At 41.0% G+C, this 71680-nt stretch overlaps 4 protein-coding genes across 4 annotated transcripts in view; all 4 read left to right on the top strand.

Annotated features, from left to right (window-relative positions):
- Window positions 1-9921: 9921 nt before the first annotated feature.
- On the top strand, window positions 9922-25236 carry LOC146674657 (basement membrane-specific heparan sulfate proteoglycan core protein-like). The gene is made up of 23 exons (XM_085401108.1): window positions 9922-10032; window positions 10273-10510; window positions 10709-10985; window positions 14237-14494; window positions 14975-15258; window positions 15359-15638; window positions 15768-16036; window positions 16154-16414; window positions 16613-16885; window positions 17080-17346; window positions 18629-18901; window positions 19019-19279; window positions 19481-19750; window positions 19945-20209; window positions 20690-20977; window positions 21084-21349; window positions 21552-21851; window positions 22092-22349; window positions 22576-22824; window positions 23043-23159; window positions 23264-23314; window positions 24424-24489; window positions 24621-25236. The coding sequence occupies exons 1-23, from the start codon at window positions 9922-9924 to the stop codon at window positions 24695-24697; spliced, it is 5259 nt and encodes a 1752-aa protein (XP_085257234.1). The 3' UTR covers window positions 24698-25236.
- A 7408-nt stretch (window positions 25237-32644) lies between these two features.
- On the top strand, window positions 32645-56203 carry LOC146674655 (Fc receptor-like protein 5). The gene is made up of 17 exons (XM_085397249.1): window positions 32645-32681; window positions 33101-33136; window positions 33310-33576; window positions 34052-34318; window positions 34441-34719; window positions 51008-51271; window positions 51394-51672; window positions 52943-53242; window positions 53475-53732; window positions 53987-54252; window positions 54419-54518; window positions 54676-54691; window positions 54771-54933; window positions 55236-55299; window positions 55386-55445; window positions 55798-55860; window positions 56079-56203. Exons 1-17 carry the CDS (start codon window positions 32645-32647, stop codon window positions 56201-56203), a joined length of 2844 nt encoding a protein of 947 aa, XP_085253375.1.
- LOC146674656 (uncharacterized) lies at window positions 36557-39288 on the top strand. The gene is made up of 6 exons (XM_085385181.1): window positions 36557-36817; window positions 37069-37317; window positions 37535-37651; window positions 37774-37824; window positions 37922-37987; window positions 39194-39288. Exons 1-6 carry the CDS (start codon window positions 36709-36711, stop codon window positions 39286-39288), a joined length of 687 nt encoding a protein of 228 aa, XP_085241307.1. The 5' UTR covers window positions 36557-36708.
- A 14772-nt stretch (window positions 56204-70975) lies between the features above and the next one.
- Window positions 70976-71680, top strand: part of LOC146674654 (general transcription factor II-I repeat domain-containing protein 2A-like) — a 942-nt gene continuing 237 nt past the window's right edge. The window contains exon 1 of the mRNA XM_085401107.1: window positions 70976-71680. This exon is cut by the window's right edge and continues 237 nt beyond it. Coding sequence (XP_085257233.1) covers window positions 70976-71680 — 705 coding nt within the window.

Here is a 71680-nt window from a genome sequence, read left to right as displayed (position 1 = left end):
AGATGACTTAAAAAAATATATTTTTTTGGCTTTTCTCAGTGTTTTATTTGTTCCTGAGTAAATCGGTTTGGCTGAGATTAAAGTTATAGTTTTTACACAGCTGAATAAACATCACACAAAACTGATTAAAAAGAGTGAGATGGTAGAATTTACTCCAGTGTCCTGTTATATTTTAGATAGCAAGGAGCAGACGGCTGAGTTTATTATTAAACTTTACTGAGACAATCTGCAAATTTCATTAAAGTTTAATAAACTATCATCTAGTCTTTATTTTTAGTTAGCACATATCTTAAACACTTAATGCTGTAAGCTAATGATAGTTATATAAGAGCAGATGCTGCTGGTGCAATAAGCTGCACGTTTTACGATCCAATGGATGCATGATCTGATTAGTCAACTATCAAAATAAGCATTTGTGGCAGCCTTAGTCTGAAGTCATAAAACAAGAATTATGTATATTTTTTGATGGGTGTATTTTAAAACTGGAAACATGACGATAGAGAACAACCTCTTTGTTCTTCTGAGCGGTCTGTCGTCCTTACACGTGTGTAACAAACTGTTTATTCTGCTGTTTGTCTTTTTATCAGAGGAAACTGAAACATCTCATGATTTCTGGCTGTGCCTGTGGGTTGAGCCACAAATCTTCTGTTCAGCAGGTTTGATGTTTTCAGCAAACTTCACACAGCAGAGGAAACAGGGAATTCAAAGAGCACCGTGGGAATTTCATAAGCAGCTGTTTTCCTGATTGTTGATTTGTGATTTGCTCATTTAGTGCTTCTGTGTTCAGTTTGTTTGCTACCTGATGTGTTACTACAATATTTTAAGTTATTTATTGCAAGTATTCATTATCAAAAATACATTAAGTCATCGTTTAAGGACGTTTTGTGTAGTACTTTAGTACAAAATATAATCACTGGGTTGTGTTTGGAGTTGGTTGCCAACAGAGGGAGTCATTTTATTATGACTTCATCTGCTTGGCTGGATGTTAAATATTAGAAGATAAAAGTTGAAGACTTTGACTTCAGAGTCTATTATTTGCCATGTCATGTTGCAATAAATAAATACAATACACACAGTTTTCTGTGTCTATAAAAAACAAAGTGTGATGAGCCTTAAAAGTGAAAGAGGATGAATTATTTCTTCTGAGCAGCCTTCAGTGCTTTTGTCACTTGGTGGAAATGATTTTAGTATCACACTCTGTGTTAGTTAGTACACTTTTGCAACATATGTATTTTGTTTGTATGCTTTTATTTTGAAAAGTAGTTTTGTTACTTCCTAACCTCATCCTCTGAACGCAATGAGGTAAACTTAAACTTAGAGCAAAGAGGACATAAAGGAAGTCGCGGCAGGAGGCCGTGGAGCTGTTTCTTTGGAACCAGTGTCAGACCTGGAGGAGGAGCCAGACCCAGTAACAGGTGATATACAACTGATAGACGACAGAGTATATCTTTACCATATTATTCTGATTTATTTTACGGCTGTTGTCACTTCATGCATAGTATTCTCTTTCATTGCTAGTTTGCTCTGTGTGATTTTATTTTTCATTGCATGGCTTGTTTTTATTGTTTTATTTAGGAAGAGTTCATCTTTTAGTTGGCTTTAAAATACAGGAATTAACTGTAAATAAATAGAATTTTATTAACTACTGCTCTGTATGCCTTTACTGCCACCCCTTTAAGCTGCTCTAGTCTTCTGTATCTCTTTTTACACCTACATGTGTGTAAATGACTGTTGGTGGTTACTTTCTATCCTCTCAGAGGCTTTTTTTTATCCACTGAAAGGCCTCGTGGTTTGTGACCACCTAGAAAAGAGGAAATGCAGCCTGTGGTTTCAGCCTGAAGTCTTCTGTGTTACAGATATGCTGTTTTATGTTATCAGCTCATAGCAGAGAATTAACAGGGAATTCACACAAAGGTCACAGTGGGAATTTCACTTTGTTCTCTGTGTGCATGACACATGTTTATATTTGCTCCCTGTACCCGAATAACAGTAATAATTTTCTCTGGTACATTTAAGTATGGATGACAGTGTGTGACAGCAGATTAAAAATGGTGTCACTGCAGTGATGACACATACTAAACTAAAGGGAAAAAATGACGTGCTGTGAAACCATGAAAATAAATTTCTCACACTGCCTTCATACAGCTGCCTTCAACTGTCACCACAAAACAGGCGTTTCAAAACTTTTGCTCCAGGTTTTTGGTATTTTTAGGTTCATCTCAAAGTATCACGTCTACCCTGTGAATGTTAATAACTGTTAATAAGTTCACTACATCACCACCATCACTCCTATTAATGGAGCCCACTCATCCCCAGACTCTGAATCCTCTATGGAAGGCTTTTCAATCAGATCTTTGAAGTATTCCTTCTACTGCTTACAATATCCTTGGTTGACATCAACAGTGCTCCAGGTGTACTATAAACTTTTTACTCTCCTACCACAACTGAGTTTTAGTTTCAGCTGCAGCCAGGGTTGCAGTATGCTTGGCCTGCCTGTACCTGTTAGCCTCCTCCAAGGTGCCACAAGCTAATAAAGCCTGAGAGTTTGACGTCTTCAACTTGATGGCTGTCTTTACCTCTCAAGTCTACCATCTGGAATACCACCACGACAGGCACCAACAACCTTGCAGCAGCAGCTCTGTGCAGCTGCCTCAGTAATAGAGAAGAAGAACACGATGCAGTCAGATCCCCAGCCTCCTTCAGAATCCTGATCCAACTGACAACCAGGTGGCGATCATCTCAGCTTCTTGCTTCATCTGAGAGTCCAGAACATGGGGCTGCAGATCTGATTATATGATTACAAAAGTGATCATCCTTCGATCTAGGGTGTCCTGGTGACATGCGCTCCTCAGGTTCAAAGTTGGTGTTCATTATGGTCAAACTGTGATTAGCACATTAGTCTAATAACAAAACATCACACAGGTTCAGCTGATGCAGAAGGTGAGATGATTCTCACATTATGGACATGTGGCAAAAAGCAAAAACTGGTCTGGTGCTGATTTTTGCTGTCAGCTGTTACCTGTTTAGCTCTGGGGTAATGATGCATCAGCTTCATGTATTCTTGAAGTCAACCCACCATGTGTCATTACACAAGGGAGGCACTTAAAGCTCAAGTCGAGTAAGGTGGACCAGAGAATAGGGCTGTATCTACACCTGACTTGCTTCTAGACATTTCTCACAGTGAATTAGCAACCAAAAAAACTGGCTTCCTCATCTAAGTACTTAAAAAAAACCAATATTTATTTATTTATTTTTGTTTTGCTTTATTTTCTTTCTGATACAGCTTACCATGGTTGTGCCAAGTAGATTTCATCACAAAGTTTTGAAGACATCCCACAATCAGAGCATTTGGGTGTTCATAAGGCTTACAATTATATTCAGAACTATTTCCTTTGGCCTTGACTGAAGAAAGATGTATCTGGTAACATTACAACACGTCACATGTGTCAACCAGACTAAAAAGCTGTCTCGTATTCCAGGGATTTAAACGTTGTTGTCACGATTAGTTAACGGACTCAGGCTCAGACCAGGGAAGGGAGAGGTCCGGGAAAGAGCTTCACAAAAAAATCTTCAGTAAGAGATGAACTGATGGAAACAACTCACTGATTCAGATTTTCAGCCTACTGAGCAACTGACGCTGATAGCTCAACGATCCAGCGACGAGTAGCACAGTGCTGCCTATTTAAGTAGGACTCGGGATTACGAAGATAGGCAGCAGGTGTGGAAATGGCAGGTGCGTGGACCAGGGGCAGGAGCCTGTAATGTGCACCCCCTCTGGTAGGAGAGAGAGAGCGAGAGAAAGAGCAAAACAACAAAAACACATGTTGCGTAATTCGGGATCAGCTGGTGAGGCACAGGGACCATGACAGTTCTGCTGTCCATGCTGTCCATGTGCCCATTTCCACAGTGTGGAAATAATGATGGTTTTTTGAAACAGGGAAATGTGTAAAAAAAACCCTTTCCTGTTCCACCTGTGCTGATGGCAGAGACTGCAGAGATTCAATCATCTGCTGCTCTGTGAGTTCCACCTGTTGACATCCTTTTGGGAACTCTGCCACTGATCAGTATCCATTGCTGCCAATTATGGATTAATTAATTGATTATTATGTGGTTCCTGGGCTTGGTTGGGTTCTGTCATCATGAAGTTCATTAAAAAAATGTTTCATGAATATTTGCTCTGACTGAACTTTTGAAGGCTGGACCAGTGTGAAGTTTGTCTCATTTTAAGCTTTAGATGATAAAACTTTCCTGTTCTATTCTGTTTTCTCTTCTGGTCCTAGAAGCACAATATTTGAAAGTGGAATCAGCTCTGTTTCACCAAACTTGTGATACTTGTGTAGCCGAGTGGTAAATTAATAATAATATTTTCCATTTCAGTTAACCAAATAACTTAAGGGTTAACTGCAGTTTTCCCAAAAAAAAACGTAACAAGAAATGCATCTTGGGACTTCCTGTTTACTTTTCTTTTTGTTGTGGATGTGGAACGGGAATGTTGTGAAGGAGTTAAATTGTTGGTAAGGAATTGTTAAATATGCACATAACTCATTGAAACATATTGTTATAATTGTAATGCAGTGGCAAAACGTCAGTATTTTAACAAGATGATGTATTTCTTAAATGTGTGATGCAAAGGACCTGTATGTGCAGCGTGGAGCGGCCATTTTCTCCATGCAAGGGATAAGCTGCGAGATCGTCTATGTGCTCCAGTATTGCAAGTGAGCTGAGATTTCTGTGGAATGTAAGTGTGTATAAACATGTATGTAACACTTCCACATTTTGTTAAAGGAGCCTTGTGTGATTTAGTTCTTTGTATTTTGTTCTGCACAGACAGAGGCCACTGCCGTATTTTTGTGTTTTGTATTTCATTTCATTTCTTTTATTCCTCGTATTGTAGTGGCGCATGTTTGTTTAATAGGTTATTCTGTTACTTTGCCACGTTACCCCTCGTGCTGTAGATGTTCAGTACAAGTCCATATGGCCGCTGTTTGACAAAAGTGAAGGTCAAAAGACATTTTTTGGTTTGTTCAGTCGTCATTGACAATAAAACTGCACATTTAGAACCCCAGTAATTGTGTCCTGCGTGGCTAACCATTTCCCAGGCTACACTTGTATTTTCAAACTGAACTTCAGCCCACCTGTGTTACCTTCATGGCCCACGAGGGGGCCCTGGCCCACACGTTGGGAATTACTAGAGCTGACAAGGTGGTAACTCAGAATACAGTAGTTTATTTGTAAAACATGTATGAAAATAACATGTTTGTCAGCATCAGTGGTGTGAAGCATGTGTGGCAGAGCTGAGAGAGATTCTCTGTTTGTTTCGATACAATGTGATGGTAAAATAATGTTTGCCTGCTGGCTTTCACAGAGGTGTTATATCTGTCACTGTGAGTCAGCACTGAGCTGCCGAGCTCGCTTCAGTAACACAATGATGACTTGACTATCTTTTTCTTCTGCTGCAGAATTAAAATGAGGAAGAACAATTTAAGCTAAATATGTGTGTTGCCTTCCAGAAAACATGTTTTATCTCTGACAGCTGGCAGCAGAGAGAGCAAAATGCAAAGTTTTAAAAACTCAGTTTTTTGTCTTTGCTGGTTGTCATCTCTTGTAGGAATGAATTTTTATTGATTATCCACTTCCTCTTTCCTCTCTCAGTTATGTTAAAAGCATCTTGCTAACTATGTAATATGTTATGTATGTCTATGTATGTCATGTATGTGGGCATATGGCAGCACGGTGGTTAGCACTGTTGCCTCACAGTAAGAAGATCCTGACTTCAATTCCACCATCAGGCCGGGGTCTTTCTGTGTGGAGTTTGCATGTTTTCCCCATGTTTGCGTGGGCTCTCCTCGGGTTCTCCGGCTTCCTCCCACAGTCTAAAGACATGCGTTCTGTGGGGATAGGTTGATTGAAAAATCTAAATTGCCCATTTAGATTGTGAATGTGCGACTGGTTGTCTGTCTGTGTGTGTTACCCCTGCAACAGACTGGTGACCTGTTCAGGGTGTTCCCCACCTGGGATAGGCTCCAGCACCCCCAGCGACCCTGAAAAGGATAAGTGGAAGCAAATGGATGGACACATGTATTTAGTTACCAAGTATATTTTAGTTTGTACAAGATGTGCATTCAGATTATTTTTTTTAAGTTTCACAGTGTGATATTATATATGGCCAAAAGTATTCACTCACATCCAGATCACTGAATTCAGCTGTTCCAGCTTCTTAAATTCTAAAACCAAATGGTGGAGTCCCGGGTATTTACACCCTAATGCAGGTTGTTGCTTAACAGGGTCGTTGGCCCACTATTAATCATGTGACTCAAGTTGTGAAAAAAGGCGTGGATCACTATCGCCAGAGGTTTTGGGTAAACCATAAAATTGTGTGACCTTGCCTCACAATTTCATATGAGCTATCGTCACCTAATGCAAGATGTGCCTGGGCATATGGGAAGGGATCTCAAAACTAGATTGTAGGTGGCAGATGGTTGGTGTCATAAGCCATCCTCTCTGTTCAAAGATGGTCGTTCACGGTGACATAGATGTCCTGTTTCAAACGATCTGTCTTGTCTGTCCAAAATGTGAAGATTGGCATCCTCATTGGCATCGTTCATCTGACCTTGAAGTGCAGACGACGATCTGAGGCCGACATCATATTAAACCCTATGGTTTAAGAATGGGATATCACTCATGTTTATATGTGTGTAAAAGCAGACAAGTGACTACTTTTGGTATCAGAGGCTATGTCTACACTTCGACCTGTTGTTATTTCTGTCTGCTATTTATTTACTTTCCGGCTCTTTGAAAGGTCGCGTCAAAATGGACTAACAATGAGGTGGAGTTGTTGCTGCAAATAACACAAAAGTACAAAATTGCAAAAGCAAGTGAGAATTAAAGAATTTGAAGAAAAGCTATCTGGAGCATGTACAAACAGATATTAATCTTTAATAGGGCTGTCAAAACTGAGAGCAAACAAAATGCCCTCTGCTTGCTTAGTTTAATTGGTCACATGACTGCATCACATGACTAAAACGCGTCATCGTTTTAAAAAGTCTCAGTTTACGCCGACCACACTGTGCCGCGAAAACGGCGTTTTTCAAATTGATCCACTTTAGAGAGCGTTTTCAATTTTCCGTGACCGAAAAGGCCGTCTCAGTGTGGACGGAAGGCCAAAAGTGAGAGAAAAAGTTGTTTTTGTGTTCCATCCCCATCCAGGAGAGCATCCTTGACGGCGTTTTCAGTCAAGGACAGCTGAGCTTTTTGAAAACGCTCTCCAAAGAGGATACATTTAAAAAAGTCGTTTTTGCGTCGCAGTGTGATAGCTTTTGTTCAAATTCTTTAATTCTCACTCGCTCTTGCAACTTTGTACTTTTGTGTTACTCGCAGCAACAACTCCACCTCATTGTTAGTCCATTTAAAAAACTCTGTGCTTTTCCTCTGTGCTGGGCCTCAGTTTGCCGCGACGTTTCAAAGAGCTGGAAAGTAAATAAGTGGGAGACAGAAATTTCTTGCTTTTCACGCATGCGCAGTACTGGAACGTAAGTGTTTTTGGCCGTTTCAATGTAGATGAACAACTCAGTGAAAACGCATGAAAACAATAGTGTGGACGTGGAGCGTTTTCAGACGAAAACACCGTTTTCAAATTTATCCAGGCTAGTGTGGACATGGTCAAAGTGAATTTACTGTCTGCTCACTGCTCTAGTGAGTATGTGGCAGCTATTACACCTCTTTATGTGTAAACGGGGAAGAGGAAGTTCAGTCAAATAAAACTGTTTAACACAATAAAGCAATGCATGCTTGTTGCTGTGCTTTGTATAATTGCTCAGTATGCATCATTCACTCAAGTTACTGCTGCTACAGGACTTAGAACCAAAGTTAAACATCAACTTTAAAAATAAATAAACTTTAATTAATGTAACAGTGCTGGAGCCATTAGGATGGCTGTAGCTGAGGAGGCAGAGCAGCTAGAATCTTCTTATAATCAGAAGGGTTGAGGTTCAGTTCCTTCAAGTCAGAACAACTTTGGGTTTAGTAACAGAACAGGTTTGAATAGAAAACAAAAATGGAACCACACAAGAAGCAAGCTGATCTGTTCTGAATATACAGGAACTGCTGCAGTCGAAGCTACAACTGCTGTTTGAGCTCAGTGTGAAAAGGAAGGAAGCAGAAAGAGTCAGAAGAAGTTACACTCGTATCTATATAAATAACAACATATCTTTCTTCTGCTTAATTTTTAGTACAAAGTAAAACAGTTAAAGCAGCAGAGCTGGATGTGAGGATGAGGCGCTCTTTGCTCTGCGTGCTGGAGTTATTCTGTAAGTACATCACTGACTTTCTCTGTTTGCATGTTACTGATTAAAGAAACTATTTAAATATCACGAGGAGGTGAAACAGTTTGTCTAAGAATGTGATTGGTGCTGACTTGGCTCATTTTAACATTGTGTGGGATACACTGCTGTTTTACATTTAAAGTTTATAGTTTATGAGCTCAGAAACTGATTTGAGGATGAACATCAACTGAAAATGCACATTTTTCAAAGAGTTGGATGATGTTTCAATCTTGATTTTAGGCCTCAGCACACTCTTCTATGGAAATGCTGAAGGTAAGATTTTTTTTTTCTTTTCTTCCTGTTTATAAAATCTGAACAGTATCGATCTGTATCTGTCATGATCCTGGATTTTGGACCAAGCATTTCAGTTTTGGACTCTCAGCATCTGTTTGATATTCTCTGTTTCACTTGGTTTGTTGTAGTTTTTCAGTTTTTAGTTTTTCTAATATTAAAATTTTTCTTAGATTATGTTTTCATTCATATTCTGTGTGTATAGTTATCTTTTCAGTTATTCTTCAAGCTTGTTTCCCATCCTGCTGTGTTCCCTGAGTCTAGTCTGTGTGTCTGTTAGATCTCCTGTGCTTAGTCAGACTTGTCTTCCTGTTTTTTTACCTTTTGTCTGGGTCAAGTTTGTGTCTTAGTCTCTGTTTCAGTGTTTATGCTTCCTGTTTTATTTTGACAGTCCCTTGTCCCGTGTCTTGTTTTCGGGTGTTTCTTCCCTCTGTCTTGTCTCCCCGATTTAGTTCCCTGATTACTACATGTTAGAGCCAATCTAAAGAGAAATATTTGTTTAGTTTAGTTTAATGTGTTGGGTAAGAAAACATTAGATCACATGTGTGGTAGCAGGTTAGAATGAGCCAGGACGGCAATGGAAATGTGCACTGAAGCAGCAAATCGTTTTTTGACCGTGACATTGTTTGTTTGTATGTACGAGTCAGAAATAAATCTGAACATCTCACATTAAGAAGTGGAAAAATTATGTTTTCAAAGCTTGGTAGAGAAATTCGCCACTACAGTACATGTGTGTACTTCAGCCTTTGTCGTGATTTGTCTCATAGTTATTTTCCCTGTTTTTTCTGTATTTCTTGGTTAGTATCCGAGTTTTTTGCACTCAGCCCTCTCTGGGTTTTCGGTTTTCATGTGAAGTTTCATCAGTAAAGCTGTTTTGAGTTTAGTTCTGCTTCCACTGAACTAACTGTGGTTAGAAATGGCTGTTATTCTAAAACAATTCATGATTTTTTATTTTTTTTTGGTAAAACTCATTGAGTAAAAGCTTAAAGTCTGCACTTCAGTCACATTAATTATTTGATTTACTGTGGTGGTGAACAGATGCAGAACTACAAATCTAGTAAAACATAATGGCCTTTTTAAAATTCTCACTAAACCTGCAGTGACAATAGTTCTCTTGTTTTGGGGGGATTTTTTTTTTATTTTTTTTATTTCTAACTTACAGTACATGGCAAGGCCACACTAACAGCAGACAGCACAACCATACCAGCAGGGGGCAGTGTGACACTGACCTGTGATTTGAAGGACTCTGCTGACTTAAAATATGAGTGGTTCAGACAAACGTCATCTGAAGAAAAGTCCATAATAACTGATGAATCAGGCAGAACGATCTCAGTGTCTGAAGGAGGCACGTACACCTGCAGGGCTGAAGGGAAAATTATCATCATTACAGAAAGTGACTCAGTCACAGTTCAGAAAACTGGTGAGTTTAAACATTTCACTTGAACTAAAACATTTTTTCTGTTATTATTATTATTGTTTTTGTTGTTGTATTTGAGGCATTTTTAAAGACAAATCAGCATTTATTCACATAATTATGATAAAACCTGCTACTGGAAACAACTTTTTGCATTATCTTTTTTTTTTGTTCCCTGTTTTGTTGTTGTTGTTTCTTTTTTTTAACAATATTTGTTGAACAGTCTTGGCTGCTGTGAAACTGCAGCACAGCTGGTCTCAGATATTCACTGGTGAGACAATCACTCTCAGATGTGAGATTCAGGGAGGTGAAGGAAAGGTGTGGAAATATGAATGGACAGCACCCAACACAAACAGCCCTCCAACATCCAGTGAATACAGGATCAGCAGAGTTTCAGTGTCCCACAGTGGAGACTACAGATGTCGGGGTAGCAGTGACTATCTCTTCACAGGATGGAGTGATGCCTTCAGACTGACAGTTTCATGTGAGTTGGACCATGATTCATGCTGACATTTAATGTTTTCATGTTTACATCTGTCTACTACTCATTGATGTTCATTCGAAACTGAACTGGTATTTGAAGTTTGAATATTTATTTTCTTATTAATTAATTCATTTTGTTATTGTTATTTTCCCCGAAGTAAATGATAATATGATGTATGTTTTCCTGTTTCTTCAACAGCAAGTAAACCCAGAGCCACACTGAGAGCACAAAGTTCAGTCATACCAGCAGGGGGCAGTGTGACACTGAGCTGCTCTGTGGAGGGCTCTGCTGGCTGGAAGTTTGACTGGTTCAGACGTGATTCAGTCTCTTCTAAAGCTCAGCTCATGAGAGGAAATGAAGCAAACAGAGTTATTAGTGTCTCACAAGGAGGTCTGTACCACTGCAGAGGAGGGAGAGGAGATCCAGTTTACTACACAGAGGACAGCAGTGACGTCACAGTTGTGGAGACTTGTGAGTTTTAAACTTTCTATTAAGTTTCTCATGTGTTTCATACAAATGTAGAAATAAACATTGTGGTATCAACTCCAAAAAAACCTGCATATTTATATCTCATTAGCTGCTGTTAGTCTTTAAATTGTATTTTATTAAATATTTTTGGCCTCTCTCTTTAAATGCTTCTTTATCCTAAACTGACTTTAAGTGGACATGAAAGACTGTGTATTAAGCCATAGAGCCATAAAAACAAACAAACAAACAAACAAACATAAGGGTTAATCCTGAACATGTTGTTATCCGAGGTCATCAACAGCTCAGCTAACATCAGGTCAGATCAGGGTCGGTAACCCGCGGCTCTTCCGCCCCTCAGCTGTGGCTTCCGCAAGCTTTGGGTGAAAAAATGAAAAATAAAAGTCCCACACAACATCCCCAACATCTGCAGGAGGAAGTTTACAGAGTGAGAAAAAGAAAAGTGTGTTTATAGCAGCAGCTACTGCAGCCAGAGAGAGTCTGACAGGCCCAGCTGTGAGCCACATGTTATTATCCAGCTGTTCACTGTGTTCACCGCCTCCAGAGGAAGAAAGTGTGCTGCTGTGACCTTCCCACGCCTCTCTCCATCTCTGCACTTTGCCATAAGTTGACCCAGAGCAGAAAGCTAGTTAGCAGCTACGAGCCAAACTCAGAACACTGAGCATCAGCCAGAGGTCTCCGTGGGTCAGAGCCGTGGATCTGGAGATAAACCTGCCGTTCTGACACTCGTGTCAACACGACAAAGTCTGCTTTCCACAAGGAGACAAATATCTCTAGAGTACGCTTGGGGAGTGTGATCGTGTGTACAGCGTCTCTTTATGTCTGTCTCCACGTTGGTTGAGTGTGGAGTAAGTGCATATGAGAGCATGAGGGTGGGAATGGATGTTTGTATCTGTGTGTGCCTGTATGTCTGTGTCTATATGTCAGGTTGGGTATCAGACGCCACCTCTCTGGGGACATCTCAGGCCCTCCAAGGTTTAGAGGCCTATCTCCACCCACCACCCTGCCAGTGGCGGACTCCCTCAGATGTCGGTGCGTTGGTGGTTCTTTGTGTCTGGGGATGGGCATCCAGGTACACACCGGCTCACTCCTTGGCGGCCGTTTATCGGGGCCTGGAGCCTGGGGCTCGCTCGGGCCACTTCGGAGGTGGGGTGCCCCCAGCCTCTCGGCCTGGGGCTCGGTCACTCAGGCGCAGCTGGCTGCCGGCGGAGCTCACGGGCGCGTCACTGAAATTCCCCCTGGCTTCTGCTCCGCGGCTGCTGAGTGAGCCCTCATCTGGGACTCTCCTCAGCTCTTACTGGGACAGTGACGCGGCTGCCCCTCTGTTGGTCTTCCTTGGTCTCTTGTGTTCTGGGGGCCTCTGGATGTCTGGAGTTTTGATCTCCTCCATACCTGCTTCATACCCTGGAGGACGGGGCTGTGGCCCCCCCACACTCCCTAGCAGATCGTTATATGGAGAAACCTTTGGAATGCAAGCATGCTGATCCACACAGGTATGCACACAGGTGTACACACGGGTATTCACAGACGCGGACTACAGCTTTCTTGGCTGCTGCCTCAAAGCACATTGTGCGCTGTCTATCTTGCGTGCTGCACAATATCGTTTATTATTTAGTATCTATTGATATCTACTGCTAGCTAGTTTATTGTGATGGTGCCGTTTTTTTTTTATTATGTTGCTCTTTGTTGTTTGCTTTCTCTTCTGTTTTTTTTTCTCCATACAGGTGACCCAGGTGTTTTTTTGTTTTTTTTTCTTCCCCCCCCTTCTCACCGTCTCTTCTCCCCTTTGGTTTTCTTTCTCTCCCTCTCTTTCTTTCATTCTTTACCCCTGTCCTATCCCCCAGTCATGTCTGTCCCGTTTGTAGCAACTGAAAATAAAATAAATACATAATTATAATAAAGGTCAATCAAATGGACCAATATGGCAAGGCCATGATGATCCACTTGGTAAAATAAATCCGCTTGGCATCTTTCTTGGCCTTAAGACAACAATTCTGATGGCTAAAGATCCAAACGGGACACAAAAAAAAAAAAAAAAAAAAAAAAAAGGAAACGAATATCTCTTGAAAGTGTTACAAATGTGCACGACATGATCAACAAGCAATGATTTGTGGCTTGAAAGCAGCTCACATTTGTGGATCTGTGTGAAGCTGGCAGTTAAATTAGACTCAAAACCCCACGTGGGCACGAGACGTGATCTGTGCGTGTCAGGTGATTCGTCCACATGTATTTAAGGTGTTGTGAGCTGTGTATTATCATCAGATCTGCTGTTATTGTGCAATAAATATCTTTATGTTTTCGACCCTGAGCTGATGTATTTTATACTCAGGGCTGCCCGTGGCTGCATGAAAACAACAGAAGATGATCGCTCATTGAAATGGACTGAAGACATAATTATATACAAATAGTTTTCATGATTATTCTTCTTATTTTACAATTATTGGACCACAGCTACATTTTATTTACTTATTCTGAACTCAAACTGACCTGCAGAATGATGCTTTATTTAAAGTAGGCCTGCACAGGCCTGTGCTGTTTTTCTCCTCTTTAAAGTTTTTGTTAAAAAGTTCTTAAAAGGTAAAAAAGCTCTTCTTCTTATTAAGACATCTTGTATTTTATTAAGTATATTTATTATCATCCTGAATTATGGACGATGAATTTTAAAGAAAGAAATCTGAAAAACAATCCAGACGTTAAAATTTGTGCCTCAATGATCAGCAGTTACTCAGGTTTGTGTCGACACATTTGTACAATAGTTTGTGTGAACTGGAGACCTGAAAAGTTGCACACAAATCACTGCACACATCTGTAAATCTTACTTTCTGCTTGTGAATCATATTATACACAGTTGTACCACTTTCAAGGTAAATTTGTTGCCATAAAAACAAGGATATACTGTCCACCTTCAATCCCTGTCTCTGTAGCTGTAAGTGGTTCTTCAAAGGGAAAATGCAGCTGTTAGCTGTAATGTTAGGATTTGTAGATCACTTTATAAATGTGGAGTGTGTGGAGAACAGGCTGTGTGAGTCAGATACACCAGTGGGCCACCACACACGTGTACCACACGGTAAATAAATGTAAACACTGACTTTTAAATCCAGCTTCATTTACAGTCAAAGTGTCACCAGGATGCAGTAAATCTTTCTCCTCTGAACAACAGCAAAAAGAAAATCAGGCTTCAAAATGACTTCATGTTTCTATTTGTGTCTAACTGGATATTTTTCTGTGAACAGTTCCCAGTAAGCCCACTGTGACCCTGCAGCCATCCTGGACTCAGATATACAGCGGTGAGACAGTCACTGTCAGATGTGAGATTCAGGGAGGTGAAGGAGCTCAGTGGACGTATGAATGGAGAGCAGCCAAGTTAAACACACCTCCAACATCCAATGAATACAGAATCATCAGAGCTACTGAGTCTGACAGTGGAGGATACAGCTGCCGGGGCAGAAGGGACTATTTCTTCTCAGAGTGGAGTGATATCATCACACTGACTGTATCATGTAAGATCTTTCATCCAGAGTATCTAAATAAGGAAAAAGCACTTCTTCTTTCTTACAGCTTTATAACTGTCTTTCATGTTGGTCAGTAAAATGTTTAGTTTTTATTCCAACAACAAAAACCTGAACAGCAGCTTTTTATTCACAGTGAAGAGAACAAAACATATGAGAGTAACTTCTCTGCTGTGCAGCTCTAATACATGAAAGATGAAATGCAGAACAAATGCTGAATCTGTCTCAGCTGCTCCACCACATCCACTAAGAAACATTAAATCCACTGATTGTTCCTCATGTGTGTTTTTAACTTAGAAATGCAGCAAATTAAATATGAAAGATTAGTGTTGTGTTTGTGTGATAGTTGTACAGTTTGTTGCAGCTTCACCATTAAAGTTATGTGATATTTATTATTTCCATATTTCCACCAAGTTATTTAAACTGGTTTGATTCAGTCATTGACTTTTGTTCTTTTTCTAAACTGAACTGCAGATAAACCAAAGGCCAAACTGAGAGCTGATAACACAGCTGTTCCAGTAGGGGGCAGTGTGACCCTGACCTGCTCTGTGAACCCATCATCATCATCTGGATGGAAATACTACTGGTACAGAGATGAGAAATCCTCTGAAGCTCTGACCACACAAGATGCAGTTTTCCACTCAAATGGACAAATCAGTGTCTCACAGGAAGGACTCTACAGGTGCAGAGGAGGAAGAGGAAACCCAGTTTACTACACAGAGGACAGCCAGTCAGTCAGGATTGACAAAATTGGTGAGTTCAAAGTTAATGAACCCCAAATCACTACCTGATGAAAAGTATCTGATGGAAATTGACCCCTTTTGTCATTCACTTGTTCATTTCCTGAATACAGTCCCAATCAGGCCTGTCGTGACTCTGTATCCAAACTGGTCTGAGATATACAGAGGAGAGACGATCACTGTCAGATGTGAGATCCATGGAGGAGACACTGAGTGGGATTATGAGTGGGAAACAAACAGCAGGATAAAAGCTCCAAATCAAAATGAATACAGGATTAGATCTGCTTCATCATCCAACAGTGGAAACTATCGCTGTAAGGGCAGAATGAAAAGTTCACAGCATGAAACAACAGAGTGGAGTGATTCAGTCACACTGACAGTTTCTGACAGTAAGTAGAGTCATAGTTCATTTAACCTGGAAATAGAAACAGTTTGTAAAAATGTGTTTTTATTAGTACATGTTGAGTCAAAGTCATTCGTGAAACAATCTGATGAACTTTTTCCTGTAACTTCAACAGCAAGTAAACCCAGAGCCACACTGACAGCACAAAGTTCAGTCATACCAGCAGGGGGCAGTGTGACACTGAGCTGCTCTGTGGAGGGCTCTGCTGGCTGGAAGTTTGACTGGTTCAGACGTGTTTCACAGTTTTCTGGAGCTCAGAAAATAGGAGCTGGAACATCAGAGCACACGATCAGTATTTCAGAAGGAGGCATCTATTACTGCAGAGGAGGGAGAGGAGATCCAGTTTTCTCCACAGAGGACAGTGCTGCAGTTACAATTCAGAAACAAGGTGAGGCACAAATAATTGAAAGTAATACTTGATAACTGTCAATTTTATATATACATATTATTCCATCTTGATTTTATATTTTAAATATTTGTGTTCGTTTATTTGTTTGTTGAACAGTTTTGGCTGCTGTGAAACTGCAGCACAGCTGGTCTCAGATATTCACTGGTGAGACAATCACTCTCAGATGTGAGATTCAGGGAGGTGAAGGAAAGGTGTGGAAATATGAATGGACAGCACCCAACACAAACAGCCCTCCAACATCCAGTGAATACAGGATCAGCAGAGTTTCAGTGTCCCACAGTGGAGACTACAGATGTCGGGGTAGCAGTGACTATCTCTTAACAGGATGGTGTGATGCCTTCAGACTGACAGTTTCATGTGAGTTGGACCATGATTCATGCTGACATTTCATGTTTTCATGTTTACATCTGTCTACTACTCTTTGGTGTTCATTCAAAACTGAACTGGTATTTGAAGTTTGAATATTTATTTTGTTATTAATTAATTAATTTTGTTATTGTTATTTTCCCTGAACTAAATGATAACATGATGTATGTTTTCCTGTATCTTCAACAGCAAATAAACCCAGAGCCACGCTGACAGCACACAGTTCAGTCATACCAGCAGGGGGCAGTGTGACACTGAGCTGCTCTGTGGAGGGCTCTGCTGGCTGGAAGTATAACTGGTTCAGACGTGATTCAGTCTCTTCTAAAGCTCAGCTCATGAGAGGAAATGAAGCAAACAGAGTTATTAGTGTCTCACAAGGAGGTCTGTACCACTGCAGAGGAGGGAGAGGAGATCCAGTTTACTACACAGAGGACAGCAGTGACGTCACAGTTACAGAAACGTGTGAGTTTAATAATTTTATTTCTGCCAAACTGAGAGATGTCATTTTGTGTCCTGTGCTAACAATTTCATTCAACTGTGAGTTAATTAAACCTGAGATGAGAGACACCTCCTGACAAATAGAAGAATTTATTGCGTCTTATTTTTTTATCTTCATGTTTCTATTTGTGTCTAACTGGATATTTGTCTGTGAACAGTTCCCAGTAATCCCACTGTGACCCTGCAGCCATCCTGGACTCAGATATACAGCGGTGAGACAGTCACTGTCAGATGTGAGATTCAGGGAGGTGAAGGAGCTCAGTGGACGTATGAATGGAGACGAGGCCAGTCAAACATACCTGAAACATCCAATGAATACAGAATCATCAGAGCTACTGAGTCTGACAGTGGAGGATACAGCTGCCGGGGCAGAAGGGACTATTTCTTCACAGAGTGGAGTGATATCATCACACTGACTGTATCATGTAAGATCTTTCATCCAGAGTATCTAAATAAGGAAAAAGCAGTTCTTCTTTCTTACAGCTTTATAACTGTCTTTCATGTTGGTCAGTAAAATGTTTAGTTTTTATTCCAACAACAAAAACCTGAACAGCAGCTTTTTATTCACAGTGAAGAGAACAAAACATATGAGAGTAACTTCTCTGCTGTGCAGCTCTAATACATGAAAGATGAAATGCAGAACAAATGCTGGATCTGTCTCAGCTGCTCCACCACATCCACTAAGAAACATTAAATCCACTGATTGTTCCTCATGTGTGTTTTTAACTTAGAAATGCAGCAAATTAAATATGAAAGATTAGTGTTGTGTTTGTGTGACAGTTGTACAGTTTGTTGCAGCTTCACCATTAAAGTTATGTGATATTTATTATTGACATATTTCCACCAAGTTATTTAAACTGGTTTGATTCAGTCATTGACTTTTGTTCTTTTTCTAAACTGAACTGCAGATAAACCAAAGGCCAAACTGAGAGCTGATAACACAGCTGTTCCAGTAGGGGGCAGTGTGACCCTGACCTGCTCTGTGAACCCATCATCATCATCTGGATGGAAATACTACTGGTACAGAGATGAGAAATCCTCTGAAGCCCTGACCACACAAGATGCAGTTTTCCACTCAAATGGACAAATCAGTGTCTCACAGGAAGGACTCTACAGGTGCAGAGGAGGAAGAGGAAACCCAGTTTACTACACAGAGGACAGCCAGTCAGTCAGGATTGGGAAAACTGGTCAGTTTAACATAAAGTCAAATAAACTCCTGATTAAGGAGGAAGATGAAGAACAAAAGGCATTAACATTTTTGACATTCATGTGTTTTTATTGTACTTTCTTGAACAGTAACAGCCTCAAACAGGCCTGTTGTGACTCTGTATCCAAACTGGTCTGAGATATACAGAGGAGAGACGATCACTGTTAGATGTGAGATCCATGGAGGAGACACTGAGTGGGATTATGAGTGGGAAACCAACAGCAGGATAAAAGCTCCAAATCAAAATGAATACAGGATTAGATCTGCTTCATCATCCAACAGTGGAAACTATCGCTGTAAGGGCAGAATGAAAAGTTCACAGCATGAAACAACAGAGTGGAGTGATTCAGTCACACTGACAGTTTCTGACAGTAAGTAGAGTCATAGTTCATTTAACCTGGAAATAGAAACAGTTTGTAAAAATGTGTTTTTATTAGTACATGTTGAGTCAAAGTCATTCGTGAAACAATCTGATGAACTTTTTCCTGTAACTTCAACAGCAAGTAAACCCAGAGCCACACTGACAGCACAAAGTTCAGTCATACCAGCAGGGGGCAGTGTGACACTGAGCTGCTCTGTGGAGGGCTCTGCTGGCTGGAAGTTTGACTGGTTCAGACGTGTTTCACAGTTTTCTGGAGCTCAGAAAATAGGAGCTGGAACATCAGAGCACACGATCAGTATTTCAGAAGGAGGCATCTATTACTGCAGAGGAGGGAGAGGAGATCCAGTTTTCTCCACAGAGGACAGTGCTGCAGTTACAATTCAGAAACAAGGTGAGGCACAAATAATTGAAAGTAATACTTGATAACTGTCAATTTTATATATACATATTATTCCATCTTGATTTTATATTTTAAATATTTGTGTTCGTTTATTTGTTTGTTGAACAGTTTTGGCTGCTGTGAAACTGCAGCACAGCTGGTCTCAGATATTCACTGGTGAGACAATCACTCTCAGATGTGAGATTCAGGGAGGTGAAGGAAAGGTGTGGAAATATGAATGGACAGCACCCAACACAAACAGCCCTCCAACATCCAGTGAATACAGGATCAGCAGAGTTTCAGTGTCCCACAGTGGAGACTACAGATGTCGGGGTAGCAGTGACTATCTCTTAACAGGATGGTGTGATGCCTTCAGACTGACAGTTTCATGTGAGTTGGACCATGATTCATGCTGACATTTCATGTTTTCATGTTTACATCTGTCTACTACTCTTTGGTGTTCATTCAAAACTGAACTGGTATTTGAAGTTTGAATATTTATTTTGTTATTAATTAATTAATTTTGTTATTGTTATTTTCCCTGAACTAAATGATAACATGATGTATGTTTTCCTGTATCTTCAACAGCAAATAAACCCAGAGCCACGCTGACAGCACACAGTTCAGTCATACCAGCAGGGGGCAGTGTGACACTGAGCTGCTCTGTGGAGGGCTCTGCTGGCTGGAAGTTTGACTGGTTCAGACGTGATTCAGTCTCTTCTAAAGCTCAGCTCATGAGAGGAAATGAAGCAAACAGAGTTATTAGTGTCTCACAAGGAGGTCTGTACCACTGCAGAGGAGGGAGAGGAGATCCAGTTTACTACACAGAGGACAGCAGTGACGTCACAGTTAGAGAAACTCGTGAGATTAATAATTTTATTTCTGCCAAACTGAGAGATGTCATTTTGTGTCCTGTGCTAACAATTTCATTCAACTGTGAGTTAATTAAACCTGAGATGAGAGACACCTCCTGACAAATAGAAGAATTTATTGCGTCTTATTTTTTTATCTTCATGTTTCTATTTGTCTCTAACTGGATATTTTTCTGTGAACAGTTCCCAGTAAGCCCACTGTGACCCTGCAGCCATCCTGGACTCAGATATACAGCGGTGAGACAGTCACTGTCAGATGTGAGATTCAGGGAGGTGAAGGAGCTCAGTGGACGTATGAATGGAGAGCAGCCAAGTTAAACACACCTCCAACATCCAATGAATACAGAATCATCAGAGCTACTGAGTCTGACAGTGGAGGATACAGCTGCCGGGGCAGAAGGGACTATTTCTTCTCAGAGTGGAGTGATATCATCACACTGACTGTATCATGTAAGATCTTTCATCCAGAGTATCTAAATAAGGAAAAAGCACTTCTTCTTTCTTACAGTTTTATAACTGTCTTTCATGTTGGTCAGTAAAATGTTTAGTTTTTATTCCAACAACAAAAACCTGAACAGCAGCTTTTTATTCACAGTGAAGAGAACAAAACATATGAGAGTAACTTCTCTGCTGTGCAGCTCTAATACATGAAAGATGAAATGCAGAACAAATGCTGAATCTGTCTCAGCTGCTCCACCACATCCACTAAGAAACATTAAATCCACTGATTGTTCCTCATGTGTGTTTTTAACTTAGAAATGCAGCAAATTAAATATGAAAGATTAGTGTTGTGTTTGTGTGATAGTTGTACAGTTTGTTGCAGCTTCACCATTAAAGTTATGTGATATTTATTATTGACATATTTCCACCAAGTTATTTAAACTGGTTTGATTCAGTCATTGACTTTTGTTCTTTTTCTAAACTGAACTGCAGATAAACCAAAGGCCAAACTGAGAGCTGATAACACAACTGTTCCAGTAGGGGGCAGTGTGACCCTGACCTGCTCTGTGAACCCATCATCATCATCTGGATGGAAATACTACTGGTACAGAGATGAGAAATCCTCTGAAGCCCTGACCACACAAGATGCAGTTTTCCACTCAAATGGACAAATCAGTGTCTCACAGGAAGGACTCTACAGGTGCAGAGGAGGAAGAGGAAACCCAGTTTACTACACAGAGGACAGCCAGTCAGTCAGGATTGGGAAAACTGGTCAGTTCAAAGTTAATGAACCCCAAATCACTACCTGATGAAAAGTATCTGATGGAAATTGACCCCTTTTGTCATTCATTTGTTCATTTCCTGAATACAGTCCCAATCAGGCCTGTTGTGACTCTGTATCCAAACTGGTCTGAGATATACAGAGGAGAGACGATCACTGTCAGATGTGAGATCCATGGAGGAGACACTGAGTGGGATTATGAGTGGGAAACAAACAGCATGATAAAAGCTCCAAATCAAAATGAATACAGGATTAGATCTGCTTCATCATCCAACAGTGGAAACTATCGCTGTAAGGGCAGAATGAAAAGTTCACAGCATGAAACAACAGAGTGGAGTGATTCAGTCACACTGACAGTTTCTGACAGTAAGTAGAGTCATAGTTCATTTAACCTGGAAATAGAAACAGTTTGTAAAAATGTGTTTTTATTAGTACATGTTGAGATATTTGACATGTTTAGATAGTCTCACTCTTAAAGTTCATCATAAATATTTGTGAGTCAACATTTTAGTGACATTGAATTCAGAGTTAAGAGACGAAAGATTGAGAGAAAATCTTTGTTGAACAGATGAACCCCGTCCTGTCCTCACTGTGTCTCCATCATGGCTGAGTCCTGGAGCCTCAGTAACTCTGAACTGTGAGGTTGAACATCCGTCTGCAGGATGGAGCTTCTACTGGTATAAAGCTGTTCCTGATCTATCAGAGAAATCCTCCAGTTATGAGCTGCTACCTGATGGCAGTGGGACTGCACAGGACTCCTACATCATTCATGGACAGACACACACAGCAGGATATGTGTGCAGAGCTGGAAGAGGAGACCCAGAGTATCACACTGATCACAGTCAACCAAAGTTTGTCTGGTCTGCAGGTCAGTTTGATTCTATCTATCTTTTTCAAGTAATGCAACAGCAAAAAAATGTAAATTGATGGGTTGTTTTTTTTTGGGGGGGGGGGGGGGGGGGGGGTTTAGCATTGAAGGTGAAAATTATACGAACATTGCGTCTTTTAGCACTGACCTTTAAACATTAAAGCAAAAGTATATTTTCACTGTGATATTTTGAATCCTAACATCTGTGAGCTTTGTCTCTTCACTGCATGTTGTTTCCAGATGTTCATTCAGCAGCGTCTCTCACAGTGAGTCCTGACAGAGTGCAACACTTCACCTCTGACTCTGTCTCACTGACCTGTGAGGGAAACTTCCCTGAGTGGAGAGTGAGGAAGTTCTCTGAGGACGGCCGACTCTCTGACTGTAGGAGAATGACTGGATCCACATGTGACATCAACACATCAAAGTCAGATACTGCAGTGTACTGGTGTGAGTCTGGATCAGGAGAGTTCAGCAGTGCAGTCAACATCACTGTACAGAGTATGTTATTATACATTTACTTCTTGGATTTGAGATTGTACAAATGTTTTTCATCATGAAGCTCTGATCTTGTATCTTTAAATCTGCTGTTTGTGTCTTTTATTCCCACATAAATTACTTCACATACAGCAAAGCTGGGACAAATTCTTATTATTGTTTGTCAGCTTTTTCTCAAAGTGTGCACCAGCTGATGTGACTGAAACAATTGTGTGTGATTGTGTCACAGATGATGGTGATGGTCCTATCCTGGTGAGTCCTGTTCATCCTGTGACTGAGGGAGCTTCTGTTAGTCTGAGCTGCAGTTTGAGAACACAAAAAATACTTTCCAATGTGTTTTTCTATCACAATGACAAACTTATTGAAAATGATCCCCGAGGGGAGCTGAAGATCTCTGCAGTGTCAAAGTCTGATGAAGGTTTCTACAAGTGTCAGTACTCAGGAAGAGAGTCAGCACAGAGCTGGATGTCAGTTAAAGGTGAGCAGGATCAAAACATCTGATATGATTTATTGTAGATGAATTCTTCCCTCGTGTTCTGCAAATGTGTACTTTTGTTTTAGGATTTAGTTTTTTCATCAATAATGTTCAACAATGCTTTTTTTATTATCATTTTTTAATTAAGTACTTTGTGAATTAAGCTTAAAAAATAAGCTGAACTAAATCATGTATTAAAAATGAAACGTTCTTATTTACAGCTGCTGTGTCCACACCTGAGAGCTCTTCATTTTCTCTTCTGATGATCTTTAGAATAATTCTTGGATTCATGTTTATTTTCCTTCCATTCTTGTTGTTTGGCTTCAGATGTTGCAAAGGTGAGAACCTTTCTTTTTATATATTTTAAACAAAAAGTTCACTAATAAACTGGAAACAAATTAGTATTACAGACATGAGGTGACTGATTTTCTCTGACCTGCAGGTGATCGTTGTGTCTATGAGACAGTCAGAAGGTGTGAAAACAATGAAAATGGTAAAGTTTACACTTTCATTAATACAGAGCTTGTGGAAGCTGGATGATTATTAGGGGTGCAACGATACACAAAATTCACGGTTCGGATACTTTGGTGTCACAGTTTGATATTTTTTCGATACATTTTTTCATGCTTTTTTTAATTTGTCATTTATTAAAATTATAAATATATATTTTAACTCAGAATTACAGTTTTTAAATTTAATGTTGCTGAAACAACAAAGGGATATAAAATAATAAATCTATCTGATCTAGAAATCACTCATCTTTGGAAAAGAGAGTTTATTACAGAGAAATGGCTCTTTCCAAAATAAAAGCTATACTATACGCTTCTTCTGGGCTATATTCTCAGCAGCATATTAAACATATCAGGTCCCCATAAGGAGAATCATGTGCTAACGGCTGTCTAAATGACTCGGGTAAAGTTTGTAGCATGCGTGCTTGTTGTTTTTGTCTGCTTCCACTTGTCTTTGCACTAGGATGATGTCGGAGTAAATGTGCAGTCATATTCGTTGTGTTCCCACTAGTGCTGTCAGCGTTAATCTCGTTGAAATGACGTTAACGCCACAACATGGCAAATCTCCGTTAACGAGCTACCACGTGGGGCTGGATGGCGTCAACACGTTAACGAGCAAACTGCGCTAACGCAGTAGTTCCCACCCATGTAATTGAGCATTGCGTGGCACATCCGACATACTGTTTTACTTTTGTCCATGACACGCTTACCTTCAGGGTCATACGTCACATGAAAACCAAAATAGTTCCAAAGGCCACATCTGAATGAGGGTGGGGGAGGTTCAATTTGCCATGTTGCAAGGAGAGCTTAACTTCTGTCTTGCTAGCTTGTGCTGCGCTCAGTGAATCTGCCCTCGACAGTGCAGCCTAGGCGGAGTAGTTGAACGCAGATCCACTGAGCTCTCAACACAGACAGCATCGTCAGAAGGAAAGTTGATAAAATAAATAAAAAATGTTGTATTGTTCGATACATATGCGTACCGAACCGAAAACACTATATCAAACGGTTCAATATCGATACAAATATCGTTGCACCCCTAATGATTATACAATAGCTGAGTTTAACATGAAAGTCAATCAGATTATTATTTCAGGTCCAGCAGAAGGTGATTACACCAATGTCACATCTGAGATTCAGCTGAAAGTCATTAACAAGACAAGTGAGTGCACAAAATGTGAGATTTGAAATGCAAAATATACATTGGTAATTATTCTCACTGATAATAAATGCATTTGTGGACAAAACAGAGGGAGTTTGTTTTGAAATGCTTTCATTTGATCACCTCAACAGGGCAACGTGGTGACCCAGAGGAGAGCTCTGACTACAATGATGTCAATCCAAATTCAGCCACAGCTGTAAAATCTTAACAGCAGCTCTTTAGCTGTTTTTCTCTTTAAAGTTTCTTAAATGTGGGCGATTGTGGCTCAAGAGTTGGGAGTTCGCCTTGTAATCGGAAGGTTGCCAGTTCGAGCCCCGGCTTGGACAGTCTCGGTCGTTGTGTCCTTGGGCAAGACACTTCACCCGTTGCCTACTGGTGGTGGTCAGAGGGCCCGGTGGTGCCAGTGTTCGGCAGCCTCGCCTCTGTCAGTGCACCCCAGGGTGGCTGTGGCTACAATGTAGCTTGCCATCACCAGTGTGTGAATGGGTGGATGACTGGATATGTAAAGCGCTATATAAATACAGGCCATTACCATTTAAATACTTGAAACCACTTTGAGTGAAAAAGAGAAGATTTGGAATTCAAAGCAATGATCCTGATAGCCTGAGTTTATATTGTCTTCAGAAAGAATCACTCAGTGTGTTTTGCTTGTTTCTCTCCCATTAGAAAATAATTTTAATGGACTTTAATGTTCTGTAGGTCTGTTTTTTTTAACTGTTTCTTTTATTTGTAATATATATTATAAAGTCTTTCTGGAAGCACTTTGAAACTTTGTTAATAAAAGTGATATAAATAAAGTGTGTTGTTGTTGTGTGTCAGACTGAGAGTACATGTTACAGCTGTTCAGTGTTGTGAATCCACTGAAAGAGAGCTTTTATTTAAAGACACTCATTGTCATTTCAAACAGCTTCAAACCCTCCAACATGATCTATCAACATAATGAGAAGTAACAACTGCTCTGACGTTATGCTCAGCAGCCTTTTTACTAACTAAATTGAATCACAGGTGGAGGTGATTCTGTGTGGAGTTTGCATCTGTGTGTGTTTCCTCCATGAACTCCAGCTTCCTCCCAGTGTCCACTGTCCCTCTGTGACCCTAAACTGGAGACATTGTTACAGAAATGGATGAATGTGTTTCATGTTTTTCTGTGACTTGTGCTACTTTTGTGCTACTTTTGCAGTCTTCATGTGGTCCTCTTACATTTCATGGCAGCACTTCCATCATGTGTCACTGTTCACACTGTTTGGTCACATCAGCAGCAACAAACTCATCTGAAGAGTGTTTTATCAGAGCAGTTGCACACCAGAGCAGGTTTGTTTTCTGTAGGTGATGTTTGTGTCTTTTATGACGCTTACAGTTTAATGTGCATCAAATAATTGTGGTGCTTTTAGAAATGCAACATTTTCTACGAAATAATATCACACAACACTTCTTTGTTCATCTAAGTAAACTGTGATGCTTACATGTGTATTAAAATGTCATTTCTAACTGCAATATGCTGTTTATTAATCATCTGAAAATGGCTCATGATTTGTATCTGAGCCCCAGAAAAGTGGAGAGAAGAGAAAAATGTTTTGTTCAGTAAATAACTTGACAACTACATGCTGTAATGGTCAAATATAAATATAAAGTATTTCCTTAGTTGAAGGCATAAAAAGTGTCAGGTTGATAGGTTTGTAGCATAAACCTATTTGCTGGAACGTTCAAGACAATTCAACCACACAGCGAAAAGCATTGAACACCAAGCAGGCAAAGTTCTTTATGTTTCTCGTGCACGGGAGAGAACTGGACAAACGCCGTTACTTCACTTGATCCCAGTCGCTCTCGTCCACTCCCCCCGTAACACTGCTCTTTATTGAGGTTACATGAGTATGCATAGGTTCATTAACATATGACATATGCATACAAACAAAGAGCACCTTGTCTGTGCGTTGTGTAAGTATGTGTGTGTATGTGTGTAACTTCCCTAAACCTGCTGGTCTGGAAGTCCAGAGTCTATTAAGAGTCTATTAAGAGTCTATTAAGTGAAGGAGGACAGAGTGTCACATTTTGACAGAGTATCAGTGAATCCTTACAGAATGGTTATGATTGGACTGTGTGAGCACCAACATCACTCTGCAGTTTGTTTGTACCTCTTCACAGCAGTTTGATTTATCAAGAGAAAGCATCGACCCCTCTGTGACATTAAAAGGTGGCCATGAGCATAAAATGAAGGCGAGTGTATTAGAGGAGGTAAAACATGTTTTTGATGTCTGTGAGAAATTCAGGGCTCACAAATGAACATTAATATGGCAACTTTTTCTTAAAATGGTTTAATAACAAGAATGGCCAGTAGGAGGCAGTGGGGTGATCATTACTGGAGCCTCTGTGTTTCCTTCCCATTAACTCTTTTGAACTGAGCTCAGCAGCTACAAACTACAGTCAGCTGTCCACCTCAAACATATCAGCTCGTTTCTTGTTCAGAAGTTTACACAAATTAAATCATATCCCATCATGCATCTGTGGTTATTTGCTGAATATGCTCAGTGCTCTTGAATCCACAGTGTCTGTCATGTGTTGTGTGGATATATATAACACTATGTGCAGAAATGTTGCATTTTGCTAACTGTATGTGAAATAAATTGATTTCAGTGAGTCCTCATCTCAACACCTGGTTATTATCACAGGATGGAGGCCCTAAACCACACACTCACACAACATTAATATTCAGTGTCATGTTGCTGATCTGAGATCAGCTGACAACATGCAAACATGGAAAACCTGAAGCAACAGAACAGGATCAATGAGCAGCTGTGACATCGACTGAGTCAGAAACAACATGAACTCAGAGATTTGTTGTTTGTGGATTTATATTAATTATCCTCGTTCTGTTGTTGTGTGGCTAAAGGGTGAAACGTTTCTTGATAATTGGCTGAAAGTGATTCATAATTTCTAATATTGTGACACAACATGTGTGATATTATCTTATGTTGTGTTGAGACTTTTTCTTGTGGACAAATCTTTTTTTAATGGAAAAATAAACACCACACTTAATTCTTTTGCTCTTTCCTATTCTGCTGATAACCACCTGGCCTTCCTGATCCCTGCCCCTCTGCTTCCTCCTCCTAATCTGCTGGTTAGCTTGGTGGTTTGGACATCATACATTGTCTTTGTTTTTGCCTCCAGGTGGAGAAAACTGTAGATTTTTTTTTGATAAATGCAAAACTTTTTACCAAACCTTGAAATATATACAGTGATCTGTTTTATTTAAGAAGCAATGAGCAGTAAAAATACAAGATTAATCGGTAAATAAGACAATACAGAATAACATCTTTGTTCCTCTGAACAGACTGTGATGCCTACATGTGTGTAAAGACTGTTGTTGGTTAAGTCTTTTCTCCAACAGGTTTATTTTTGTCAGATACCCTTATAAGAGGAAATGCAGCCTGTGGTTTGTTTTATTTAAAGTCAACACAGCACAGTGGAAATGTGCAGGTATGACAATGTGTGAAAACAGGTTAAAAGTAGCTTTATTGTGGTGATGACACATGCTGGACTAAAGAATAAATAAAGCATGTGGGCATCAAGAGAAACGGTGAAAAGCTTGTTTCTCACGCTCATGTCTTTAAGAGTCTCTGCATGGACGTGCTGTAAATGTTCATTTATCTCTGAAATAAATAAAATCATCCATCACTCTCTCTGTCCACAACATCATATACAGACATGTTTTTCTTCTAACTGCAACTTCCAAACAGGCCAGTTCCTCACAGTATAACACAAAACTCCAAAGTATAATCACTGCTTTGTAACCAGCAGAGGAGCCAGTAAATCATCTATACCTACTGATACTAATGTGTCTGTTTGGCTGCTGTTACAGAAATGGTTCCTACACCTGTGATGATGACGTCAGTGTTTGACTCCAAACTGTCTGCTGGACTCTGCAGTATCACAGAGTCCACACGTTTTTAGGCCTTTTTAGACTTTATATCTTGAAGCATTACAATATTAAAATATTGACAAGTACTGAAACTTCTGCACTTAACTTTTACATATAACCTGAAAATAAGCTAAAAACAGGAAGTTACATCTTAATATATTTTATCTTTCTAAAAGAAAAGTGGTGGGATGAAAAAACACACCTGCTGTTAAACAATCTAAAACACTTGGATATGAACATGTTGGTGAGTGTGTGTAGATGATACTGCAACAAACCTTAATCATAACCTTTGTAAGAAAGTGTTTGACAGAATGAAGGATGGTGGCTGAGTTTTCATGCTTTTACTATGATTAATACAACAGCCTGAGTGACAAACTGAGACACACTACATGCTCATGTGGAGGGACTAGCCAATCACAACGCAACCGCACTTTAAAGTATTCACTGTTCTGTCCTTTTGGACTCAATGTGGGTGGAGCCTATAGTAGCTGTCATAATATGAAAGATAACCTAGACAGGTTATAGAGAGACAGACAACCATTCATGTTCACATTCACACCTGCAGGCAACAACCTGAATCACCAGTTAACATAATAATATATGACTTTGGATTGTGGGAGGAAGCCAGAGTACCCAGAGAGAACCCAGACAGACAACCATAGTGGGAGTTGTCCCTTAAGTGGGTCATGAATCCACTATTAATTATGTGTGTCATGACATGAGACAAGGTGTGAAAAGTGGGTCATTGTGCTGCATTCCAGATACCTCCGAACTTGGAAGTTGGAAATCGGGCGTGGCATCACTCCCGAGTTGCAGAAAAAGACAGGAAACACAGGATTTGTGTTGGTTCTTGGCAAGTTAGAGCAATGCAGGTATGATAGTAGTGCAGTATGATGCTTGTTGTTGTGACTAATCAGTGTTCAAACATAATCATGGCTCATTCAAGGAGTTAAAAATACACAACAGTGTAAAGTTTTTTGTCACGGCCGGGTGGCCGGTGCGTGGTGTAAGAGTAAGAGCAGATGTTCGAGACAGGAATGAACAAAAACTGAGACGTTTACTTTAGGTTGGACCAACAATATAAATGAAGATCGAAAGGAAACTAGGACGATGTTAACAGCAAACTAAACTGGAGAGAACTAACACTAGAGACAGTGAACATGAAACTTAAATGTCACCAACATGAATGACATGAATGCCTGAGATGTGACTCGTGATGAACAGAAATGTGGCCCACGGTGAAAAGATGACCTGCCAATGAACGAATGAAAACTCACACCACACGAGCGTGACGAGGGAAGTGGAAACACAGCTGGAAGCAAAACTAAACACAGAAGGTGATACTGTCAAAATAAAACAGGAAACGTGCAGACTAAGAAACACAGACCTGAGACTCAGACCAGGGAAGAAACAGACATGGAAGCAGAAACGGGGGTTTGGAAAAAATGACATAACAGGATGCAGAGCGAGGGACAGAGAGATCTGTGTTATTTAGTGCATTTATCGAGTGGCTGTTTGGTTTCTTCAGTGTTGAGGTCCAACACCTCGCTGCATATGTCATGACAGGACACTGCACAAATCACATAAAAGTCTCTGAGAATAAAACATAATTATGAGCTGGTAAATATGTCACCTGACCTGAAACAACAGAAGGTAAGAAGCAAACACAAGAAGCAAGCCTGCATGTTTGCAGTGGACAGGAAATGTGAACACGTCACACAACTGCTGTGGTCAAAGCTACAGGAGCTGTTTGAGGTTTGTATAAAAGGAAAGGAAGCACAGAGAGGCCACAGTCAGAAGAAACACTCTGGTCTTATCTGTATTAAATGCAGCTTCTCTTTTTATTATTGATGTAAAGTCAAAGTGTTTGAGATGAGCTGAGGATCAGAGTGCAGCAGGGCTGGATGTGAGGATGGGGCACTCTTTGCTCTGCATGACGGGGTTATTGTGTAAGTACATTTGTGACATTGTTTGAATGGCACTGATTAATGAAAGTGTTTCTCATGTGTGAGAATTAGAGTGTATCACTGGTTTGAAGTGTTTATGTGAGAGTTTGAACAAAGCATATTTGTGATGTTTATGAAAGTTACAGACAAATGTTGGCTGGTTCCTTGGTTCAGTTTAGTCTGAGTATCGTGTTGGATACATCGCTGCTTGTTGCACTTGACTCATTGTCATTGTCTTTAAGGTCATATATTAATACATTTTAAATTAAACTTTTATAACATTTTTTATAACTATAAGTTTAAAAATGTTTTCTCATGTGTCAAACACACTTTTTATGCACAGAGACAGAAAAATACTCTTAAACTCTTAAAACTAATGTCCTAATTTAGTTTGTTTTGTTTGATTTTCTTTCAGTTTGATCCTAATGATGTTTAATCTTTACTTCATTACTCTCTTCTACGTTAATGCTGATGCTGAGACATGGTTATTTTTCTCTCCTTTTTGATGCTCAATAAATAATTAGACTTTTATTTTTACTTTTTAATGTTAACAAAAGACAATCAGATTTTAGAAATTCAAACATCTGCATTGAAATGTCAGAGATAGAAAATATCAGAGCAGTTTTATTATCATAGAGATTAGATCTAGAGTAGGGTTAGATATCTACACTGTGTTGTTAATCAATACTAAAACAGAATGAAGATGCTCATTTGCATCAGTGTTGATATCCATAGTGTTGTCTTGGCTTCCTCCAGCTGAGGCACAATTTGATGCATAAAGGAGCCATCGCACGCCAGATTTACGCTCTCGCATGTGTGCATTTTTGACCTTTGAAGTGTTTTTGTGCTTCTTCCTTTCCTGCTATATTTCGCTGCACTTGCCAACCAATGAACATTCAGCAGACGCTGACATCATCAACTTCAAACAGCGTGCAGTCAGGACCTTAGAGGATGCATGAAAGCATGTGTTGAGTGGGTGAAAGTCCCTCCCCCTCTCTGTCCCAATGAAAACTCTACACAGACGACACTTTTGCAGGACTCTGCTCTCGAAGCTGAATCCTGCTTCTGTGAATCAGCTGAGCTTTGATAGTTTGGAGGGACACATAGTGCCACCTGCTGCAGAGATATTATTAAATAGTGATTAAAGATCTATAAATAATATCAAACTTAAAACATTAAAATGTAACACTGTTGTAAAAAAGGACAAGATGTGAATGCTGTAGAAACTCATTAATCTGATGATGTAGCACACAGAGCAGTAAAATAAACATTTTTATTCCTGTTAACTATTTTATCATTGAGTCCAGTCTCAGTGCTGCTGTTGATTTCTGAGGCTCAGAAACTTTAAACTGGAAACATGTAAACCTTAGAGGTTACAGTCCCACAGCCTAAACAAGGAAACATGGAAATCACTGTAGTTTGTTTGGAGATCAAAGTGAAATTAATTTGATTTGATTAATTTGGTTCTGCCAAATTCTGTCCCTACCATCTGAATGTTGGAGCAGAAACTGAGACTCATCAGACCACTGTGTGGTTACAGGACGCTAAAAACAATGTCTTTCGCTATTAATACAATTATAACAGTTATAGCTACCTACAAGGCAACACCTCTTCCAGCTGTATTAGGGTGAGAGACGGAGCACAGACAGGTCACATCAGGGGTTGAAAACACCTTTAATTAGTTCCAGCAGTGTCTGCTTGCAGGTAGAGGGAGTTTGGTTTTACTCTGTAGATATATTTATTGATATTTACTCTCCTTTATTCATACATCTGTGTGCTTGAGGTTTGGAAATATTTATTAAAATTATAAATAGCCTTTGAAATAATGTAAGACAAATGTTTGATAATACTTACAGTTTATGACAAAGATGATGATGATGATGATGATTATTATTATTATTATTAATATTATTATTTTATTATTATTTTTTTATTATTTGAATAATATTTAAATAAAATAAATGTTTTTCACACTTAAAACAAGTCTTGGACTTGTGTTCTCCTCATTTCCTCTTTAACCCTCAGTCAGCTCACATATGTGTAATGAAACTTACTGTCTGTCTGCTATTGGTCAGTTTAGTCTGTGTGTTAAAGGCCTTTTCATAAAAATCTGGCAGACATGGTCAGACCTTGTTAAGTTGTTATTTCTGTGTAAAAGGAAGGAAGCAGAGAGAAGTTTTAAAACCTCTTTGTTTCCTTCTCAGCTCTTTGGTATCTGCTGTGCTGCTGCTTCACTCTCTCTCTTTACAGAAAGTTGTAGAAGTTTTCAGACGTGTCACTGCTGGATGTGAGGATGGGAGCCACTTTGCTCTGTGAGCTGGGCCTATTCTGTGAGTACATCACTGACTTCTATTGTTTGATTCATACTGATCCATAAACACGTTTTAGTAAGAAGAACAGAGCATCAGACATTTGTACCATTGCAGGTCATGTAATCAGAGGACTCTCATGTTTGTTACCAACATGGTTGTTTGTAGACTGGATTCTATTTTAGTGCACTGACTCAGATCAGAGTAGATGTAAATCTCCAAGTGTTTTAAGGAGCTTGGTAAGAAAGCGACTGCACTTTTAACCCTGGTGGGATTGTTCCTTAAGAAGGTCATTAACTCACCATTGATCAAGAAATGAGACACATCATTACCAACAGTGTTTTATTTATGTTACATTTCAAATCTAACATCAACAAAACACTCACATGATTTGAGTGTCTTTAGTTTGATAATGTCTGAAGTTTCTGTCTTTATTGTAGTGCTCTGTACGCTCGTCTGCAGTGGACACGCTCAAGGTGACTGAACAGTTTTCACTTTTTCTATTTCTTCCTTTTTATTTAGCAAAGATTATTCTCAACCTGTATGACTCTACATAAATAAAGTATTAATAATCAATCAACATTCTGCCTTGAGCATAAAGTGTTTCAGATTGTCTGTTGTCTGATTGTCTGTTTGTGTTGGATTCTAGATGCTGTGCTAACTATTGAACCCAACTGGTCCAGTTATTTCATTGGAGAGTTTGTTACCTTCAAGTGTGACATGAATGAAGGAAGAGACACTGACTGGTATTACAAAATCAACAAGGATGGTCGAGACTATGTCCCCTACAGTTCACACAAAGACTACACATTAGAAATTAGCTCGACAGGCCACAGTGGTGAATATCAGTGCTCTGGTAGGTGGAAGGGGTTACATCATACAAAGAACAGTAATACTGTCTTTATAACTGTATTAGGTAAGTCCTCAGTGATTAATACTGTGATGATTCCTGTTAAAATACTCATCTGAATTATAAAAAATGTGTGTTTAATAAATGTTTCATTGAAAGTATTGTATTTCTTATGTGTTGGAACTTTAGCAAAGATCCTTGCATTTTACCTAACTTTGTGTTTCCTTCAACAGTGAACTGCATTAGTTTACATTCAGTGTGAATTAGTCAGGCCTGAGAATGGACAAATGTTTATACTGTGCTTATTTAGAGATCTACAACCTGAATTACTGCAGCTCTGTCACCATGTTGAGACAGAAATCAGAAAAATTTAAAGTGACTTAAACTGTAGAAAAAAAAAATATATATATAATGAAGACATTTGTAGATTTTATTTGGGGGGGGGGGGGGGGGGGGTGATTTAAAAAAAGGATTTTTTTTAACCTTTTATACATTTATATTGTATCAGGTGTGCGTTATGTTCTCTTCTTTTTCATAACAGCAGATAGACCCAGGGCCACACTGACAGCAGGAACAACAATCATACCAGTAGGGGGCAGTGTGACACTGACCTGCTCTGTGCAGAGCTCTGATGGATGGAAATATGAGTGGTTCAGACAAACCCAAACAACCTCTGAAGGTAAAATCAGAGATCAACAAAACAGAGATATCAGAGTATCTCAAGGAGGAATCTACAGCTGCAGAGGAACAAGAGGAAACCCAGTTTACTACACTGATAGAAGTGATGATGTCACCATTGAGAAAACCAGTGAGTTCAGTCATTTAGTTTGAAATATACATTCACTCATGATTATCAAACATACAATGTGAAGTTTTCTGTGTTGATTTCATGTTTCTGTTTGTATCTCAACTGTTAATATGTGTAAACAGTTTCCAATAAAGTTGTTGTAAAACAACAACCCAACTGGCCTCAGATATTCAGAGGTGAGACGATCACTCTGACATGTGAGGTGCAGGAAGGAGGTGAAACCACTGAGTGGGAGTATGAATGGAGAGGACGCGGGACACCCACACAGTGGACACACAATAATGATGTGACATTCAGAGTTTCTGAGTCCAGCGGTGGAGACTACATGTGTAAGAGTCGACGCAGAGATGACTCATATTCTTCAACAGAGTGGAGTGAAGCCTTCACATTGTCAGCATCAAGTAAGTCATGTTTGTTGTGTGATCTCCATTTGACAAATGTCATCATGGTCAGCACAGGATGAATTCAATGGTCTACAAAGCATGTTACATTGTTAGTCAGACAAAGAGCTGCAGCTGATAGTAGCCTCATTGTAGACAGTTTGTCACCACTTTGTGTCATGAACTTTCAGCTGGTATAGAGACGCCAATGCTGACCTGCTGCTCCATCACCTGAGGACAATAATGACACAAACAGGATAAAAATATAGTTCTTCAAACTCCCTCAACAAATGAAAACAAATATGAAACTTCTTTAAAAAAAGAATAAAAGTCATTCAATCATCTCATCAAATACTGGCGCAGATTAAAATTAATCTGAAGCACACACACACGAGTGGGTTTGATAGAAAGGTTTTTGATTTTATTTCTATTGAACTCATTGATTTGCATGTTAACCTCAAAGTGATTTTATGAAAGCAAATCAAACTCATTCCAACTTCTTCCCGAAAAAGTCTCATATGTACAGATAACGACTTTGTGGAGAAAAGTGTGTTTATGTTCATTCTTTAAAAATAAGTTTCTGTCTGTGATTCAGCTGTTTTACACTCACTTTATTTGAAAACAAAACAAACAAACAAACAAACACAGGTAAACAACAGAAGCTCAGATGTCCCAGTTTTACTGCTGGGCTCAGATCACTAACAGTTAACAGTTCACCCATCTCTGCATAAATAAAAGAATTAAAACAAATAATGTGCTATAATTTTAAAAATTGTACAAATACATGAAAGTGATGAACGTCAGCTTAACATTTTATTTTGCTGTTGTAGTAGGTGTGTACAACATTTAAAATGAAATGTTAAATGATAGAAAATAACTTCCAGTCAGCTTTTGTGTGTGAACTTGATTTTTTCAAATAACTTTTTAATAATATTTGTAGTAAGACGACTTTAAAAACACACACATACTTCTCTTTCAAACACTCTCCTCCCACTCCGATAGAAAGTAAAGAAGTTGTTCACGGCACTGTAACTATTAAAACAGTAATGACCAGAAAACAGAGATGAGGCATTCAAACTATTTTTGATTTGAAAAAAAAAACTTTTCTAGGCAGTCGAAGTCTCACATGCAGAAAAATTACACATTGTTTTCTAAATTGGTCAATGTTTAGTAAGTAGAGTCATAGTTCATTTAACCTGGAAATAGAAACAGTTTGTAAAAATGTGTTTTTATTAGTACATGTTGAGATATTTGACATGTTTAGATAGTCTCACTCTTAAAGTTCATCATAAATATTTGTGAGTCAACATTTTAGTGACATTGAATTCAGAGTTAAGAGACGAAAGATTGAGAGAAAATCTTTGTTGAACAGATGAACCCCGTCCTGTCCTCACTGTGTCTCCATCATGGCTGAGTCCTGGAGCCTCAGTAACTCTGAACTGTGAGGTTGAACATCCGTCTGCAGGATGGAGCTTCTACTGGTATAAAGCTGTTCCTGATCTATCAGAGAAATCCTCCAGTTATGAGCTGCTACCTGATGGCAGTGGGACTGCACAGGACTCCTACATCATTCATGGACAGACACACACAGCAGGATATGTGTGCAGAGCTGGAAGAGGAGACCCAGAGTATCACACTGATCACAGTCGACCAAAGTTTGTCTGGTCTGCAGGTCAGTTTGAGGAATTTTGTCTCAGGTATTTTTAATCTTGATGTTGATGATTTGAAACTCTGTAAATCTGGCTGCATGACTATCAGGACTCCTGTGAACCACACAAAAGTCAAACGTATATTTCCACTGTGATATTTTGATCCTAACATCTGTGAGCTTTGTCTCTTCACTGCATGTTGTTTCCAGATGTTCATTCAGCAGCGTCTCTCACAGTGAGTCCTGACAGAGTGCAACACTTCACCTCTGACTCTGTCTCACTGACCTGTGAGGGAAACTTCCCTGAGTGGAGAGTGAGGAAGTTCTCTGAGGACGGCCGACTGTACTCTGACTGTAGGAGAATGACTGGATCCACATGTGACATCAACACATCAAAGTCAGATACTGCAGTGTACTGGTGTGAGTCTGGATCAGGAGAGTTCAGCAGTGCAGTCAACATCACTGTACAGAGTATGTTATTATACATTTACTACTTGGATTTGGATGATTTAGACGTCACATGAACATTTGTTCCAGCTTTGCTGTATGTGAAGTCATTTCATGTGGGAAAAATAAAACACATACAGCAGTTTTTAAATACACAAGATCAGATCTTCATGATGAACATTTGTACAATCTGTTCTTATTATTGTTTGTCAGCTTTTTCTCAAAGTGTGCAGCAGCTGATGTGACTGAAACAATTGTGTGTGATTGTGTCACAGATGATGGTAATGGTCCTATCCTGGTGAGTCCTGTTCATCCTGTGACTGAGGGAGCTTCTGTTAGTCTGAGCTGCAGTTTGAGAACACAAAAAATACTTTCCAATGTGTTTTTCTATCACAATGACAAACTTATTCAAAATGATCCCCGAGGGGAGCTGAAGATCTCTGCAGTGTCAAAGTCTGATGAAGGTTTCTACAAGTGTCAGTACTCAGGAAGAGAGTCAGCACAGAGCTGGATGTCAGTTAAAGGTGAGCAGGATCAAAACATCTGATATGATTTATTGTAGATGAATTCTTCCCCCGTGTGCTGCAAATGTGTACGTTTGTTTAAGGATTTAGTTTTTTCATCAATAATGTTCAACATTGCTGTTTTATTAATTTTTTAATTAAGTACTTTGTGAATTTAGTTCAGCTTAAATTTTTTAAGCTAAATCATTTATTAAAAATGAAATGTTCTTATTTACAGCTGCTGTGTCCACACCTGAGAGCTCTTCATTTTCTCTTCTGATGATCTTTAGATTAATTCTTGGATTCATATTTATTTTCCTTCCACTCATTTTGTTTGGCTGCAGATGGTCCAAAGGTCAGAACTATATTTTTTTCTTCTTCTTCATATATATATATCTTTAAAGACACAGATCATAAATAAAGTGGAAACAAGTTAGTATCACAGACATGAGGTGACTGATTTTCTCTGACCTGCAGGTGATCGTTGTGTCTATGAGGCAGTCAGAAGATGTGAAAACACTGAAAATGGTAAAGTTTACACTTTCATTAATATAGAGCTTGTGGAAGCTGGATGATGATACAATAACTGTGTTTAACATGAAAGTCAATCAGATTATTATTTCAGGTCCAGCAGAAGGTGATTACACCAATGTCACATCTGAGATTCAGCTGAAAGTCATTAACAAGACAAGTGAGTGCACAAAATGTGAGATTTGAAATGCAAAATATACATTGGTAATTATTCTCTCTGATAATAAATGCATTTGTGGACAAAACAGAGGGAGTTTGTTTTGAAATGCTTTCATTTGATCACCTTAACAGGGCAACGTGGTGACCCAGAGGAGAGCTCTGACTACAATGATGTCAATCCAAATTCAGCCACAGCTGTAAAATCTTAACAGCAGCTCTTTAGCTGTTTTTCTCTTTAAAGTTTCTTAAATGTGGGCGATTGTGGCTCAAGAGTTGGGAGTTCGCCTTGTAATTGGAAGGTTGCCGGTTCGAGCCCCGGCTTGGACAATCTCGGTCGTTGTGTCCTTGCGCGAGACACTTCACCCGTTGCCTACTGGTGGTGGTCAGAGGGCCCGGTGGCACCAGAGTTCGGCAGCCTCGCCTCTGTCAGTGCGCCCCAGAGTGGCTGTGGCTACAACGTAGCTTGCCATCACCGGTGTGTGAATGGGTGGATGACTGAATGTGTAAAGCGCTTTGGGGTCCTTAGGGACTAGTAAAGCGCTATATAAAGACAGGCCATTACCATTTAAATACTTGAAACCACTTTGAGTGAAAAAGAGAAGATTTTGAATTCAAAGCAATGATCCTGATAGTCTGAGTTTATATTGTCTTCAGAAAGAATCACTCAGTGTGTTTTGCTTGTTTCTCTCCCTTTAGAAAATAATTTTAATGGACTTTAATGTTCTGTAGGTCTGTTTTTTTTAACTGTTTCTTTTATTTTTAATATATATTATAAAGTCTTTCTGGAAGCACTTTGTAACTTTGTTAATAAAAGTGACATAAATAAAGTGTGTTGTTGTGTGTCAGAATGAGAGTACATGTTACAGCTGTTCAGTGTTGTGAATCCACTGAAAGAGAGCTTTTATTTAAAGACACTCATTGTCATTTCAAACAGCTTCAAACCCTCCAACATGATCTATCAACATAATGAGAAGTAACAACTGCTCTGACGTTATGCTCAGCAGCCTTTTTACTAACTTAATTGAATCACAGGTGGAGGTGATTCTGTGTGGAGTTTGCATCTGTGTGTGTTTCCTCCATGAACTCCAGCTTCCTCCCAGTGTCCACTGTCCCTCTGTGACCCTAAACTGGAGACATTGTTACAGAAATGGATGAATGTGTTTCATGTTTTTCTGTGACTTGTGCTGCTTTTGTGCTACGTTTGCAGTCTTCATGTGGTCCTCTTACATTTCATGGCAGCACTTCCATCATGTGTCAGTGTTCACACGGTTTGGTCACATCAGCAGCAACAAACTCATCTGAAGAGTGTTTTATCAGAGCAGTTGCACACCAGAGCAGGTTTGTTTTCTGTAGGTGATGTTTGTGTCTTTTATGACGCTTACAGTTTAATGTGCATCAAATAATTGTGGTGCTTTTAAAAATGCAACATTTTCTACGAAATAATATCACACAACACTTCTTTGTTCCTCTAAGTAAACTGTGATGCTTACATGTGTATTAAAATGTCATTTCTAACTGCAATATGCTGTTTATTAATCATCTGAAAATGACTCATGATTTGTATCTGAGCCCCAGAAAAGTGGAGAGAAGAGAAAAATGTTTTGTTCAGTAAATAACTTGACAACTACATGCTGTAATGGTCAAATATAAATATAAAGTATTTCCTTAGTTGAAGGCATAAAAAGTGTCAGGTTGATAGGTTTGTAGCATAAACCTATTCGCTGGAACGTTCAAGACAATTCAACCACACAGCGAAAAGCATTGAACACCAAGCAGGCAAAGTTCTTTATGTTTCTCGTGCACGGGAGAGAACTGGACAAACGCCGTTACTTCGCTTGACCCCAGTCGCTCTCGTCCGCTCCCCCCGTAACACTGCTCTTTATTGAGGTTACATGAGTATGCATAGGTTCATTAACATATGACGTATGCATACAAACAAAGAGCACCTTGTCTGTGCGTTGTGTAAGTATGTGTGTGTGTGTGTGTGTGTGGGGGGGGGGGGGGGGGGGGGGGTGTCAAGATGTGACCCCATAAACGACTTCCCTAAACCTGCTGGTCTGGAAGTCCAGAGTCTATTAAGAGTCTATTAAGAGTCTATTAAGTGAAGGAGGACAGAGTGTCACATTTTGACAGAGTATCAGTGAATCCTTACAGAATGGTTATGATTGGACTGTGTGAGCACCAACATCACTGTGCAGTTTGTTTGTACCTCTTCACAGCAGTTTGATTCATCAAGAGAAAGCATCGACCCCTCTGTGACATTAAAAGGTGGCCATGAGTATAAAATGAAGGTGAGTGTGTCTGTGAGAAATTCAGGGCTCACAAATGAACATTAATATGGCAACTTTTTCTTAAAATGGTGTAATAACAAGAGTGATCAGTAGGAGGCAGTGGAGTGATCATTACTGGAGCCTCTGTGTTTCCTTCCCATTAACTCTTTTGAACTGAGCTCAGCAGCTACAAACTACAGTCAGCTGTCCACCTCAAACATATCAGCTCGTTTCTTGTTCAGAAGTTTACACAAAATTAAATCATATCCCATCATGCATCTGTGGTTATTTGCTGAATATGCTCAGTGCTCTTGAATCCACAGTGTCTGTCATGTGTTGTGTGGATATATATAACACTATGTGCAGAAATGTTGCATTTTGCTAACTGTATGTGAAATAAATTGATTTCAGTGAGTCCTCATCTCAACACCTGGTTATTATCACAGGATGGAGGCCCTAAACCACACACTCACACAACATTAATATTCAGTGTCATGTTGCTGATCTGAGATCAGCTGACAACATGCAAACATGGAAAACCTGAAGCAACAGAACAGGATCAATGAGCAGCTGTGACATCGACTGAGTCAGAAACAACATGAACTCAGAGATTTGTTGTTTGTGGATTTATATTAATTATCCTCGTTCTGTTGTTGTGTGGCTAAAGGGTGAAACGTTTCTTGATAATTAGCTGAAAGTGATTCATAATTTCTAATATTGTGACACAACATGTGTGATATTATCTTATGTTGTGTTGAGACTTTTTCTTGTGGACAAATCTTTTTTTAATGGAAAAATAAACACCACACTTAATTCTTTTGCTCTTTCCTATTCTGCTGATAACCACCTGGCCTTCCTGATCCCTGCCCCTCTGCTTCCTCCTCCTAATCTGCTGGTTAACTTGGTGGTTTGGACATCGTACATTGTCTTTGTTTTTGCCTCCAGGTGGAGAAAAATGTAGAATTTTTTGATAAATGCAAAACTTTTGCCAGACCTGAAAATATATACAGTGATCTGTTTTATTTAAGAAGCAATGAGCAGTAAAAATACAAGATTAAACCATAAATAAGACAATACAGAATAACATCTTTGTTCCTCTGAACAGACTGTGATGTCTACATGTGTGTAAAGACTGTTGTTGGTTAAGTCTTTTCTCCAACAGGTTTATTTTTATCTGCTGAAAGTCAGATACCCTTATAAGAGGAAATGCAGCCTGTGGTTTGTTTTCTTTAAAGTCAACACAGCACAGTGGAAATGTGCAGGTATGACAATGTGTGAAAGCAGGTTAAAAGTAGCTTTATTGTGGTGATGACACATGCTGGACTAAAGAATAAATAAAGCATGTGGGCATCAAGAGAAACGGTGAAAAGCTTGTTTCTCACGCTCATGTCTTTAAGAGTCTCTGCATGGACGTGCTGTAAACGTTCATTTATCTCTGAAATAAATAAAATCATCCATCACTCTCTCTGTCCACAACATCATATACAGACATGTTTTCTTCTTACTGCAACTTCCAAACAGGCCAGTTCCTCACAGTATAACACAAAACTCCAAAGTATAATCACTGCTTTGTAACCAGCAGAGGAGCCAGTAAATCATCTAAACCTACTGATACTAATGTGTCTGTTTGGCTGCTGTTACAGAAATGGTTCCTACACCTGTGATGATGACGTCAGTGTTTGACTCCAAACTGTCTGCTGGACTCTGCAGTATCACAGAGTCCACACGTTTTTAGGCCTTTTTAGACTTTATATCTTGAAGCATTACAATATTAAAATATTGATAAGTACTGAAACTTCTGCACTTAACTTTTACATATAACATGAAAATAAGCTAAAAACAGGAAGTTACATTTTAATGTATTTTATCTTTCTAAAAGAAAAGTGGTGGGATGAAAAAAACACACCTGCTGTGAAAGATAGCCTGAGTGACAAACTGAGACACACTACATGCTCATGTGGAGGGACTAGCCAATCACAACTCAACTGCTCTTTAAAGTATTCACTGTTCTGTCCTTTTGGACTGAATGTGGGTGGAGCCTATAGTAGCTGTCATAGTGTGAAAGATAACCTAGACAGGTTATAGAGAGACAGACAACCATTCATGTTCACATTCACACCTGCAGGCAACAACCTGAATCACCAGTTAACATAACTTGACTTTGGATTGTGGGAGGAAGCCAGAGTACCCAGAGAGAACCCAGACAGACAACCAGAGTTGGAGTTGTCCCTTAAGAGGGTCATGAATCCACTATTAATTATGTGTGTCATGACATGAGACAAGGTGTGAAAAGTGGGTCATTGTGCTGCATTCCAGATACCTCCGAACTTGGATGTTGGAAATCGGGCGTGGCATCACTCCCGAGTTGCAGAAAAAGACAGGAAACACAGGATTTGTGTTGGTTCTTGGCAAGTTAGAGCAATGCAGGTATGATAGTAGTGTAGTATGATGCTTGTTGTTGTGACTAATCAGTGTTCAAACATAATCATGGCTCATTCAAGGAGTTAAAAATACACAACAGTGTAAAGTTTTTTGTCAGGTGGCCAGTGCGTGGTGTAAGAGTAAGAGCAGATGTTCGAGACAGGAATGAACAAAAACTGAGACGTTTACTTTAGGTTGGACCAACAATATAAATGAAGATCGAAAGGAAACTAGAACGATGTTAACAGCAAACTAAACTGGAGAGAACTAACACTAGACACAATGAACATGAAACTTAAATGTCACCAACATCAATGACATGAATGCCTGAGATGTGACTCGTGATGAACAGAAACATGGCCCACGGTGAAAAGATGACCTGCCAATGAACGAATGAAAACTCACACCACACGAGCGTGACGAGGGAAGTGGAAACACAGCTGGAAGCAAAACTAAACACAGAACGTGATATTGTCAAAATAAAACAGGAAATATGCAGACTAAGAAACACAGACCTGAGACTCAGACCAGGGAAGAAACAGACATGGAAGCAGAAACGGGGGTTTGGAAAAAATGACATAACAGGATGCAGAGCGAGGGACAGAGAGATCTGTGTTATTTAGTGCATTTATCGAGTGGCTGTTTGGTTTCTTCAGTGTTGAGGTCCAACACCTCGCTGCATATGTCATGACAGGACACTGCACAAATCACATAAAAGTCTCTGAGAATAAAACATAATTATGAGCTGGTAAATATGTCACCTGACCTGAAACAACAGAAGGTAAGAAGCAAACACAAGAAGCAAGCCTGCATGTTTGCAGTGGACAGGAAATGTGAACACGTCACACAACTGCTGTGGTCAAAGCTACAGGAGCTGTTTGAGGTTTGTATAAAAGGAAAGGAAGCACAGAGAGGCCACAGTCAGAAGAAACACTCTGGTCTTATCTGTATTAAATGCAGCTTCTCTTTTTATTATTGATGTTATTAATGGTCAAATGCAGACCTTATTATCTCCCCAGAGAATTCACTTCGATCATACTCACTGCCGTGTATATACCCCCCGACGCTAATGCTAGGTTGGCCATGAAAGAACTTTCTGCAGCCATTAACAAACACCAGAATAAACACCCCGAGGCTGCTTTTATTGTTGCTGGCGACTTCAACCACACCAACTTAAAGACAGTCCTCCCCAGATTCCACCAACATGTCTCCTGCCACACCAGAGGAGACAAGATTTTAGACCATGTGTATTCCAACCTGGCTGGAGCCTACAAAGCCACACCCCTCCCCCACATTGGACAATCGGACCATCTCTCCCTGTTCCTCACACCACGGTATTCACCACTCATCCAACGTGTGAAACCTGCTGTGAGGACAATTAAAGTGTGGCCAGAGGGGACAGACGCAGTGCTCCAGGACAGATTTAAAAACACAGACTGGAATATGTTCACCCACACAGACCTGGACCAGTACGCCTCATCTGTACTGGATTACATCTCCAAAACCACAGACAGTGTCACCACCCAGAAACGGATCACCATGTACCCCAACCAGAAGCCTTGGATGAACCGGGATGTTCGTCTCCTCCTGAAGGCCCGCAACACTGCCTTTAGGTCAGGAGATGCACACGCCTACAGTACAGCCAGGGCTAATCTAAAGAAGGGCATCAAAAAAGCCAAACACCATTACAAAAATAAGGTAGAAGAACACTTCTCCAACTCCAACCCCCGACGCATGTGGCAAGGACTCCAGACCATCACAGACTACAGGACCACCAAACCCTCCCCCGCATCCTCTGATGTCTCCTTCCTCAACGAGCTCAACAACTTTTATGCTCGTTTTGAGCGAGGGAACCCCACGACCACAACCAAAGCAGACATGACGCCAGACCACCAACCTATGACTCTCTCCCCCACCGATGTAGGAGCGGTGCTGAGCAGGATCAATGTCCACAAGGCTGCAGGCCCTGATGGCATCCCCAGGCGTGTTCTCAGAGCGTGTTCTGGGGAGCTTGCAGGAGTGCTCACAGACATATTCAATCTGTCCTTGGCCCACGCTGTGGTACCGGCCTGCTTCAAATCCACCTCCATCGTCCCGATACCCAAAAACTCCAACCCATCTTGCCTCAATGATTACCGCCCAGTAGCACTCACCCCCATCATCACTAAGTGCTTAGAGCGACTGGTCCTAGCACACTTCAAATCCTGTCTCCCCCCCACCCTGGACCCCCACCAATTCGCATACCGCCGGAACAGGAGCACAGAGGATGCAGTCTCCATCGCAATGCACTCTGTCCTCTCACACCTGGACAACAACAACACCTACGCCAGAATGCTGTTTATAGACTTCAGTTCAGCATTCAATACAATCCACCCCTCACAACTCATCAGGAAACTGACAGACCTGGGTATCAGTTCCCTCATCTGCAAATGGTTACTGGACTTCCTGACCAACCGCCCCCAACATGTCCGGCTGGATAACCGCTGCTCATCTACCATCACAATGAACACCGGTGTACCACAAGGCTGTGTGATGAGCCCTTTCCTCTACTCCCTCTTCACCCACGACTGCAGACCTGCTGATGGTTCCAACACCATCATTAAGTTTGCAGATGACACCACGGTGATTGGCCTCATCAGTGACAACGATGAGGCCGTCTACAGGGAGGAGGTGGATCGTCTGGCTGAGTGGTGCGACAGAAACAACCTGCTGCTTAACACCGAGAAGACCAAGGAGCTCATCGTGGACTACAGGAGGAATGCTGACCCACATCCACCCATCCACATTAAGGGGACGGCTGTGGAGCGTGTGAGCAGCTTCAAGTTCCTGGGAGTCCACATCTCCGAGGATCTCACCTGGACGACCAACTGCTCCAAGCTGGTCAAGAAGGCTCACCAGCGCCTCTTCTTCTTGAGGACTCTGAGGAAGAACCACCTGTCCTCAGACATCCTGGTGAACTTCTATCGCTGCACCATCGAGAGCATCCTGACCAACTGTATAACAGTCTGGTACGGGAACTGCTCTGCCTCGGACCGGAAGGCGTTGCAGAGGGTCGTGAAAACTGCCCAGCGCATCGCCGGAGCACCACTTCCTGCCATAAAAGACATCTACAGGAAGCGGTGTCTGAAAAGGGCTGGGAAAATCATCAAAGACCCCAGTCACCCATCACATGGACTCTTCACCCTCCTGCCCTCTGGGAGGCGCCACAGGAGCCTCCGGACTAAGACCACCAGGTACCGGAACAGCTTCTTCCCCACAGCTGTCAGACTCCTGAACTCTGCCTCCTGACATCTGACCCACGTTAAACTCATGGACTGAACATACACACACCCACAATGGACAACTGTACCCTCAAACACAATAATAACATGGACTGAACCACCACTCACAACCACTAGCACTTTATATAGCCTCTGTAGAAACTATCTACACCCTCACTTATCTTAACTGCACTACTGTATAGCTCTGTGTAAATAATCATTCTGTACATTCGATAATTTTTAATCCTACAACTGTTTACAACTTGCATAGTTCCCATTTCTGTATAGCTGTATATCCCAGATTCTGTAAAGTTATTTATTTCATATTCTGTATAGTTTTTCATATTTATATCCTGTTCATATCCTGTACATAGCTTGTACTCACTACAGCCTGTACATACTTATAGTTATAGAATATTCACAACATACTTCATACCGTGTACATTATAACATACCATAATAGACCCATTTCTGTAATATACTCACATATCTATATTATTGCTAATATATATTGTAATATATCTATATCACTAAAGCACTTCTGGATGGATGCAAACTGCATTTCGTTGCCCTGTACCTGTGCATGTGCAATGACAATAAAGTTGAATTCTATTCTAATTCTATTCTATTCTATGTAAAGTCAAAGTGTTTGAGATCAGCTGAGGATCAGAGTGCAGCAGGGCTGGATGTGAGGATGGGGCACTCTTTGCTCTGCATGACGGGGTTATTGTGTAAGTACATTTGTGACATTGTTTGAATGGCACTGATTAATGAAAGTGTTTCTCATGTGTGAGAATTAGAGTGTATCACTGGTTTGAAGTGTTTATGTGAGAGTTTGAACAAAGCATATTTGTGATGTTTATGAAAGTTACAGACAAATGTTGGCTGGTTCCTTGGTTCAGTTTAGTCTGAGTATCGTGTTGGATACATCGCTGCTTGTTGCACTTGACTCATTGTCATTGTCTTTAAGGTCATATATTAATACATTTTAAATTAAACTTTTATAACATTTTTTATAACTATAAGTTTAAAATGTTTTCTCATGTGTCAAACGTACTTTTTATGCACAGAGAAAGAAAGATACTCTTAAACTCTTAAAACTAATGTCCTAATTTAGTTTGTTTTGTTTGATTTTCTGTCAGTTTGATCCTAATAATGTTTAATCTTTACTTCATTACTCTCTTCTACGTTAATGCCGATGCTGAGACATGGTTATTTTTCTCTCCTTTTTGATGCTCAATAAATAATTAGACTTTTATTTTTACTTTTTAATGTTAACAAAAGACAATCAGATTTTAGAAATTCAAACATCTGCAGTGAAATGTCAGAGACAGAAAATATCAGAGTAGTTTTATTATCATAGAGATTAGATCTAGAGTACGGTTAGATATCTACACTGTGTTGTTAATCAATACTAAAACAGAATGAAGATACTCATTTGCATCAGTGTTGATATCCATAGTGTTGTCTTGGCTTCCTCCAGCTGAGGCACAATTTGATGCATAAAGGAGCCATCGCACGCCAGATTTACGCTCTCGCATGTGTGCATTGTTGACCTTTGAAGTGTTTTTTGTGCTTCTTCCTTTCCTGCTGTATTTCGCTGCACTTGCCAACCAATGAACATTCAGCAGACGCTGACATCATCAACTTCAAACAGTGTGCAGTCAGGACCTTAGAGGATGCACGAAAGCATGTGTTGGGTGGGTGAAAGTCCCTCCCCCTCTCTGTCCCAATGAAAAGTCTACACAGACGACACTTTTGCAGGACTCTGCTCTCGAAGCTGAATCCTGCTTCTGTCAATCAGCTGCGCTTTGATAGTTTGGAGGGACACATAGTGCCACCTGCTGCAGAGATATTATTAAATAGTGATTAAAAATCTTTAAATAATATCAAACTTAAAACATTAAAATGTAACACTGTTGTAAAAAAAGGATAAGATATGAATGCTGTAGAAACTCATTAATCTGATGATGTAGCACACAGAGCAGTAAAATAAACATTTTTATTCCTGTTAACTATTTTATCATTGAGTCCAGTCTCAGTGCTGCTGTTGATTTCTGAGGCTCTGAAACTTTAAACTGGAAACATGTAAACCTTAGAGGTTACAGTCCCACAGCCTAAACAAGGAAACATGGAAATCAATGTAGTTTGTTTGGAGATCAAAGTGAAATTAATATGATTTGATTGATTTGGTTCTGCCAAATTCTGTCCCTACCATCTGAATGTTGGAGCAGAAACTGAGACTCATCAGACCACTGTGTGGTTACAGGACGCTAAAAACAATGTCTTTCGCTATTAATACAATTATAACAGTTATAGCTACCTACAAGGCAACACCTCTTCCAGCTGTCTTAGGGTGAGAGACGGAGCACAGACAGGTCACATCAGGGGTTGAAAACACCTTTAATTAGTTCCAGCAGTGTCTGCTTGCAGGTAGAGGGAGTTTGGTTTTACTCTGTAGATATATTTATTGATATTTACTCTCCTTTATTCATACATCTGTTTGCTTGAGGTTTGGAAATATTTATTAAAATTATAAATAGCCTTTGAAATAATGTAAGACAAATGTTTGATAATACTTACAGTTTATGACAAAGATGATGATGATGATGATGATGATGATTATTATTATTATTATTATTATTTTTTTTTTTTTTTGAATAATATTTAAATAAAATAAATGTTTTTCACATTTAAAACAAGTCTTGGACTTGTGTTCTCCTCATTTCCTCTTTAACCCTCAGTCAGCTCACATATGTGTAATGAAACTTACTGTCTGTCTGTTATTGGTCAGTTTAGTCTGTGTGTTAAAGGCCTTTTCATAAAAACCTTGTTAAGTTGTTATTTCTGTGTAAAAGGAAGGAAGCAGAGAGAAGTTTTAAAACCTCTTTGTTTCCTTCACAGTTCTTTGGTATCTGCTGTGCTGCTGCTTCACTCTCTCTCTTTACAGAAAGTTGTAGAAGTTTTCAGACGTGTCACTGCTGGATGTGAGGATGGGAGCCACTTTGCTCTGTGAGCTGGGCCTATTCTGTGAGTACATCACTGACTTCTATTGTTTGATTCATACTGATCCATAAACATGTTTTAGTAAGAAGAACAGAGCATCAGTCGTTTGTACCATTGCAGGTCATGTGATCAGAGGACTCTCATGTTTGTTACCAACGTGGTTGTTTGTAGACTGGATTAGATTTTAGTGCACTGACTCAGATCAGAGTGGAGCTGCTTTAGTTTATCTAACAAAGGTTTGTTTCTCCATCAGTGATAGTTTGATGCTTTTGACATCCTAATATAAAATGTAACCAATCATAGTAGACATTGATTAAATATACAACGGCAGTGATTAAAGCCAGTGCTAGATTTAAACAGCCTTTTAATGCAGACTAACAGTAAACTGCTTCCTTAGTCAAGGTATAAAAGAGTACTACACTGATCCTACTCCTTACTAAATGAAACTTGCTTCCTAAAGGAAGATTAGAGCTCGTCCAGCCATAAATAGAGATTTAAAAACAACAAAAACAAAAAACCTCCCAGTAGGCAGGTTTAACTTCAGCTTAATGGTGTTTGCTGTTGAAGACACGTACATTATTTCCACCTTATATTATATATCACCTTCTAGAGAAATTCTTGTTGAGAGAAGTGACCCATTGCAATTTGTCAATGACATAAATTTTTGAGATGTCATTGATCTCAAAAATACATTTTGAGATAAGTACTGAAAAGTCAAATACATAAAGGAAATACTGGGGAGATCATTTCTCTGTTGGAAGCCAGTCGTTCACCTGTTGCCCAAAGAGGATGGACTGTACCGTTTTTAGGACACTAATGTTTTGTTATCACCATGTTTGTTTGTAGACTGGATTCTATTTTAGTGCACTGACTCAGATCATAGTAGATGTAAATCTCCAAGTGTTTTAAGGAGCTTGGTAAGAAAGCGACTGCACTTTAAACCCTGGTGGGATTGTTCCTTAAGAAGGTCATTAACTCACCATTGATCAAGAAATGAGACACATCATTACCAACAGTGTTTTATTTATGTTACATTTCAAATCTAACATCAACAAAACACTCACATGATTTGAGTGTCTTTAGTTTGATAATGTCTGAAGTTTCTGTCTTTAATGTAGTGCTCTGTACGCTCGTCTGCAGTGGACACGCTCAAGGTGACTGAACAGTTTTCACTTTTTCTATTTCTTCCTTTTTATTTAGCAAAGATTATTCTCAACCTGTATGACTCTACATAAATAAAGTATTAATAATCAATCAACATTCTGCCTTGAGCATAAAGTGTTTCAGATTGTCTGTTGTCTGATTGTCTGTTTGTGTTGGATTCTAGTTGCTGTGCTAACTATTGAACCCAACTGGTCCAGTTATTTCATTGGAGAGTTTGTTACCTTCAAGTGTGAAATGAATGAAGGAAGAGACACTGACTGGTATTACAAAATCAACAAGGATGGTCGAGAGTATGCCCCCTACAGTTCACACAAAGACTACACATTCAAAATTAGCTCGACAGGCCACAGTGGTGAATATCAGTGCTCTGGTAGCTGGAAGGAGTCACATTATATAAAGAACAGTAATACTGTCTTTATAACTGTATTAGGTAAGTCCTCAGTGATTAATACTGTGATGATTCCTGTTAAAATACTCATCTGAATTATAAAAAATATGTGTTTAATAAATGTTTCATTGAAAGTATTGTATTTCTTATGTGTTGGAACTTTAGCAAAGATCCTTGCATTTTACCTAACTTTGTGTTTCCTTCAAAGGTGAACTGCATTAGTTTACATTCAGTGTGAATTAGTCAGGCCTGAGAATGGACAAATGTTTATACTGTGCTTATTTAGAGATCTACAACCTGAATTACTGCAGCTCTGTCACCATGTTGAGACAGAAATCAGAAAAATTTAAAGTGACTTAAACTGTAGAAAAAAAAAATATATATATAATGAAGACATTTGTAGATTTTATTTGGGGGGGGGGGGTGATTTAAAAAAAGGATTTTTTTAAACCTTTTATACATTTATATTGTATCAGGTATGCATTATGTTCTCTTCTTTTTCATATCTGCAGATAAACCCAGGGCCACACTGACAGCAGGAACAACAATCATACCAGTAGGGGGCAGTGTGACACTGACCTGCTCTGTGCAGAGCTCTGATGGATGGAAATATGAGTGGTTCAGACGAACCCAAACAACCTCTGAAGGTCAAATCAGAGATCAACAAAACAGAGATATCAGAGTATCTCAAGGAGGAATCTACCGCTGCAGAGGAACAAGAGGAAACCCAGCTTACTACACTTATATAAGTGATGATGTAACCATTGAGAAAACCAGTGAGTTCAGTAATTTAGTTTGAAATATACATTCACTCATGATTATCAAACATACAATGTGAAGTTTTCTGTGTTGATTTCATGTTTCTGTTTGTATCTCAACTGTTAATATGTGTAAACAGTTTCCAATAAAGTTGTTGTAAAACAACAACCCAACTGGCCTCAGATATTCAGAGGTGAGACGATCACTCTGACATGTGAGGTGCAGGAAGGAGGTGAAACCACTGAGTGGGAGTATGAATGGAGAGGACGCGGGACACCCACACAGTGGACACACAATAATGATGTGACATTCAGAGTTTCTGAGTCCAGCGGTGGAGACTACATGTGTAAGAGTCGACGCAGAGATGACTCATATTCTTCAACAGAGTGGAGTGAAGCCTTCACATTGTCAGCATCAAGTAAGTCATGTTTGTTGTGTGATCTCCATTTGACAAATGTCATCATGGTCAGCACAGGATGAATTCAATGGTCTACAAAGCATGTTACATTGTTAGTCAGACAAAGAGCTGCAGCTGATAGTAGCCTCATTGTAGACAGTTTGTCACCACTTTGTGTCATGAACTTTCAGCTGGTATAGAGATGCCAATGCTGACCTGCTGCTCCATCACCTGAGGACAATAATGACACAAACAGGATACAAATATAGTTCTTCAAACTCCCTCAACAAATGAAAACAAATATGAAACTTCTTTAAAAAAATAATAAAAGTAATTCAATCATCTCATCATTGAACTCATTGATTTGCATGTTAGCCTCAAAGTGATTTTATGAAAGCAAATCAAACTCATTCCAACTTCTTCCTGAAAAAGTCTCATATGTACAGATAACGACTTTGTGGAGAAAAGTGTGTTTATGTTCATTCTTTAAAAATAAGTTTCTGTTTGTGATTCAGCTGTTTTTCACTCACTTTATTTGAAAACAAAACAAACAAACAAACACAGGTAAACAGCAGAAGCTCAGATGTCCCAGTTTTACTGCTGGGCTCAGATCACTAACAGTTAACAGTTCACCCTTCTCTGCATAAATAAAAGAATTAAAACAAATAATGTGTTATAATTTTAAAAATTGTACAAATACATGAAAGTGATGAACGTCAGCTTAACATTTTATTTTGCTGTTGTAGTAGCTGTGTACAACATTTAAAATGAAATGTTAAATGATAGAAAATAACTTCCAGTCAGCTTTTGTGTGTGAACTTGATTTTTTCAAATAACTTTTTAATAATATTTGTAGTAAGACGACTTTAAAAACACACACATACTTCTCTTTCAAACACTCTCCTCCCACTCCGACAGAAAGTAAAGAAGTTGTTCACGGCACTGTAACTATTAAAACAGTAATGACCAGAAAACAGAGATGAGGCATTCAAACTATTTTTGATTTGAAAAAAAAAAAAACTTTTCTAGGCAGTCGAAGTCTCACATGCAGAAAAATTACACATTGTTTTCTAAATTGGTCAATGTTTAGTAAGTAGAGTCATAGTTCATTTAACCTGGAAATAGAAACAGTTTGTAAAAATGTGTTTTTATTAGTACATGTTGAGATATTTGACATGTTTAGATAGTCTCACTCTTAAAGTTCATCATAAATATTTGTGAGTCAACATTTTAGTGACATTGAATTCAGAGTTAAGAGACGAAAGATTGAGAGAAAATCTTTGTTGAACAGATGAACCCCGTCCTGTCCTCACTGTGTCTCCATCATGGCTGAGTCCTGGAGCCTCAGTAACTCTGAACTGTGAGGTTGAACATCCGTCTGCAGGATGGAGCTTCTACTGGTATAAAGCTGTTCCTGATCTATCAGAGAAATCCTCCAGTTATGAGCTGCTACCTGATGGCAGTGGGACTGCACAGGACTCCTACATCATTCATGGACAGACACACACAGCAGGATATGTGTGCAGAGCTGGAAGAGGAGACCCAGAGTATCACACTGATCACAGTCAACCAAAGTTTGTCTGGTCTGCAGGTCAGTTTGATTCTGTCTATCTTTTTTCAAGTAATGCAACAGCAAAAAAGTATAAATTGATGGGGTTTTTTTTCTTGGGGGGGGGGGAGGGGTTGCATTGAAGGTGAAAATTATACGAACACTGCGTCTTTTAGCACTGACCTTTAAACATTAAAGCAAAAGAATATGTTCACTGTGATATTTTGATCCTAACATCTGTGAGCTTTGTCTCTTCACTGCATGTTGTTTCCAGATGTTCATTCAGCAGCGTCTCTCACAGTGAGTCCTGACAGAGTGCAACACTTCACCTCTGACTCTGTCTCACTGACCTGTGAGGGAAACTTCCCTGAGTGGAGAGTGAGGAAGTTCTCTGAGGACGGCCAACTCTCTGACTGTAGGAGAATGACTGGATCCACATGTGACATCAACACATCAAAGTCAGATACTGCAGTGTACTGGTGTGAGTCTGGATCAGGAGAGTTCAGCAGTGCAGTCAACATCACTGTACAGAGTATGTTATTATACATTTACTACTTGGATTTGGATGATTTAGATGTGACATGAACATTTGTTCCAGCTTTGCTGTATGTGAAGTAATTTCATGTGGGAAAAATAAAACACATACAGCAGTTTTTAAACACAGAAGATCAGATGTTGATGATGAAAAGCATTTGTACAATCTGTTCTTATTATTGTTTGTCAGCTTTTTCTCATAGTGTGCAGCAGCTGATGTGACTGAAACAATTGTGTGTGATTGTGTCACAGATGATGGTAATGGTCCTATCCTGGTGAGTCCTGTTCATCCTGTGACTGAGGGAGCTTCTGTTAGTCTGAGCTGCAGTTTGAGAACACAAAAAATACTTTCCAATGTGTTTTTCTATCACAATGACAAACTTATTCAAACTGATCCCAGAGGGGAGCTGAAGATCTCTGCAGTGTCAAAGTCTGATGAAGGTTTCTACAAGTGTCAGTACTCAGGAAGAGAGTCAGCACAGAGCTGGATGTCAGTTAAAGGTGAGCAGGATCAAAAGATTTGATGGATTTTTCTAAACCAATGACTGAGAAGGAACATTAGATTGTCTGATTTAAGTCTCAAAGTCACTTGGCTCTATTTTATAAATGCATTTATTCATAAGATTATAATTTATTAATAATTAATTTCTGTTTTGTGTTACAGTAACTGTGTCAGGAGCTGACAGCTCTTCATCTCCTGTGTGGTTGATTGTTGGACTGGTTTGTGGAGTCTCTCTCATTATTTTTCTCCTGCTCTTGTTGTGTCGCTGCAGACAGTCCAAGTGTAAGAGCCTCTTCTTTTCATGCTGTATTAGAGAGTTTATTTACTACACACACTTTAATTATTCACACATATACATGTTTTCTGATCTCATGACACAAAATAAATGTGGAGCAATTCACATGACAAACATGTGTAATAACATTTGTCTCTTTCACAGGTTCCTGCTTCACCAGGTTGGTAAAATACTTTTAATTATCATTTTAAACAAACATCAGTTACTTTTGAGTTTATTGTGTTTATTTCCTGTTTCAGGTCGATCCAGTCTGAGAGTCACAGTCCGGGCTCCTCCACAAATCATGGAGTCAACCAGGATGAAACTCATGAACACAACTCTGTTCATCCTGGTCAGCACTTAAACCGATCTTTATTATCATTGTTAATATTGACTTTTCATTCAGTCTCCATTAACAGGAACATTTCTTAGGTTCAGTTTGTGCTCAGCAGCTTCTCAAAGAACATTTATCAAAATCCAGCTGGACAAACATCCAAATAACCAACTGACTACATGCACAAAAGATCAGAAACAAACAGGATTTTACAACCTGATTGTATCTTTAACTCGACTGAAAGAATCCACAAATGTTATTGTTTCATATCAGACCAACACAAACAGTAACACCATGATGGGTTCATGCTCTAAAAATATCTGACAGTCCTGGATTTGAAAACAACTAATGAAATTGAATATGATGTGTTTACAAACATTCTTACATTTCAGGTGCAGATGAACCGCGAGACGTCACATACTCTCTTATTAAACTTCAAAACTTTGGAAAGAAGAGTGAGTACACAAAACACTCGGTGTAGAAAGTTTTTTAAGTGTTTAAAATGTTTTAATTATTTTCATTAATCTGATCATCTTAACAGGGAAGCATCATAAAGCAGAGCAGAGTGCTGTTTACTCTGAGGTGAAGACAGGAGCTGCAGGTACAGTCACAACAGTCTCATTCAGTGTTTGTACTTGAATGTGTCATCACATCGTTATATTGCAGGTAATTATAGGTCAACATGGAGTTTAGTTATTCACTGACCAAGCTTAGCTACTACATACGACCACTACACATCAGCAGACTGAATCTTATACACATCGAGGGCCGTTCAGAGTTTAGTGTAAGTTTGTCTGCTTCATATACAGAATGATATTGTTATTGTACAGTATGGTATTGTCCATCTATATGTCCCCCAACTAAACAGTTTCTCTCATGTTTTTACTCTGTAATGTTCTTGTCATCATATCTGTGCTGAACAAATGTGTCCTGAGCTCTGACGTCTCTTTTAGAGGACAGTCTGATGTATGCTGAGGTCAAACAGCCCAAAAAAGAAAAAGCCAAGAAAAACAAAGGTGAGCAAAGTCTGCCATCATCTCCACTGAATATTGTTCATCATGTTTATCTGCTCTTACAATGTAAATCTGTTTGTTTTAATATTTATATTTAGGTATTCACAAGTATTCATTACTTGGATTATAAAATCTATCTTACTCTTTACATTAGTGGAGACATCCAGTTTCCTCCTGGTTAATGATATTATTGTTCTCAATGATCTTCTCTTCATTCACAGGAAAATCAAGTCCTGCAGCTGATGCAGCAGTTTATTCTGAAGTCACATCAGGAAGCTCTCTCAGTAATTCTGCTGCCATGCAGGCTGATTTATTCTTCACATTATTAAATGTCTTCAGCTCATAATATCTTTACATGTTGGAAATCACTTTGTCTTTTTGTGCTTGTCTTACAGGTCAGTGAGGAGAGCTGTAGCAGCAAGAAGAAGCTTTTTATGAAGCCACTCTTGCTCCTCTGCTGCCCAAATATCAGACATGCTCAGCTTTATGTACAGTTACAATATTACATCATAATATCATATAATTCAGTATAAACCAAATGGAGGTGTATTCATATTCAATATTCATGCTCTTTATCTTCTGTTACTTTTACAAAACAAATTGTAATAAACCTTGACTGTATCTAACATGTTCCAACAGCAGTGAGAAATATGTGATGTTTAGTATCTGACAGCACAATTTACAGTCAGTGTTTGCAGTGTAAATACTGATATGGGCACCAACAAATACTTTAACTGTATTTGTTTACATTATATAAATAAGAATTATATCATAGGCAGTGAATACATTTGAATGTATTTCATGTATATTTTTGTGTTTCTGATCATTTTTTGCATCTTTTAGTTAGAAGGTAGAAATAAAATCTTTTGACATTTAAACATTTCATGTTTATGTTTGATTTTTGTTTCCTGTATGAAATTATCCACAAACTAATCAGATCATCTCGCTATGTGCTGATAGTTAAATGAAAAGATAACTTGTACATGGGCTAAATCTCATATGACAGATTGCATGGAGACAGAACATCACAGAGAATTAAAGCTCTGCATCAATCACGGTCAGCACGACTCAGAGAAGTAGCAGTATTATAATTCATTAATACGAGACAAACATCAGAGCTAAAAATCCAAACGGTTCTGTCGAAACCAAGACAGCAACAAAACATCTGTCTGACCCTGCAGAGTCTGATTGTTTAGTCACAGTGAGGAGGAGGCACAGGTCAGTCAGGTGTAAACTTAACCAGCTGGGTTGAGCCTGGTTTGCATTTTTCTGCAAAATCAGCATGACGGTGATAAACAGTGCTGATCATATCCTCTAATACAGGGTGACCATAATTTGATTTCCAAAAAAGAGGACACTTGCGCCAGTCATGAAGAACCTTTATAATACTGTTTACATGAAGAAAACATATTTAAACAATAACATCTCTGTGCAGTTAATGAATGGTGAAATAAAAAATGTCATATTGTGGAGGTAAACACAGACGACACGAGAGCTCTCGATAAACACTGCTCGTTTATTACTCATCACCACAGAACTGAACACTTTCCCTCCAAAACACAGCAACAACACTTCCTGAGAACTGGGTGTGAGTGGAGCCCTCCAGTGGTCCACCACACATGCCCCCCCCGAACACCCAGTAGGGTCATCCCCTAGTCCAGAACCCTTGCTTTGATTAAACGTCCAGAACGGCTGAACCGGGGAGGTGGAGAGCTGGCGGAGGGGAAACGAGCCTGAGGGCCAGGCTGGCATGGGCGGTCAGGAAAAACTGAAGATAGCTCGGGCCCCGCCAGGTGGGGGGCGCTCCCAGAGGAAGAAGCAGGGTTGTCCAGTCCAGTGGAAGGCGGGCGGCCACGGCGGGGGGCCTGAGCCGGCACCACCTCGTCATCCAGAAGCACATGTGCTGGTTTAAGTCTGTCAATAGAAACAGCCTCCTGCCGACCCCCAAAATCCAAAAGGAAATGCTTCCGGCCCGGTTGAATAACCCGAAAGGGGCCGTCATACAGTGGACGCAGCGGAGGCCTATGAGCGTCATGCCTGACAAAAACAAACTGCGAAGAGTCCAACGACCTCGGAACAAAGGTGTCGGGCACACAATGGTGCACTGGGCCAGGAAGAGAAAACGAGTCTCTTGGGGGACGGGGAGACAGCACAGAGGGAGCAAAGCACGGGGGTTGGCTCTCAGGCAAGAATTCCCCGGGGACCCGGAGGGGTTGACCAAGGACAAGTTCAGCCGGGGAAACCCCAAGGTCTTCTTTAACCGCGCAGCGCAACCCCAGTAAAACCCATGGAAGGCGGTCAACCCAGTTGCCATCTGTGAGAGAAGCACGGAACGCGGCCTTAAGCGACCGGTGGAAACGTTCGCACATCCCGTTGGCCTGCGGGTGGTACGAAGTGGTTCGGTGGACCTTGACCCCCAGGCCGTCAGCCATGGCAGACCAAAGCTCGGAAACGAACTGGGGGCACCTGTCTGAGGTAATGTCGGCGGGGGGACCGAAACGCGAAACCCACGTTGACAAAAATGCCCTGGCCACTGCTGCTGCTGTAGTGGACGCCAGAGGCACTGCCTCAGGCCAGCGGGTTGTGCGGTCCACTACAGTCAAAAGGTGCGTGAAACCTTGTGACTGCGGCAGAGGACCAACCAGATCCACATGCACATGATCAAAACGCCTCCCTGGAACGCGGAAGGATTCGAGGGGCGCCTGTGTGTGCCTATGGATCTTAGCGCGTTGGCATGGGATGCACGCGGCTGCCCAGTCTTTCACCGATTTACGAAGGCCCGGCCAAACAAACCTAGAGCTGACCAGCTTGACCGAGGCCCGGACGCCTGGATGAGAGAGGGCGTGTACGGAGTCGAAAACGCGACGACGCCATGAAAGGGGAACTACAGGGCGTGGACGGCTGGTGGAAACATCGCAAAGCAGGCTAGGCCCACCGTTCCACACGGGTCTGTCCTCCAGTACAAGGTCCGTTTGCGCAGACCGAAGGGCAAGGACGTCCGGGTCGGCCTGTTGGTCCGCGGCCATAGCCTCAAAGTCTATGCCAACATAAACAGGAGAAACCAGCACGCGGGATAGACAGTCAGCCACGCAGTTGGACTTACCAGCCACGTGCTGAATGTCAGTTGTGAATTCGGAAATGGCTGCCAACTGGCGCTGCTGGCGCCCGCTCCAGGGATCGGAGACCTTGGACATCGCGAATGTCAAAGGTTTATGATCGACGTACGCGGTGAAGCTCCGACCCTCGAGAAAAAAACGAAAATGCCGCGTGGTGAGGTGTAGGGCCAGCAACTCCCTGTCAAAAACGCTATATTTGCGCTCACTGTCTCTAAGCGTGCGACTAAAAAAAGCGAGCGGTTGCCAGACACCAGAGACCCGCTGTTCTAACACTGCGCCCACTGCCACGTCCGACGCGTCGGAGGTCAACGCAATCTCCGCCGACGGAAATGGATGGGCCAGCAGAGCGGCGTTTGCCAGCGCGGTCTTGGCCCCAGAAAATGCCTGGATGCGTTCAGGGAGCCAATCAATCGGGTCCTTAGCTGTTTTACCCTTCAAGGCAGCATAGAGAGGCTGCAGCAGGTGCGCAGCTCTGGGGAGAAAGCGGTTGTAGAAATTGACCATCCCCAAGAACTCCTGCAGCGCTTTAACGGACGCAGGACGCGGAAAAGCCGAAACGGCCCGGACCTTGTCTGGCAACGGAACCACACCGTCGGCGGAAATGCGGTGGCCCAAGAAATCCAGAACCGGCAAGCCAAACTGGCACTTGGAGGGGTTGACGATCAGGCCGTGTGCCGCCAAGCGCTGGAAAACCTGATGCAGATGGGACGCGTGCTGACTTTCAGAGCAGCTGGCCACCAATATATCGTCAAGGTACACGAAGACGAAAGGCAGCCCGCGCAAAACAGAGTCCATCAACCGCTGAAAAGTCTGGGCGGCGCCTTTCAGGCCGAACGGCATGCGCAAAAATTCAAACAGCCCGAAAGGGGTAATAATGGCAGTTTTGGGGACGTCTTCGGCGCGCACGGGAACCTGGTGATACCCCCGCACCAAGTCAATTTTAGAAAAAATCGAGGTGCCGGCGAGGTGGGCGGAAAAATCCTGGATGTGGGGAATGGGGTAACGGTCATTCTCCGTGACATTATTCAAACGGCGAAAATCCCCACACGGGCGCCACCGACCGTCTGACTTGGGCACCATGTGTAGCGGAGAAGCCCAGGCACTATTCGAGCGCTGCACTATGCCGAGGCGCTCCATTGCGGCAAACTCTTCCCGAGCGACGGAGAGTTTCGCGGGGTCGAGGCGGCGCGCGCGTGCGAACACTGGGGGACCGACCGTCGGAATATAATGTTCAACCCCGTGCTTCGTTGCCGTATTCGAGAAATTAGGAACAGTCAGTGAAGGGAACTCCAAGAGCAAACGCTGAAAAACATTCCCTGAAGTCACTAAATTAGCCCGATTCAGGGGCTCGATGGCGCGAGTGAAACAGGGCATTGAAGAAAAAGACAGTGCGTCGATTAAGCATCTGTTAGCGACATCGACCAGCAGTCCGTGGGCACAAAGAAATTCAGCGCCCAAAATAGGTACAGAGCTAGCGGCAACAACAAAGGTCCATTGGAAATCCCGACCATGAAAACAAACAGTCACGAACCTTTCCCCGAACGTTGCGATGGGAGAGCCATTAGCCGCAATAAGCTGCGGTCCGCAGCCCGCTGCTAAACTGTCGGCTCCGGACGGGGGAAGGAGGCTCTTCTGGGAGCCGGAGTCGACCAGGAAACGTCTCCCAGAGCGCGAGTCTTCTATGAAGAGCAGTTTTTCTTTGTCGCCAGCGGTCGCGGCCGCTACAGCGCGCTGGCGGGGTCCATGTCCCAGGGTCGGAAAAGCGCAAGGCGGCAGGCAGCGGCGCACTCCGGCGCCAAAACGCTGATGGTAGAAACAGAGGTCCCGTCCGTGGTGTCGCTGTGCCGCGATCTTTGCCGTCAGCGAAGGATCGGGTACGTCGTGGCAGGTCAGCAGGGAAGTGGAAGGCGCCGCCGGCAAGGCTGGAACTAGGTCGTGATCGTGGGAAGTGCGGGTAGCCAGGAGGATACGATCCGCGTCCTCAGCCAGGGAGCGATAATCCTTCGTGCCCAGAAGCGGAGAGTTGGCGAGGCCGGCTCTCACGGCCGCCGGCAGCTGTCGGAGGAAAATGTGGGCGAAGAGGAATCCCCCGTCGTCCGGTCCGAGAAAGGATAGCATGTGCTCCATCAGTTCGAGAGCCGTACCACCACCCAGGCCTGAGAGGGAGAGGAGCTTCTCGGCTCGCTCTGCGTCGGTGAGGGCATAGCGCCGAAGAAGCAGCTCCTTAAGGGCGACGTACTTCTCTCGGGTGGGTGGGTCCCGGAGGAGAGTCAACGCACGACGGGTGGCTAGCGGGTCGAGAGAAGCCACCACATGGTGATATTTCGTGTCGTCAGCCGAGATGCCACGAAGGGCAAACTGGGCCTCCACGTGCACGAACCACGACGGGGGATCGTGAAGCCAAAAGTCCGGCAGCTCGAGCGCCACAGCAAACGTAGCTGCAGCCGGAGGCAGAGGGCTGGTGGCTGCTGATGCATCCAGAGCGGAGTCGGCGCCACCATCGGACAGCAGCATGTTTGAGTCAGGGGTCACCAATGTGGAGGTAAACACAGACGACACGAGAGCTCTCGATAAACACTGCTCGTTTATTACTCATCACCACAGAACTGAACACTTTCCCTCCAAAACACAGCAACAACACTTCCTGAGAACTGGGTGTGAGTGGAGCCCTCCAGTGGTCCACCACAATATAGTCTTTTACAAGTCAACAAGTGGTCACCGTACTCTAATAGCTCAGCTGTGCTGTAGATGGGTTTCCCTCTTCACTATCAATCATGTCTTTGTCCTATAAAGTGGGAGAGCAACTACAACTACACTGGTGACTTTTCATTTTGTCCTGTTAACATTTGTAACTAATTTGTTGACTTTATGTCATTTTAGTTTCTAATAAAATGTCATGCAGTCCTGTGTTCCCTGTTTTAATTAAATCTGTGAATTAGGATGCAGAAGCAGAAAGTTTAGAGGTTTTATTGCAGGGTTAATAAATGGTGGTGTGAGAGAAATTCTGCACAGACTCTGAGTCTGAAAGACAAACAGTGTTTGGAGTCTGCTGTTACCATCACAGCTGTGTAGGTGGCAGTAATACAACTTTATGCTGGTTCTCAGCCACTAATGAAAAAGAAGTGAGCTTCTTACAGCTCTTCATAACTTACTGTTATTACTGTATTTTTATTTTATCTGATCAGCAATAATTCAGGTCGTTAAAGTGTTTGAAATGTTATTAGTGTTATTGCTCATTATTATTACTGTGATTAGTGTAATGGCTTTAGGACCCAGGGGATCAAACAGAGGGTATAAAAAAGGAAGTAGCAGCAGGTGCTCTTCTTCTTCTTCTCTCCTTTGTTCTGATGTGAGGCTGTGGACTGTGGTGTTTTTGGGATGCTGCAAAGTTTTGGAGTGTGAACAGAGTGTGCTGAGGAGATCGTGTCACCATATAAGTGAGCATACTGCCCTTTAGCAGAGATTCAAGGTATAGACTGAATGTTTTTAAGTTATCTTTCTTTAAGCCTTTAAATTAAATTTATTTAAATTAATCTTTAAATTACCAGTTAAAATATTATCCTACAGGATCGAGGCCTCAGTGCTCCTGTGTTTTTGATTATTATATTAGTGTATTTTTGATTATTTGATCAGCAATAATTCAGTTTATTATGTGTTTGAAATAAATTGAATGACTGAATCACAGCTGAAAGTGTTTTTTGTTCTTGTTGTTTTATGCATTTACTCTGAGTGTGTGATTATTGTGCTGCTGTTACAGTCTTTCTGTTTTACTTCTCAGCACTGCCATCATGTGTCTGAATATACAGCGTACAGTCAAACTCAACAACCTCAGTTAAAGATTTGCTAACATTTAAAGCTGTTGAGCACCAGTGCAGGTTATTTTTGACCTGTGTTTGTGTTTTTGAATAAATCTCTTGAAGTTTTTGCAAATTAAAAATGTTGTATATTTCTGACGGATGTAAAACTTTTAAGAAACTGAAAGAAATTTCAAATAAATTCAGATCTGCAAAGAAATGCATTGATTATGTTTTATTCAAGAATCAATATCAAACAGTATTACAAGATCAAACTGCAAAGAATAACGTCTTTACTCTTCTGACTGGCCTACATGTGTGTGAAAGACTGTTGGTGGTCACCATCTTTTCTGCCACAGGCTTATTTTTATCCACTAACAGGCCTCATGGTTTCTGGTTGGGTCACCATGAACAGAGGAAATGCAGCCTGTGGTTTCAGCCTCAAGTCTTCAGTGTAGCTGATGTTTAGTTTTATGTTATCAGCTCACAGCAAAGAGTTAACAAGGAGCACAGACAAAGAGCACAGTAGAAATTTCACTTTGACCTCTGTGTGCATGACACATGTTTACATGATGTGCCTGTACTGGAATAACAGTAATGATGATCAAATATTCATTTATCTACATAAAATCATGTCTCGCTAAAGTAATGGTAAATGGCCTGTATTTATATAGCGCTTTACTAGTCCTTAAGGACCCCAAAGCGCTTTACATATCCAGTCATCCACCCATTCACACACTGGTGATGGCAAGCTACATTGTAGCCACAGCCACCCTGGGGCGCACTGACAGAGGCGAGGCTGCCAGACACTGGCGCCACCGGGCCCTCTGACCATCACCAGTAGGGTAAAGTGTCTTGCCCAAGGACACAACGACCGAGACTGTCCAAGCCGGAGCTCAAACCGGCAACCTTCCGATTACAAGGCGAACTCCCAACTCTTGAGCCACGATCGCCCCACAGTAAGAGAGTAAGAGATTATTTTGTAAACGTCTTCGTCTTCATCATTTTTCAAATCAAACTATCATTTGCACCAAAGTTAATTTATTCAAAGCTAATAATTGAAAACAAAATGAAATTTCTTCATGTTTTTGTTCATTTTTTGCACTTTAAGAAAAGTTTTTTCTTTAACGTGTGAATATTTCTGTAACTGTTGGTGACCTCATAGCTGCAGGTTTATCTGCACCATCTCTGCACTTAAACATTACAGTGACTTCATTATTTCCATCAGCCTGCAGAACTAAAATGAGGAAGAACAATTGAAGCTAAATATGAGCTGCCTTCCAGATCACATGCTTTAGCTCTGACAGCACAGACAGATGATGAGGAGACTGTGAGACGTTAAACAGGCAGAATACAGAGCTCAGAGTTTTCAAAGTTTACTTTCTGGTTTGTTGTTTTCACACTCCTTAAAACGTGAGAGAATGTTTACTGATCTTCATTTTACTATAAATAACACCTCGGTGTGTAAATTGCCTTGATTGCTAATTTACTGTTAATAGTTAATATTTATTATTATTATCTGAAAAAGAAAACCATAAGAATCTAAAATCTAAAACAAGATGCTAAAACAGGGCCAACTTTCTCTAAATGTAATCACACAGAGCTCAGATGAGTAGAGAGTGAACAGGCAGGTGTGTGTTTCCACAGCAGGTGTGTGTTTGCACAACTGAAGGTTTGCAGGTTGAACACTGGAGAAGATCAGAGACAGAAGAAGACTGGATTAAGTGGATAAACTACAAGGGTGATTCTCTGCAGTCAGGCCAGTTTCCTCAGTGTGCTGTAACTCAGTGAGTGGATGAACAGTCGGTCCTTTTATGTGCAGCTATTTGAGGATGGAGAACAAATGTGCCAACCTGAGCTGACTGGAGCAGGTGAGGAAGATGACTAACACATCCCACTGACAAGGAAGAGCTGTGGAGCTGTGACAGACTGTGGCAACATCAATGAAAAAAGGCAGAAATCGAATAATTATTTTATTACAGTCCTGATATCAGACCTCTGTTTATTTGTTTATTAGAAGCTCAGATATTAACCCTCTAAAGCCTGAATCATAAATAAAATGACATTTTTTTATAAGCTGGTGTGTCTTTTTGAACCTTCTGAGAAATAAATATTTTTCACATGAGGTGGAAAAAATCTTTTTTAGCTGCATCTGGCATTTTTTGTACAATTTGTTTCTCAGTTTATCTTCAAATAGAAACATTAAAGTTTTTTTTAACACATTAAACTTTGAGTTTCCTTTCAAAATGTTCAAAAATCTTTTAGAAAACTGGTAAAAATGTCTTTGAGGAATCGTTGAAGGCTCGTTGACTGATGTCAGCCATGTTGGATGTACTTGTGACCTCTGACGCCGGCATCTACAGCTGCAGAGGACGTATAAAAGGGACAAATTCAGTCACAGAAGAAAGTAACTCTGTCACCATTCAGAAAACTGGTGAGTTTAAAATTTTAATCTGGAATAAAACAACTTGTATTCTCCAAAGTTTCTCCATTTCTAAATATGTGGAACCTCTTAATGTAGAGTTTGTGACCTTTGATTGTCTCTGAAAATTTAGTTCTATGTTTTATATTTAATTAGTGGATAAATCATTGAACCTAATACAGCTGATTAAAGTTATTGACCTGAACTGCAGAAAGGAAAACATCAAACTTCTTCATCCTGTCATGTGATGAAAAATGAGGACCTAAATGCACTCTGAGACAGACTGAATAAGAAAAAATGAAACTTTACACACACACACACACACTGAGAGGGAAGTAAAACTCAACATAAGACACAAGAAACAAATGAATACCAAAATAAAACAGGAAGACAACAAAGAATTTAACCTAAAAAACCCTCAGAAATACAAAGTAAGACCCGGGATCATGATACACTCCAGATTTCTACATCCTCTTTAGTTTCATCAAATATTCCCATATTTGATGATTTGATTAAGATTTAAATTAGAAGCTATGTAACCCCAATAACTTTCAGTTATGTTGTGATATTTTTTTGACTTCACTTGCATCAAATTCGTTCAGTGGGTTTTTTTTGTTTTGTAATTCTTAATTACAGGACATGGAGTGAATATCACTGTAACAGCAGACAGCACAACCATACCAGCAGGGGGCAGTGTGACACTGACCTGTGATGTGAAACCCTCTGCTGACTTAAAATATGAGTGGGTCAGAGAAACCTCATCTGCAGTGAAGTCCACAGAAGCTGTTGGATCAGATAAAGTGATCAGGATCTCTAAAGGAGGAAAATACCAATGCAGAGGACGGAGAACAGACACAACTTTACTCATAGCACAAAGTGATCCAGTCACCATTCAGGAAACTGGTGAGTTTAAAAATGTCATATGAAATAAAACAACATGGATTCTCCAAAGTTTGGAGAAGCTCAGAGAGGGACAAAATTATGACAAAAACTTATGTTACAAAGTGATTTACGGCCCCAACCTGCCAAGTTTTTTATGATAATAAAACTGTTACAAAGTTATAATAAACAGAATCAGAATCAGAAAGGGGTTTATTGCCAAATGTTGAGCAGGTTTACAACATCAGGAAATTGCTGCGGTGCTTCAGTGCAAACATAGTGTCATAAGTTGCGCTTAAATAGACATGAAAAAATAAAAGTAAGAATAAGAATTAAAAGTGCTACGTAGAAAGATATATACATGCGATATATACATGAGAATAAGAATTAAGAGTGCTACGTAGAAGATATATACATGAGTGCAGGTGGTGATCAGTGCCAAACATGGAATGATGCAGTGAACACAGCATAGGGTCATGTGTTAGTGGTGGGAACAGTCATATGGTTATTGTTCATGTGTCCAACAGCAGAGGGGAAGAAACTGTTCTTATGGCGAGAGGTTCTGGTGCGAATGGACCGGAGCCTCCTGCCTGAGGGGAGCAGGTCAAACAGACTGTGTCCAGGGTGAGAAGGGTCAGCTGAGATCCGAGCTGCACGCCCCAGTGTCCTGGAGGTGTACAGGTCCTGCAGAGATGGGAGTCTGCAGCCAATCACCTTCTCAGCAGAGCGCACAACACGCTGCAGTCTCTGTTTGTCCCTGATAGTGGCTCCAGCGTACCACACAGTGATGGAGGAGGTGAGGATGGACTCGATGATTGCGGTGTAGAATTGCATCATTGTCCATGTTGGCAGGTTGAATTTCTTCAGCTGCCTCAGGAAGTACATCCTCTGCTGGGCTTTCTTGATGACGGAGGTGATGGTGGGCTCCCACTTCAGGTCCTGGGTGATGGTGGTACCCAGGAAGCGGAATGAGTCCACAGAGGTGATGGGGGTGTCAGTCAGGATGATGGGGGGGAGTGGGGCTGTGTGCTTCCTGAAGTCCACAATAATCTCCACTGTCTTCTGGGCATTCAGCACCAGGTTGTTGTGGCTGCACCAGGACACCAGACGTTCAACCTCCCTCCTGTAGGCAGACTCATCCCCGTCCGAGATGAGTCCAATAACGGTGGTGTCATCTGCAAACTTGATTAGCTTGACAGACTGGTGGGTGGAGGTGCAGCAGTTGGTGTACAGGGAGAAGAGCAGAGGAGAAAGAACACAGCCCTGAGGGGAGCCGGTGCTGATGGTCCGGGAGTCCGAGACATTCTTTCCCAGCCTCACATGCTGCTTCCTGTCCGTCAGGAAGTCAGTGATCCACCGGCAGATGGGATCAGGCACATTCATCTGGGAAAGCTTGCCTCGGAGATGGTCTGGAAGGATGGTGTTGAAGGCAGAGCTGAAATCCACAAACAGGATCCTGGCGTAGGTTCCTGGGGAGTCCAGATGCTGCAGGATGAAGTGTAGGGCCATGTTGATGGCGTCGTCTACAGACCTGTTGGCTCTATATGCAAACTGCAGGGGGTCCAATAATGGGGTTAAAATATTTGATAATACTGTTTTTATTTTTAATGAAAATATGTTAATCAGTCAGAAATTAAATGTGTGGCTCAGTCATTCATAAACGTGTTTTGTGATTTGGCCCCTGATGCTCCAGTTGTCACGGTTCAGCATTTTGAGTCTCGTGTGTTTTGGTATTTTATAATATGTTTTATGTTCTGAGTCCTTTGCTGTTTTGATTATTGCAGTTATTATTATTTTTATAGCCAGGATCAAATCAAATCAAATCAAATCAAATCACTTTTATTGTCACATCACATGTGCAGGCACACTGGCACAGCACATGCGAGTGAAATTCTTGTGTGCGAGCCCCACAAGCAACAGAGATGTGCAAACACAACAACACAAACGAGCAAAATACAAGAATGGCCAACCTGAAACTAATAAATATATGTACAATATATAATAGTGTATGCATTTCTGGATGTGTATACTAAATATTTTCCTACGTGTGTGTGTGTGTGTGTGTGTGTGTGTATACACATTTTTACAAATTAAATAGTAAAAATAATAATAATAATAATAATAATAACAATAATAATAATAATAAAATATATAAAATATACAGAGTTGAAAATGTGCAAAACAAGTGGCATTTATATACAGTGTGGAGTGCATAATGTTGAAGTTCCAGTAGTGAAGCTGAGGTGTCTATGACGTGTTCAGCAGTCTGATGGCCTGATGGAAAAAGCTGTCTCTCAGTCTGCTGGTACGGGACCGGATGCTGCAGAACCTCCTTCCTGATGGAAGCAGTCTGAACAGTTTATGGCTGGGGTGACTGGAGTCCTTGATGATCCTCCCCGCTTTCCTCAGGCAGCGCTTCCTGTAGATGTCTTGGAGGGAGGGAAGCTCACCTCCAATTATCCGTTCAGAGCACCGCACTACTCGCTGGAGAGCTTTGCAGTTGTAGGCGGTGCTGTTGCCATACCAGGTGGTGATGCATCCAGTGAGGATGCTCTCAATGGTACAGTGATAGAAGGTCCTGAGGATGCGGGGGCTCATGCCGAATCTTTTCAGTCTCCTGAGAAAGAAGAGGCGCTGCTGTGCCTTCTTCACTGTTTTGTTTGTGTGTACTGACCACGTAAGATCCTCAGCCAGATGTACTCCAAGGAACCGGAAGCTGCTCACTCTCTCCACAGCAGCGCCGTTGATGGTGATGGGGGTGTGTACTTCTCTGCACCTCCGGAAGTCCACTATCAACTCCTTTGTCTTTGCGACGTTGAGGGTGAGATGGTTGTCTTGACACCAGTGGGTCAGGGCGCTGACCTCCTCCCTGTAAGCCGTCTCATCACCGTTGGTGATAAGACCCACCACTGTAGTGTCGTCCGCAAACTTCACAATGATGTTGGAGTTGTTAGTGGCTGTGCAGTCGTAGGTGTAGAGTGAGTACAGGAGAGGGCTCAGTACACACCCCTGTGGAGCACCAGTGTTCAGTGTGATGGGGGATGAGGTGATGCTGCCCAGTCTGACCACCTGGCGTCTGTCAGACAGGAAGCTAAGGATCCAGCTGCAGAGGGAGCTGCTCAGTCCTAGATCCTGCAGTTTCCTGTCCAGCTTCGAGGGAACGATGGTATTGAATGCTGAGCTGTAATCTACAAACAGCATTCTCACATACGTGTCTCTCTTCTCCAGGTGTGACAGGGCAGTGTGTAGTGTCAGGGCTATGGCATCATCAGTGGACCTGTTGTGGCGGTATGCAAACTGTAGAGGGTCCAGTGAGTCGGGTAGTGCAGAGCAGATGAAGTCCCTGACCAGCTTCTCGAAGCATTTGCTTACGATGGGGGTCAGGGCTACAGGTCGCCAGTCGTTCAATGAGGAGATGGTGGAGGATTTGGGTACAGGGACGATGGTGGCCATTTTGAAGCAGGCTGGGACTACAGACAGAGAGAGGGAAAGGTTGAAGATGTGTGTGAACACTCCAGCCAGCTGAGCCGCGCATGACTTGAGGACGCGGCCGGGAATCCCGTCCGGACCAGTAGCTTTGCGCGCGTTCACCTTCCTGAAGCACTTCCGCACATCCTCCTCAGACACAGTGTGCGCACTGACGTCATCCGCGGTGCGCACACTGTCCGGTCTCATGGTGTTCGCTGCGTCGAATCTAGCGTAGAATACGTTTAGATCCTCACACAGAGAGGCCGTGGTCTGCGGTGTGCTGGTTTTCCCTCTAAAGCAGGGGTGGCCAACCCGCGGCTCTCGAGCCGCATGCGGCTCTTTGCCTGGTTTCATGCGGCTCTTACGTTCATATCAAAGTTTATGTTTGTGTTTTGATTTTTTTTATGTTGTTGTTTTAAAATGTGCGCGTTCGCTTCGCTTGAGTTCAATACGGTATTTTCATCAAATGCGCATGTGTGTGAGATGAAAATAACGCAAAGTTTCCCAGTAGGAGCAAGTTCGCCCTTAAAATGGCAGGAAAAAAATGCACAGCAAAAAGAAAATATGAAGATGAACACAGGACGTTTTTAACAGAGTGGGAGAGTTTATATTTTTTTGTTGAACGCAATGGTAAGCCATTCTGCCTTATATGTCAGACGTCATTAGCGCATTTCAAAGCTTCAAATCTTCAGCGCCACTTCAGCTCACTCCATGCTAACATCGACCAGGAATTTCCAAAAGGGACTGAACTTCGCAAGCACGAGTTGGCCACTTTGAAAAGTCAGGCAGAAAAGCAGATACAGTTTTTCCAAAAATTTACGAAGCGGTCAGAGACCATAACGCTCGCATCCTATCAGCTGGCTTGGAACATTGCACGGGCTAAAAAGCCATACAATGAAGGGGAGTTCGTTAAAAAATGCCTCAGTGATGTTGTTGAAATCTTGTCTCCTGAAAACGACAAATTAAAACGCATGGTATCAGACGTCCAACTGTCCCGCCACACTGCTGAACACAGAATATCGGACATTAACACGGCTATTGAATCACAGTTGCACTCTGACCTTCAAGCATGTGAGTATTTTAGTGTCGCATTGGATGAGAGTTGTGATATACAAGACAAGCCTCAGTTGGCAATATTTGCACGGTCTGTTTCAAACGATTGTGTGATCAAAGAAGAACTCCTGGATATTGTGCCATTAAAAGACAGAACCCGTGGCATAGATGTGAAAGAAACCATGATGGCTGCATTTGAAAAAGCAAATCTGCCCATAACGAAATTAACTGCAATAGCCACGGATGGAGCACCAGCCATGATGGGATCTGTGAACGGGCTTGTGGGGCTGTGCAAAGCTGACCAAACTATTCCTGACTTTTGGAATTTCCACTGCATCATCCACATGGAGCAACTCGTGTCTAAATCATTGAATTTAGATAACGTCATGAAGCCTGTGATGGAAATCGTCAACTATATCCGCACACATGCGCTTAACCACAGGCAATTCAAGAATCTCATCGCTGAGCTGGACCAAGGGCTTCCAGGTGACCTGCCGCTGCACTGCACTGTGAGGTGGCTGTCAAAAGGCCAGGTACTCTCTCGCTTCTTTGAGCTTTTGGATGCCGTGAAACTGTTTATGGAAAAGAAGGACAAGGACTATCCCGAGCTCTCGGACCTCAAGTGGATTATGGATCTGGCCTTTTTGGTCGACATGCTGTGTCACTTGGACAGACTGAACCTGACCCTGCAGGGTAAGTTAAAAATGCTCCCTGACCTAGTGCAAAGTGTGTTTGCGTTTGTCAACAAACTGAAGCTGTTCAAGACACATATTCAAAAGGGAGATTTAACGCATTTTCCCACTCTGCTAAAAGCCAGCGGGCAAGTCGCCAGTGCTGCCCTGAGTAAGCAAAGAGCCAGATATGCAACGCTGATTGAAAACTTGCACGAAAGCTTCGTGACCCGGTTCCATGATCTACAATTGAAAAGGCCACAGATTACGTTCCTCGTCGACCCATTTAATGCAGAGACCGGCTGTTTGAAAGTCCCGCTAGTCACAGATGAAGCTGCGGCTGAGTTGGAGATGATCGATCTTTGTGAAGAGGACCAATTGAAACCTGCTTTAAGGGAAGGGACCATTGAGTTCTGGAAA

The sequence above is a fragment of the Rhamphochromis longiceps genome, linkage group LG3 (assembly GCF_057381845.1).
Source record: "Rhamphochromis longiceps isolate RC_006_pf linkage group LG3, R_longiceps_female_GT1.1, whole genome shotgun sequence".
In the NCBI taxonomy this organism is placed as follows: domain Eukaryota; kingdom Metazoa; phylum Chordata; class Actinopteri; order Cichliformes; family Cichlidae; genus Rhamphochromis; species Rhamphochromis longiceps.
The sequence above is the reverse complement of the archived record's forward strand: the minus strand, read 5'-3'. Positions and strand labels throughout refer to the sequence as shown.

What these genes read in the sequence shown, in the direction of transcription:
- LOC146674655 (XM_085397249.1), top strand. Translation starts at nt 32,645, where the DNA reads ATGGGAGCCACTTTGCTCTGTGAGCTGGGCCTATTCT. An exon ending in TGTCTTTATAACTGTATTAG is followed by an intron (nt 33,577 to 34,051) that starts GTAAGTCCTCAG and finishes TTTTCATAACAG; the next exon opens with CAGATAGACCCAGGGCCACA. An exon ending in GGTGAAGACAGGAGCTGCAG is followed by an intron (nt 55,446 to 55,797) that starts GTACAGTCACAA and finishes CGTCTCTTTTAG; the next exon opens with AGGACAGTCTGATGTATGCT.
- LOC146674657 (XM_085401108.1), top strand. Translation starts at nt 9,922, where the DNA reads ATGAATCAGGCAGAACGATCTCAGTGTCTGAAGGAGGCACGTACACCT. An exon ending in ATCATCACACTGACTGTATC is followed by an intron (nt 14,495 to 14,974) that starts ATGTAAGATCTT and finishes TCTAAACTGAAC; the next exon opens with TGCAGATAAACCAAAGGCCA. An exon ending in AAAGTTTGTCTGGTCTGCAG is followed by an intron (nt 21,852 to 22,091) that starts GTCAGTTTGATT and finishes TGTTGTTTCCAG; the next exon opens with ATGTTCATTCAGCAGCGTCT.
- LOC146674656 (XM_085385181.1), top strand. Translation starts at nt 36,709, where the DNA reads ATGACTGGATCCACATGTGACATCAACACATCAAAGTCAGATACTGCA. An exon ending in AGTCAACATCACTGTACAGA is followed by an intron (nt 36,818 to 37,068) that starts GTATGTTATTAT and finishes ATTGTGTCACAG; the next exon opens with ATGATGGTAATGGTCCTATC. An exon ending in GAGCTGGATGTCAGTTAAAG is followed by an intron (nt 37,318 to 37,534) that starts GTGAGCAGGATC and finishes TCTTATTTACAG; the next exon opens with CTGCTGTGTCCACACCTGAG.